Source organism: Gopherus evgoodei, chromosome 1 (genome assembly GCF_007399415.2).
Source record: "Gopherus evgoodei ecotype Sinaloan lineage chromosome 1, rGopEvg1_v1.p, whole genome shotgun sequence".
Classification (NCBI taxonomy): domain Eukaryota; kingdom Metazoa; phylum Chordata; order Testudines; family Testudinidae; genus Gopherus; species Gopherus evgoodei.
In genome coordinates this window covers 274,306,826-274,376,114 of record NC_044322.1, presented here as the reverse complement: position 1 = coordinate 274,376,114, position 69,289 = coordinate 274,306,826, and the positions used below count along the sequence as shown (strand labels likewise).

General features: G+C 47.9%; 4 protein-coding genes and 1 non-coding gene across 11 annotated transcripts in view; 3 read left to right on the top strand and 2 right to left on the bottom strand.

Moving 5' to 3' along the window:
* LOC115643883 overlaps nt 1–5,159 on the top strand; it is a 10,880-nt gene extending 5,721 nt beyond the window's left edge. For all 3 annotated transcript variants that reach the window (XM_030547874.1, XM_030547883.1, XM_030547894.1), the window contains exons 6-8: nt 1,440–1,550; nt 2,621–2,710; nt 3,786–5,159. In XM_030547874.1, the coding sequence (XP_030403734.1) occupies nt 1,440–1,550; nt 2,621–2,710; nt 3,786–4,040 (456 nt within the window). In that variant the 3' untranslated portion in view covers nt 4,041–5,159. The remainder of the gene's footprint in view (nt 1–1,439; nt 1,551–2,620; nt 2,711–3,785) is intronic.
* Nucleotides 5,160–15,248: 10,089 nt separating this feature from the next.
* On the bottom strand, nt 15,249–15,398 carry LOC115644658. The gene has a single exon (XR_003998580.1). It is a non-coding gene; the product is annotated as a U12 minor spliceosomal RNA (small nuclear RNA).
* Nucleotides 15,399–15,614: 216 nt separating this feature from the next.
* On the top strand, nt 15,615–38,563 carry POLDIP3 (DNA polymerase delta interacting protein 3). Of its 2 annotated transcripts, none has more exons than XM_030547846.1 (9): nt 15,615–15,867; nt 18,867–19,260; nt 26,025–26,102; nt 29,453–29,548; nt 30,747–30,929; nt 31,616–31,693; nt 32,777–32,906; nt 33,875–33,941; nt 34,443–38,563. In XM_030547846.1, exons 1-9 carry the CDS (start codon nt 15,761–15,763, stop codon nt 34,615–34,617), a joined length of 1,308 nt encoding a protein of 435 aa, XP_030403706.1. In that variant the 5' UTR covers nt 15,615–15,760; the 3' UTR covers nt 34,618–38,563. The 2 variants fall into 2 exon arrangements, with proteins under 2 accessions (XP_030403706.1, XP_030403711.1); XM_030547851.1 differs by having other exon boundaries at nt 15,675–15,867; nt 26,028–26,102.
* Nucleotides 38,564–40,161: 1,598 nt separating this feature from the next.
* Nucleotides 40,162–47,914, top strand: RRP7A (ribosomal RNA processing 7 homolog A). 2 transcript variants are annotated; one of them, XM_030547841.1, is made up of 7 exons: nt 40,168–40,293; nt 41,649–41,791; nt 44,034–44,159; nt 44,408–44,531; nt 45,580–45,677; nt 46,235–46,433; nt 47,346–47,914. In XM_030547841.1, exons 1-7 carry the CDS (start codon nt 40,230–40,232, stop codon nt 47,429–47,431), a joined length of 840 nt encoding a protein of 279 aa, XP_030403701.1. In that variant the 5' UTR covers nt 40,168–40,229; the 3' UTR covers nt 47,432–47,914. The 2 variants fall into 2 exon arrangements, with proteins under 2 accessions (XP_030403705.1, XP_030403701.1); XM_030547845.1 differs by lacking the exon at nt 44,034–44,159 and having other exon boundaries at nt 40,162–40,293.
* A 1,021-nt stretch (nt 47,915–48,935) lies between these two features.
* SERHL2 (serine hydrolase like 2) lies at nt 48,936–67,108 on the bottom strand. Of its 3 annotated transcripts, none has more exons than XM_030547810.1 (14): nt 67,004–67,108; nt 64,489–64,577; nt 63,675–63,824; nt 63,468–63,581; nt 61,805–61,846; nt 60,626–60,645; nt 60,319–60,393; nt 58,819–58,902; nt 58,463–58,575; nt 58,010–58,089; nt 57,583–57,617; nt 55,894–55,970; nt 51,946–52,036; nt 48,936–49,520 (listed from the first exon to the last, which is right to left on the bottom strand). In XM_030547810.1, exons 2-14 carry the CDS (start codon nt 64,526–64,528, stop codon nt 49,401–49,403), a joined length of 1,041 nt encoding a protein of 346 aa, XP_030403670.1. In that variant the 5' UTR covers nt 64,529–64,577; nt 67,004–67,108; the 3' UTR covers nt 48,936–49,400. The 3 variants fall into 3 exon arrangements, with proteins under 3 accessions (XP_030403670.1, XP_030403680.1, XP_030403689.1); XM_030547820.1 differs by having other exon boundaries at nt 64,489–64,549; XM_030547829.1 differs by lacking the exon at nt 58,819–58,902 and having other exon boundaries at nt 64,489–64,550.
* Nucleotides 67,109–69,289: the final 2,181 nt, after the last annotated feature.

Sequence of the window (69,289 nt, the reverse complement as noted above, 5' to 3'; positions counted from 1 at the left end):
ACCATGAGACAAATTGTCCAGACAGGAAGAGAGAGATATTTATCTCTCTGGTGGGCCATTGTGTGTCTTACAATAAAACTCTGTTCCCATACTGAGTCACATGTTCATTAAGAGTTTCCAGAAACTTTAAAAGGAAATTAACTGAAAGAGATAAAGAGCTGAGGATGCCCAGTTTTCAGGTGAAGATCAAAGTTCTGGCTTGGTATATCTGGGGGGTGCAGAGAGATGCTCTGGCATCCTTCAGTCTGTGAAGACAAGTTTCCAGCTGGATTGATCTTATGAAAGAGAGATCTCAGCCATCCTGCTTGAAAATGCTAGGGAAAAGACTGGGAGTAAGCTCTCCTAGAAGAGATTGAGGAATACCTTGTGAGTTTAGTTTAGCTGAAATAAGCATGTTATGGTTTATATGTAACTATTTGTTTCCAGCATTGTTACTTACTAACATTTGACTCTCTGTGTTTTGATTAAAAAAACCCTTATTCTTGTTTCACTATCCCTGTATCTAAGCTGTGTGTTAAGCGGAGTGGTCATCCTGAGTTGACTGTAGAAGCTGGTGTGTCCTGGGAGCAGAGAATCTAAGAGTTCTAAGAGTGTTCAATGAATTAGAGGCTGGATGCTCCATGAGGATGCGCGGAGGACTCAGTAGGGAGTGGGTGCCTCTTGCTAACCTGTACAGAGAAGCGAGGCCTGCGGAGGCCTGGAAAGCAGGGCTTGTGTTGCCAGAGTCTCGGGGAGTCGGGGAGCTGGCACACAGCAGGTAGAGAAAAGACTTCCTCACACTAAGGGCAGGTGGTAGTGAGGTGCCTCACAACCCTGGGTAACCCTGGGAAGTGTCACAAAAGGGTCAGCTACTATGCTGTTAACTCTTATTTTCCAGCCCAGCAGGGCCTATGGAATGCCATGGTGACCAACCTAATGGTGCTGCACAGTCCTGGCATTCAGAAGAGCAGGTTCAATTCCTTGTTGCCATTTCTCACTCCAACTAGGCATCGGCTGAGAGTGTTGCAGCATCTTGTCTGGTTTCCTTCTGATTCCCTGTGCTGTGCCACATAGGAGATCTATTTTTGATTTCTAATTATTGCTTCAAGACTGGGTGTATTGGAGAAAAAATCACCATGTATATTAAGAGGACAGCATAGGTGCACAGAAATGGAGTGACTGCTGTCAGAAATGTCTGCACCAATTGTGCAGTGGGAGGCACTCACACTGACACTCCCTTAACTGATTAACCTCTAGCTATTATTGAGATAACTTCAATCCCTGATAGCTACCTGAAGCTTTTTTGCACATGGATTCAAGGTGCATTTCTACTGATTGAGGGATGTTACAGTCGAATGATCTCTCTACTGAAGACGAGATTTAAGTCTTGTACGTATTGCACCATAATTCTTGATCCTCATCAATGTTTACAATGATCTGTTGCTATCTTTGCACCGCAGGCTGTGTTTTCTATATGTGAAGAAGATCTGTCACAAAGACTGACGCGAATTTTTGAACTCCTTGAGATTCCAGTTTCGAAGAAAACCACAAGCCTCTTTGACAGCCAACAGGTATTTAACATTATAGTGCATTAGGACTTGGGTAGCAGAGGGAAGCTGGGTAACCTGCTTAGATCTGCCACCTCTCTACAGTCTTATTCACATAAGGGAAATATTTCAAATGTCCCACAGTTGCTAAACCTGCTTCAGCACCAACTGTGTGAGCGATGCTGGAAGCAGGGCCAGCTCTAGGTTTTTTGCCACCCCAAGCAAAAAAAATTTTGGCTGCCCCCGACCCGGGCCCTGGCTCTCTCCCCGCCATCAGTGCCCTCCCCAACTCACACCCCCTGCCGCCCCAGGCCCCACACGGCAGCGCCCTGCCCTCTATGGCCCCGCTGCAGCTTCTGGCTGCCCTGCTGCAGTCCCTGGGTGGCTTGGGCTGCTTCGCCCAGCCCCGGCTGCGGCGCTGGGGGGCAGCCACCCTGCAGCACCTGCAGGTGGCTCCATGCACCCTGCGGGCAGCCCGCACCCTGAGTGTCCCCCACTTGGAGCCTGCCCGGCCCAGCCACAAGGTGCAGACGCTGCTCCCCAACATGAACCACAGTGGCCCCAGTGCACGGCCACGCTGCTGCCAGGGCCGGTTCCAGGCTTTTGCCACTGGAAGCAACAACAAACAACAGCAACAACAACAAAATATGGCCAGAATGCCGCCCTTGAAAATGTGCTGCCCCAAGCATGTGCTTGGTTTGCTGGTGCCTAGAGCCGGCTCTGGCTGGAAGCCTAACATAGACAGGCAGCTATAATGGAAATAACATGAGCTAAATTATAAGCTGTGCAGGACAGGGAGCAGAGGGGAGAACTGCGATTCCTTTATATTTGTAAATGATGTGACAGGAGAATGGCTGAGTCATATGTAGTATGGTAGGTCACATGACTGAGACACGAATTCTGCCATTGACTGTCTGGAATGCACTTACAAGACATAGAAACCTCCTTCCAAGCCCATGTCCCAGTCTGGGCATTTGACCAAACCTTGGGAGACGGAAGTTTCCAAATCACTGTTGGGCCAATAACCAGGAAGTGGATTATTCCCATTTCATATTGGCTAAGGCAGGCTGTTTCGTTCTTTGTTTGGTTTGTAGCTGCCCCCTGGGCTGGCAAGAGAGATAAAGAATCACCTTAAACATCTCTATTTTAACTATGGAGAAGACTTTTACCAAGCCAAGAGTAGGGTGAGTAAATACTAAGCCTGGGAAGGGGGTTCCATTTCAAAAAATGTCTGTGAAACTCACGGTATTGAAAGACACCCCACTGAGTTCTGTGCTGTATTGTCCACGTCTACCAGGGGGGTGGGATTCACCAAACTCCAAGAATTTTCCTGTCCAGCCCCTCCCTTTTACTCCTCTTTCTGCCCCCCTCAAAGGGCAGATCTACACGTAAAACACTGCAGCGGTGCAACAACTGTAGTGCTTCAGTGAAGATGCTACTATGCCGACGGAAGAAATCCACCTTTATGAGAGTCAATGGCTATGTTGATGGGAGAAGCCCTCCTGTCCACCTAGCACTGACTACTGGGGGCTAGGTTGGTATAACTGCGTTGCTTGGGGGTGTGGATTTTTCACACCCCCTCAGGGATGTAGTTAAAATGCCAATGTAAGTTTGTAGCGTAGCTGCACATCGTAGTAACACCTCTGGCTGAGGAGCTCTAGATGCTCCTCTCTTCACACCCTGTTAATGCCACACCTTCCATCGGCCAGAAGGGGCTGATAGAGAATGTGCATCTGGCTTCTGTGCTGGCCCATGAAAGCTGGACATTACATTGTGCTATGTGGAACTGGGACAACCGTAAGTGGGTGGAACTCTGATTTCAATACCTATATTCCAGTTCTATAAAACCAGACTCTGTCCTGTTTCTTGTGGTAAATGTCCATCAGGACTGCAATGGACCTGTGTGGTCAGCCTGCAGTTTGGAAATTTCAAAAATCCCTGGTTTCTCTGGTCTCCTGAAAGGCTTTGTTTGGATATGTGGGAGAAAAGACAGCCCAGGAATTTTGTCAGGCCTCTGGCACGCTGAGTCCCATAACCTAGAACTTCTCCTGGTGCGGAGATCAGACTAAATAAAAGAATCCTGGGTGTGTTTCCCCCATCACTATCAGTTCTGGCTTATGAATTCCATTACTGGTGTCAGTTACTCCATATTTATAAGCTGCAAACTGAGTCAACGGGTGGTGGTAGAATCTGCTTAACAATTAGCATAACAACATTGCAAAATCCCTATGATACTCAATGTCCTCACTTTATTTTCAGCCTTCACTTCCTCCTGATCTACAGAAGTTTCAGCCACTTGTACATTTCACAGCAGAGTGCTACAAAATTTACTGTTTGTTGCTTCTTCAGAACCCACCCATTAAAGCTGTGTGGCCCACAGAGGAAAGAATCCCAATCTCTTGCATACAGCATGTGGACAATAAAAACGTGGAAGATAGGATGCTGTTAAACTTTCTGTGGCCCGTGCTGGCATGTGGGAGACTAGTATTTAAGAAAGCTGTAATCTATGATTAAATGGAATGGCTGTTTGGAATCTGATTATACCTCTGAGTTATAAAACAATTAAAAAAATAGTGAAAGAGTAGCCTTGCAGTTTGCGTCTTTTTTTTCAGAAAATGCTCAGGTTTTAGCTCTTGTAGCATATACTCCTGGAAGGGGATGTGACATAGAGACCACTGGTGCCTGCTGGCAAAGCGTTCACTGCTTTATAGCAGCAAATCCTAACAGGCTTGACAAGCTCACTATACCTTGCACATAGCTTTCATAGTAGTTATCCATAAAGAATGCCATGAGAGGTCTCAAAACCATGGTCACGCTGGTCATTAATAGGGTTGTGAAATGTATGTACAGATATTATGTGAGGGGTTATATGCCTGTACTAGAAATATGTTTAGATTTGATATCAAGGTATGAGTCACCAACCAAAGAGAAAGGCAGGTTTTCTTCCAAACAGGAGATAATATGTGTCTCTCTCTGCCAAAATGTAAATTCAGATTGTAAGTTAACGCAGTGGAATCCCCATCTACACAGGAAATCAACAGAGCCATGGGAAGTCAATAGAGAAGAGCACACTGGAAAAAACAAGTAATGGGGGAGTGATAGCACCCCTGACTAGGGACAATAAACTTTGGGAGATACAGGAAGAAGACAAAAAGACACCCTTTTATCCTGCACCTAGGAAGTAAATGAACAGTGGTTTACATTTGTGAAAACAGGATCTCAACTAACCTTGGCTGAAACACTGCAAAAAAGACTTTGGGTAAAATAAACTTCTTTAGAAAGGGGTTTGGCTTGTGAAGTTAAGATGAGTCTCTAGAAAGCATGTATTCATTTTCTTGTATATGTATTATGATTTGGTTGCTCATTTCTGTTCCCCCTGTTATACCTTTCTACTCCTGGAATGCCAAGCATGGACACAATATTATCCACTCAAACTGACCTATTCACTTCTGCATCTAACTTTGGACTCTCCAAGATACCCATCTTCAAACAAATTATCTAGCATCTCAGCTTAGAATTATAAAACAGGACAAGAGTACAATTTCCAAGCCAACATAATGTACTATTTAATATGGTGTAACATGCCTTGGTTAATAAAACAAAAAAAATGAATTTAAAGAGGCTGAAGGTTAATCCATGTCACATTGTTCATTTCTATTTGATCGTCAAAATAATAACACAGTGACTGTATTTATAAAGCACCTCTCCCCCAAAGTGCTACACATTTTAGTGTCATTTAAAAAGTCAGGGAGGGGCTAAAACAAATCTCAAGGAGAAGCGACTTCCAGAAGATCACCCAAATGCCCACCACCTGGTCTGTAGTGGAGGGATCCCTGAAAAACTGGTGACTTCGGAATACAAATATATCCCAGAGAAAAAGGCTCCAGATTGAGATCTTGAGTCTGGCCTGGGTCTGTACCATTAGGAACCCAGATCCCCGCTGTTGTCAATTGTTGCAGCTCCACTGATGTAATAGAGCAACAATGATTTACACCAGCTGGGGAACTGACCTAAAATCTTTAAAAAACTATCTGGACCAAATTAAAATCCAGCTCCTGCTTTGCAGTCAGTCAGTGTAAAGAATGCAGGGTGCACCTAACATGATCACAGCTGCCAACAGCCCTGACCAAGAGAAAGTGAAATGGGCAATATCTCAGAAAGACTAGAGGTCCAGATAAATACATTGACATTTAAATGCTACTCCAAACCTCTGCCTGTGCTAAAGTGAGCTGGAAACTTGGGAGAACTGATTTTTCTCATGTGACTTCCAGTACTTCTGGCTTCTGAGAGGTGAGACATACCAGCAAGAACATCTTTGCTCATGATATATGAGGGCTTTCCATTTGGTCCTGCCTGGAAGTTCCAGGTGGAAAAAGAATAAGTCAACCAAACTTCTCTAAATCTCAGCATGGTTCTTGTTTTGGTCCAAGTAGATTCCTATTATATCTGAACTGGTCCATCCATTTGTGACACTCTATCTCGGGGGAACACCCGGCACCCCCATGTTCATCCTTAGAATATGATTGTGTGGTATCCAATGCAAACTTTGCATGTCAGGTGTCTTCAGAAGGCTCATGATGCACAGAGCATTGTTGTTATAGTGAAGTTATAGGTCATAATTTCATGTATATAGTTATGAGGCTGAAAATGTGTCCTCATAGCTTAAAACAAGCCCAGGCAAAACTCTCCGGGAACAGAGGAGCAGTTCACATCTCCGCGTGAACAGCACAGGAGTGAGTGTTCTCACAGCAGAGCAAGGTGAGGCTGGCTCCCAGAGACAAGGATTGGAGTGACCTAGCAGCTCGTCAGCCCAGATAGCACCACGGGAATATCACATCATTCCTAGTACAGGCTTGCAAAAATGTCTCAATTGATAACCAGACATAACAGAGATACTGGCTCAGATATCTGGCTGCAGCCACAGTGAGCTTGGCATAGCCCACAATATGGAGTAGGGGACAAAGGTGACAATGCCATTTTACACACCGTGGATACTGGGGCTGTCAGGAGCTAGTTCAGTCCCCAGAATAAGCTAGAGCAGCTTCATAGGCTGCCCTAACTTATGTCCTGGCAGTAGTTGTCCCCAAGGAACCATTCAGAAGATTAACATAACATAAGAATAGAAGAGTGGTCATACTGAGTCAGACCCAAGGTCCATCTAGCCCAGTATCCTGTCTTCTGACAGTGGCCAATGCCAGGTGCCCTAGAGGGAATGAACAGAACAGGTAATCATCAAGTGATCCATGCCCTGTTGCCCATTCCCAGCTTCTGGCAAACAGAGACTAAGGACACCATCCCTGCCCATCCTGACTAACAGCTTTTAATGGACTTATCCTCCGTTAACTTATCTAGTTCTTTTTTGAATCTTGTTATAGTCTTGGTCTTTACAACATCCTCTGGCAGAGAGTTAGACAGGTTGTGCGTTGTGCGAAAAATTACTTCCTTTTGTTTGTTTTAAACCTGTTGCCTATTAATTTCATTTGGTGACCCCTAGTTCTTGTGTTTTGAGAAGGAATAAATAACACTTCCTTATTTACTTTCTACATACCAGTCATGATTTCTCCAGCCATATCCACTCCCTCTCCCCACATGCCTCTTCCCTCCCCCTGGCACAATACTAAACATACGGCTGTAAATGGGAAGCAGTAAAGGCCCATTCTGCAGGCCTTATGTTACTAGTGAACCCTTCTTACACTGGATTGGTGGAAGCAGATTCCCCAGTGGAAAGATCTGGTTTATTTTCATCCTCTTTATTCTGCAGGAGCAGTGTAAAGGAGCTACATAGCAGCCCAGAATCAGAGCCCAAGTGTGCCTTGCTACTGTGCACGAGACTCATTACCTTTTCAGCAGGTGCCATACCTTCAGAGAATTCTGTTTTATACTTTGACAGACCAGGAAACAACATCTCTGTCATCTCATGTCTCTCTTGTAGTCCTTTGATCATAGCATTAATCTCTTTCCAGAATGTTTTCACTTTCAAAATCACCATCTGGATTCTGGTTAAATGCTTGGATACCCCTTTCAAGTGTTTATTTTCCCCTGGGGTAGCTAGTGAACAATATGCAAACATAAGCCATTTCAGCAAACGATGATTTGCATAAATGTATCTCTCTTACAGAAAAAACCTTATTCAATTGCTAGTTAAAGATACTCTATACATTTTTTATAGGAGAGATCTCATTCTCTATTGCAATTTTTAGGTTTTCAAAGTAATTTTCTATGAAACTTTATTAGTTTCATCCTTATTAAATTCTTTCAGACTTTTCCATAAGGTACTAAAACTAAATCAGTGCTTACCTACATGGTGACCCAGCGCGCTTTGCAGAAAAGCAGAAAAGAGAGCATTTTGCACCTTTATGAAAAAGAAAAAGAAACAAACAAAGCTATAAACCAGAGAAGTTGTAGTAAATGTTAGAGATGCAGTCAGTTAATTCAGGACAGACAAAGCTCATTGCTTCAAACTTCTTTTAAACTGTGTTACAAATAGATGTAAAGAGAACAGGAGTACTTGTGGCACCTTAAAGACTAACAAATTCATTTCAGCATAAGCTTTCATAGGCTACAGCTCACTTCTTCGGATGCATAGAATGGAACACACAGACAGGAGATATTTATACATACAGAGAACATGAAAAGGTGGAAGTACGCACACCAACTGGAAGAGTTCAATCTCTGAAACAAATAGATGTGTTTCCATTATGTTAGATATCAAAGACGAAATGTGTTCTTTAACTTTAACCCTTCTCCTGAAATACTGGAAATGCTGGGCTAGAACTTGCCAGCCAGAAAGTGAGACGAACTAGAAAGAAATATGAGAAGATGATAAATAGCTGGGCCTGAGCAAAAGGAACAAATGGGCAGGGGACATGTCTGACTGAGGCATGTGGTCTAGGTATGGCACTTGTATCAGACAAGACTTGGTTTTTGCGAACTGCATTTGGTTATTCTAGGACTTGGCAGCTGCAGCCACCATTCTGAAAGCCTTGTATGGAAGTGTGCATTCTCATAGAGACTTGGCTTCACTCTGCTCTGTATTGCGCAACCCCCTAGCACAGATGAGCTGTAAAAAGTGATTTACCCCAGTATAGATTACCCTGGTGGCAGTACCTGTAGCTACTGCAGTGCCAAACATGTTTGTGTAGCCAGGCCCTGAGCTCAATGGTGTTACTCCTGGGGGAATTCTGTGCCAAAAAATTAAAAATTCTGCACACAATATTTGAAAATTCTGCAAAATTCTGCATATTTAATTTGTCAAAATAGCACAATATAATCATGCCAGTTTCAATTATTTTGGTAATTTATTTCAAAATATCTGTCAGCAAGTATGTCTGTAACAACACAGAGCAATAAAGAAAAAAGATTCTGGTAATTTTTTTTATAAATAGCTTTCTTACTAGGCATGTTATGCAGAACTTTGAGTAATTCATTTAAATTAAAATACAGAACTATATTTCCTGCACCTGTCAGAGGTAGTGCAAAGGCGGGGGAAGTCAGGGGTAACAGAGGAGCTGAGGGAGGGGAAAGGAGCCTAGGAATGAACTTGGAGGTGTTGGGTGGGAGGTGGTTTTTTTGGGGGAGGTGGGATTCTTAGGGAGTTGGGAAGCCCCCCCCATGCAGACCCCGGTTGATCCCAAGTCTCTCCCATTCAGTCAGGCACATCTGCCCCATCCCCACACTCCCCATAGCCATGGGTCTCTGCAGACACCCCCCCTCCCCGCCTGCCATCTCCAGCGTCAGCGTTGTCACCCCACTAGCTCCTGAGCCCATTCCCAATCTGCACCCCCCCCAGCCATTCTGAACCCCAGTGTGTGACCCCCCAGCAGCCCTGTGTGGCCCACTCTGTCCTAGCGTGGCTCTGTGGGCAGGGTGCTGTGATGAACTCCTGGGGGAATTCTGCAGAACTGGACAGAGCATTTTTTTTCCCCACAGAAAATACATTCTGCCCCGAAGTGATGCAGTTCCGCCTTTTGCCCACCAGAGGCCGTTGTGCACCAGACCAGCTGGCTGCATTCATGCAGCCGGCTGTTCCGGTGCCATAGCGGCCTCTGGTGGGCAAAGGGTGGAAATGCAGCACTTCTTGGGCAAAATGTCTTTTAGGCGGGAAAATACACAATTATTCGGGACAGTAGAATTCTGTGCGTCCGCAGATGCGCAGAATTTCCCCAGGAGTAATGGTGGTCAGGGGAAGTGCACCTACTTCTACACCCTTTCAGGGGCTGCAGCAAACCCCAGCCTGCATAGCCAGAGGGTGCAGTGGAGGGAATGGCGGAGCGGGGGGCATGACACTGCTCCAGCCCTTCTTTCTGTGCATCCCTGAGGAATATGGAGGGAACACTCCCCCATTTGCAGGGACTTCAGTTGTGCCAGACTCCTAAATAGGCTCCTTCTGACCCCCCCACCCCCCACATACTCATGTAAGGGCTGGAAGGGAAGCAATTTGACCCTAACGCATTTTAACTAGCCATGGTGATGGGGGAAGAGAAGATAATTTAAGGGCAAAGAGACAAAGCAAGGGGTGGAGATGCAATAAGGGGCCAGGCTCCTTGAGCCCCCTGCTCTTTTCTTGTATGTCCTTTCTTCCTGCCCTTCTCCCTTACTTGCTTTCATGCTCAGTTTGGAGAGGTCAGTCCGTTTCTCAAATTCCTTCCTCAGGTCAGAGAAGCTGAAATACAAATGTGGTATTCTGGTGAATCAAAGCAGAGCAAGCACTTAAATAAGCAGCCAAAGGAGCACTGATGGGACTATACAGGAGGGAGGGTGGAAGTATTCAAAACTCTTTATGTACCTAATATGGCTGGTTCAGGGATATTGAACCCAAACCTGCTACAGTGTGAGGTGAGGGACAAAGGACCAGATTTTTAAAGGTGCTTAAAGATCCAGAGTGGCACCTAGACCAGATCCTCAAAGATATTTAGGTGCTGAACCTACATTGCTTTCAATTGGAGTTAGTCACCTAAATACCTTTGAGGATCTGGGCCATAGTGAGATTTCCAAAAGCACCTCCAAGGTGCCCTCTAAGCACTCATCTGCATCTTTAGGCACTTTAATACCTTTAAATGTTTGGCCCTAAATGACTTACTAGACTTGTCTCTCCTTATCCAGCTGATTCTCTGCCAAAAGTTTCTAGAGAAAAAGAGCTTACTTTTTCCCCATCTTCTCTACTTCTTGCAGGAAATCTTGGCTCCAGCTGTCCATCTTAACAAGAACTGATTTTGCCATATCTAGCTCATTGATTTTTACCGCTCTCCTGAGAACAGGAAACAGTGAAGAAATAACATTCTGGGTAGTTATTGCATGCTCTACAGGGAAGAAATATGTCAATATGGTTAGTTCATGCTAAAATCAATTTCACTGCATGGAGAATTAGGCAAATGTCTCCAGATGTTAATGAGAATTGAGATGTTCACTGCATTGACAAATGTATCTTTGTCTTTCTTTGTAAATTCAGTCAACTGTGCAACGAAGGTTGCTTGGGACTGTTATGCAGACAGAGATGGCATAACAGCGCTGGATGTATGTCTATTATATAATTTCCATGATAAAGCCAGGGAATTTCATACAAAAGGCAAGGCCAGAACAGACTATACTTTCAGAAGGCCAATGAATTGCAGGTGACTAACAACCTAATTTCATCTACAGATCAGGTGATCATCCAAGTGCTAATGTTTGCTGCTCCATTCCCCCCCTCTGTCACTCGCTCTCCTCCACCCTCACTCACAACGGGTTGGGGCAGGAGGTTGGAGTTCGGGAAGGGGTGCAGGCTCTGGGCTGGGGCCTGGAGGGGTTGCAGTATGAGAGGGGGCTCCGGGCTGAGCCTGGGGCAGGGGTTTGGGGTTCAGGAGGGGATGAGGGGTACAAGCACTGGGAGGGAGTTTGGGTGCAGGAGGGGGCTCTGGGCTGGAGCACAGTGTTGGGGTGCAGGAGGGGGTATGGGGTGCTGGCTCTAGGAGGGGGCTCAGGGCTGGGGGGTTGGTTGCTGCGGGCTCCTGCCAGGCAGCACTTACCTCGGGTGGCTCCCGGGCAGTGGCGCAGTGGGGCTAAGGCAGGCTCCCTGCCTGCCCCAGCCCCGCACCGCTCCCGAAAGGGGTCAACGCTCCCCTGCAGCCCCAGGGGGGACATGTGGCTGCACGCTGTCCCTCTCTGCAGGCACAGCAGAGGCAGTGCTTGCAGGCAGGAGCAGCATCCAGAGACCCCTGCTCCTCTCCTGCTGGCCCATGGGGGTGTGCTGGTGGCTTCTGGGAAAGGTGTGGGGCCAGGGCAGGCAGGGACCCTGCCTTGGTGGCAGAGGCAGCCCCACTACACCGGTGGAGATCGTGATCAGCTGGGAGAGACTCCAGGATCGACCAGTTGAACGCGATCGACTGGTTGGTTACCACTGTTCTAAGCAGATGGGATAGAGTTTTCCCATTGGCTTAATAACTACACCTCAGCGAGAAGTGGTAGCCATGGTGGCAGAAGCTCTCCCCCCAGCCCCGACATAGCGCTGTCTACACAGGGGGTTAAGGTCGGTATAACTATGTCACTCAGGGGGGTGTGGACTTTTCACACCCTTGAGCAACGTAGTTATACTGAAGTTAGCATGTCGTGTAGACCTGACCTAAGTGAGCCAGATTGCTCCCTGTTTAATGATCTGTCCTCTTCATTATTTACCACTCCCTCAATCTTTGTGTCATCTGCAAACTTTATGAGTAATGATTTTATGTTTTCTTCTAGGTCATTAATAAAAATGTCAAACAACATAGGGCCAGGAACCAATACTTGCAACACCTCACTAGAAACAAACCAGTTTGATGATGATTCCCCCTTTACAATTACATTTTAATACCCATCAGTTAGTTAGTGTTTAATCATTTAATGTCTACCATGTTGATTTTGTTTCTCTAGTTTCGTAATCAAAATGCCATGCAGTACCAAGTCAAATGCCTTACAGAAGTGCAGGAGGTCAGACTAGATGATCAGATTGGTCCCTTCTGACCTATGAGTCTAAGTCTAATTATATTACAGCAACACTCTTTTCTTTATCAGCCAAACTTGTGGTCTTATCAAAAAAAATCTCAAGTTAGTTTGACAAGATCTAGTTTTCACAGACCCATGTTGCTTGGCATTAATTATATTAACCTCTTTTAGTTCTTTATGAAGTCCTGTATCAGCCATTCCACTATTTTCTCCAGGAGTGATGTCAGATTGACAGCCTATAATTATCTGGGCCATCCCATCTACCTTTTTTAAATATTGGCATATTAGCTTTCTTCCTGTCCTTTGGAGATTCCTCATTGTGCCAAGACTTATTGAAAATCAACATTAATGGGCCAGAGAGCTCATTGGCCAGTTTTAAAATTCTTGGATGCAAATTAGCTGGACTGTCTGATTTAAAAATATCTATCTTTAGTAGCTGCTGTTTAATATCCTCTTGAGCTACTGTTGGAATGAAAAGTATTTCTGCACTGTATAGGAATAATATTATTATTTATTACTTGTATTACCATAGCACCTAGCAGAGATGGACCAGGACCCCATGTGCGAGGTGCTACACAAACACAGAACCAAAAAAAGGTGGTTCCTGCCCCCAAAGAGTTTGTAAATTAAGTAATACATCAGCTGGCTTCTTCCTGAATACAGAACTAAAATATTTATTGAACATTTTTGCGTTTTATACATTATTGTTGGCAATTCCATCATTTCCAGCTAGTAACTGACCAACACTATTGTTAAGATTAACTTTGGTCCTAATATACTAAAAATCTTCTTCTTGTCTCCATGTATCCTTTTGTTTCCATTACCAATTTTCTACAATTCCTAGCTTTTAAATTATATTAATTGCTATTAGCATCCCTCTATGTATTTATTTATTTGTTTATTTTAATAGCTGCTTTCACTTCCCCTATAAGGCAGGTTGGCTTTTTAACCAGTGTATCCTTCTTTCTTCATTGTGGGAGCATGGGTTGGCTCTGCATATTTAAAGGGTCAGCCTTGGAAAGCCACGATGGGAGGAAAATTGCTCCTGTAAGAGAGTGCCCTTGCTCTGGAAAGAGTTAGCAGAAAGCAGCAAGTCACCAAGGAAGGTGTCCTAGGGAAGAGGTTCCTTTGGTGCTGTGCCTGTCCTCACTCTCTCCCAGGGAGTGTAGGGGGAAATGACACTTCAGAAATGGGAGGAGTTGTGGAGGGGACAGTCTCGCCTACATGATTTCTGGGGACTGTGGGACTGATCCCGCTGAAATGTAACAGAGCAGGAGCAGAAGCTGACCCGGGGGCTTTAGAGACCCCTGAAGCTTCTAATAAACATTGGGGAAGAAAACCTACTCAGCAAGGTCAGGCTCCACTCATAACTCTCCTGTATGGGCTTTCTGACCAGGCTCCAGCAGAGCCCACTGGTGAAGCAAACAGCCATCTCTGCACAGGTCACCTCACCAGCCCCTGAATCTGCAAATTCTAAGAAAACAGCGGGACACAAGTTTTCTCAAGACTCTTAGGAGTGAAAGATCATGTGTCATTGGAAATGAAATGTCTCTTAGATTTATAGTAAAAACTTGCAGACTTTGGATTTACATGTGTATGCTTTGCACAGTTATCTCTTTTTGTCTGATTGTGAGTGGTTCCTCTCCCCCACAACTTCCTCAAAAATATTTAAACGTTTATATTGCATCCATTAATGTTTTGCAGTATGTTTCTAGCTGCTGTAACTTATTGTAGCCTTGCTTGCCTAGACACATTGTATGACCAAAATATCAACACAGCATAGGTGCTGGAACCCAAAGGGTGCTGGAGGTGCTGCCACAACCCCTGGCTTGATGTCTTTCCATTATACAGTGGGTTTACAATTTGGTTCAATTGCTCTCAGCCCCACATCCCCACATACAAATTTTTCCAGCACCCCTGTCACACAGAGCTGATTTTCTCTTTCTTTCTTTTAGTGGGAGCTCTGAGTTTGCACTAATAGTGTCTGTAGGTTATTGATGAATAGACTGAAAATGCTAGGGCTAAGCTTAGTATTTTGTTAGCATATTGCAGCAAAGAATCCTGTGGCACCTTATAGACTAACAGACGTTTTGGAGCATGAGCTTTCGTGGGTGAATACCCACTTCCTCATGCATCTGAGGAAGTGGGTATTCACCCACGAAAGCTCATGCTCCAAAACGTCTGTTAGTCTATAAGGTGCCACAGGATTCTTTGCTGCTTTTACAGATCCAGACTAACACGGCTACCCCTCTGATACTTGTTAGCATATTGTTTATGGTATTTGATAGACTAGGACATAGATTTAATTATGTTACGTTACCCCCTAATTGCTCTTGATCTGAAGTTCAGTCCGGGCAGAAGGCAAATGGAACTGAAACACTTTTAACTGGCAGGCAAAGATCTTCCCGTTTTGCTCATTGATCTGTTTCATGAGACTCACACAACACGCGTTCACGTATAAAACTGGACAGGTCTGTTCATGTTTGTTTTTTTTAGCGCTGCAAAATGTTGCCAGTTCAGCCCCCGCGGGTGTCCGTGCCTGGATATGAGGAAGCCGAAATAATGAGTTCGTTTCGTTGGTTCCAGAGCTGGAAAGCGCCCGGATCGTAGAAAATAAAAAAACCTTTTAAAGGGCTGTGCCCAGCACTGCGCTCTGTCGCGGCCGCACTGAACCATGCCAAGCACACAAGGCCCGTGCACGGAACAGCTCGTGCACGGAGCAAGCACAACTTCTTTGTCTTTGCCACATCAGCAGGTGGGTGGGATCGGGCAGATCACAGCACCCGGGCATCTCGCTAAGTAGGCGAGTCACCCTGGGGGCGACCTGTGCCCGCGCAAAAATTCTTCTCACATTAGCAGTGAGGACCCGGGCGTCACCCCGGATCGTTATTTTCCTTACTCATAAGTTTAAGGCATAACGACAAAATGGAGCAGCTAGAGGGGGCAGCCGACGCGGATGCTATTGCAGTCGGGGTGAGCAAGGCGGCAGTTCCACCCTGGATTCAGGTTAACCCAGGCCGCGGTTCCAGACACTCCTTACGCTTCCATCGTGTCTCTTTTCAGCGTGAGCATTATTTTCGGGGTAGAAATCGTCCACGTAACCGTCGTCCCGTATGCAAATATAGAGTCTTCGGACGCACAGGATTGTGGGAACCGCGCGCCTTACCTTCTCGCCCTCTTTGTGGCGCGCGCGCGCGCGCGCCCGGGGAGGGTGGGTCGCGCGATGCAGCGCCGTTGCCGCGCGGAGCTGGGAGGGGAAGCGGAAGTAGTTTAATCTCATGTCCGGGACTCGCTCGCTGCGTCTTGTCTCTGGGCCCCGCGACAAGATGGCGGACCTGTCCCTGGACGAGCTCATCCGGAAGCGCGGTGTGACGGTGAAGGGGAGGTGAGCGGCCGGGGGCCCGGGACGCAGCGCGCTGGGGCGGGGAGTCACCGGTGGGACTCCGAGCCCCACTATCACCCCGGCCTGGGCCTGTTCCAGCGGCGGCCGCCCCCTCTTCACACCCCCGACTTCCCATTGGCTGAGTCTCTGTCCCCTGGGACCCCTCTCTAGATGCTAATTGGCTGGCCTTGTTGTCAGTCAGACCGGTTGGGGGGATGGAGATTCAGGGAGGGGGCAGCTGGGCGGCGGCTGCTGCCCCCTGCCCTCCCCCCCCCCCCGGGTGCGGGACCGGCCTCTCCCGTATGGGGCCGGCAACCTCGCAGTGCCATGGGGGCCGCTGAGCCCCTAGCGTGCGGGGCGCCCTGCCCTTTCCCGGTGCTCGCCTAGGCTCCCCTCCAGCTTCCTGCCTCCGCCTGCGCAAGCCCCCTCCCTGCCAGAGCAAAGGGCTCTGCTGCCTCCCGAGACTGCTGCTCCGCTGCTCTTCTCTCGGCCTCCCCTGCTGCGGCTTTGTCTACACTGGAGAACTGAACCAGGCTAAGCATAAAGGGTTCAGTGAGTCCACACTAGCCGTGCTGAAAGGATTCAGTAACTATTGCAGGTTTGCCCTGCAGCCACGCTAGCATACACTGCTTTAAGTGTAGGACTTCACGTTTTCTGTGTTCTTGGGTACCCTGCCTGAAGTTCCCAGCACAGCTCCCAGCAGTGGGACATGGAAGGCCTAGTTTAAACATTTGGGCTAGTCTGCAGCCACACTGGCCAGAGTTCAGGATGAAATGATTCAGACTAAACAGATATTTAGATCTGAAAAATCATAGTCTCCTTCATACAGTTGATAGCACACCTGCAAAACTGTTCAGCGTTCTTGTGGATGTGACATGCGTTATAAGATAGTTAAGAGGTGAGAGTGATTCTTAGCATAGCAAGTATATATCTAGTGTAGACAAGGCCTATGTGCCCTCTTGATTTTCCTGCCCAGCTACCTTTTCCTATGGCAGCTTTTGACCTTCCTTTTTGCCTCAGACACTCGATGCTCCTCAAGACCCTGTTCATGCTTCGCATCTCTCTCTCTGCTCTTCCTAGGCAATCCAGTCTACTCCCATGGTTTTAGTTTGGGGAGAGGTTAGGCTTGAACATGTGCGAAAGTGGATAAGTTAAAGTCTACATTATCTTGTCTAGCTTCATCTTCTACAACAGGTTAGCTTACGCATATTGACTAGTGCAGCATTTTTCAACCCATGGGTTGGGTTGCAAGAAATTGGGTTGCGAGAATGTTCCAAAGGGTCACGTGGCAGCTCCTGTCCCACAGGGCTGGCTGGGCTTGCCTCCCTGCTCCAGGCACTACAATCTCTGTGGTCCCAGGGCCCAGCTGTCATGATGATGGGAGCCTCAACAGTCCAAATTTGAGTGAACCAAGCTGTAACCCTGTGAGCCAGGTCAGAACTCCGCTCACAAATTTTATCCAGTCACGGAGGCGGGACCAGACCAGACCAGCACTGCAACCCCAGAGGTTGCAATGCCGGGAGCAGAGAGCCAAACCCAGCCAGCCCCACAGCACAGGAGCTGCCACTGTGGGGTGAGTGCCCCACCCCCCGGGGCAGGATCTGACTGAAACCACCCCAGGACGTCCACCCCTAGACTATTTACTGGGTTGTGACAAGTCATAAACATTTACAAAGGGATCCTGAGCCCCAAAAGATTGAGAACTACTTGGCCAGTACATTTTAACACACTTTTAAATCCTAGTCTAGCCAAGGCCTTGGCTTTGTCCCTTCATTCATGCTTTCCTGCATTCTTGGAACAGTCTTATGCTGTTTATTACACGAAGCACTTCCTCTCTCTCTTTCAAAACCCTTCTTAACAGGAATCCTTACAACCTTCATTTGCTCAGCAGTAATCTGTCAACAGCATCCCTTACTTGAACATTTGTGCCTTGTCTATTTCTTGTTCATGGTGTCTGACATGGATTGTAAGCTCCCTGATCCAGCTAATATGCCTTACTTAGTATTTGGCAAGCAGAATTAATTTATATTACTATATAATGCTGTTTAATACAGCCTTGCAAGATTGTCATGAAAATTCAAAAGTCTAGGCATAAAAATCTGCTTGCCCACTCAAACATTATGAAAGTGATAACTCTTATTTTATTTGTCACAATCAAGCTATTAAGTAGAATTTGTAATAACAGGAACAGAGTTATATGGAGTGATGTGGTTACTGGTTCCTCGTGTATTAGGCATCATTCAGTTACTACAGGAGTGATTCTCTGCAGAAAAGTAACAGTCATCATACCACCTACTTTTTTCTTTAACCCTTGCTCTCTTGATAACACTGATTTAACTTAATCTTCAATACAGAGAATCCTGACTGATTTCAACAGCGTTAAGTAGGTAGCAGTCTGTATAATTCTGCTCAGATGCTAATACTGGAACTGGGTGAATTGAAGTGAAAATGGTGTAAGCCACTCACACATCCTAACATCTGAGGGTCATGCACTTCAAGAAAACATAACTTGTGTTTGTCTAACAGGAATTCTTGAAAAGATGTCAGTACAGGTTAATTTTTTTTTTTCTACCAGGGCATATTGTGTTACAAAGAACATGTTGAAGGATGTGCTGAATCCAAAAGTGTGGAAAGCTGTTTGTGTCCTTTTGGTCTTTGCATGGTTCCCCCAAAATAACAACCCTTGAAGTCATAAGGGCTTAGATGGGAGTTGCTGTATGTTCAGCATTTACAGCTGCTTAAGTATGGACTTAGGAACCCATTTTTAATAATCTTGTAGTTTTGCCTTTTGCATATCATGTCATATAGTTTATTAATCAGCTTATAAAACACCTAGGACCTTTAGAACAGATAGACTATTGGAATATCACTCTGCTGCTGTTTTGTATGTGCACATGCATACTCGGGGTTCTGTTTGGGAATACAGGGTTTTGTTTGCACCCACAGAAATGCTTCCATTAATGTTATAACCCGCTTTATCAGTCTGAAATATATTTTTCCAGACTAAACAGCAGGCCAGTATTTGGAGGCATTCGATCTCGAATTGGGATCCAGCAAACTCTTTTAAGTAGACCAACACCAACCATCAGTTTCCAAAGGACATTTGATGCCCGGCAAAAGATTGGCCTCACTGATGCCCGACACAAACTGGGAGTTAAAGATGCTCGGGAGAAACTGCTTCAGAAAGATGCTCGGTTCAAAATCCAAGGGAAAGTGCAGGATGCCCGGGAAATGCTGAATTCCCGCAAGCAGCAGAGTGTGCCTGCTGAGAAGGTGACCAAAGTGATAGATGCCAGAGAGAAGATCAGCTTGAAAAGGAGTGCTCCTACTGCTGCAATTGTAAGTCCATCTGTGGGGACAGTAACCCCAGCCATGAAGATCACCAAAACAATTCAGGTAGGTAGTCACTGCTATCCTATCACTTGATCCCCACCATCTGTGCTATGACAGGCCAGTTACAATGATAACGATTGGATAGATGAATTCAAATGATTACAGAGGAGGAATGTGGGAGCCATAGTGATGAATTTTAACCCAGACACTGAAATAGGCATGCCAGGTTTTATGGTGTCTGTGGATTTTTGATATTCGGAGTGTTGTCTGCAAAATCTGAGCTTTCATGTGAGCAAAAGTGATTCTGGTCCTTCTAGTGGCCAATAAAATCTACATGTGACTAAGGCAGCGTTCTGAGTCTTCAGACAGACTGATGTAGTAGCACTGAGAGATGTGAAGCACCCCCATCTTGCCCAGAAAAAATCTGAGGAAAATATAAGCCTGCATCCCAAAAAAGGGAGAAAAAACCAAAGGCAGGAGTTGTAGACCAAGCTGGATGAGCAAGCATCTCAGAGAGGTGATTAAGAAAAAGCAGAAAGCCTACAAGGAGTGGAAGAAGGGTGGGATTAGCAAGGAAAGCTACCTTAGTGAGGTCAGAACATGTTGGGATAAAGTGAGAAAGGCTAAAAGCCATGTAGAGTTGGACCTTGCAAAGGGAATTAAAACCAATAGTAAAAGGTTCTATAGCCATATAAATAAGAAGAAAACAAAGAAAGAAGAAGTGGGACCACTAAACACTGAGGATGGAAAGGAGGTTAAGGATAACCTAGGCATGGCCCAATATCTAAATAAGTACTTTGCCTCAGTCTTTAATAAGGCTAATGAGGAGCTTAGGGATAATGGAAGGATGACAAACGGGAATGAGGATATGGAGGTGGATATTACCACATCTGAGGTAGAAGCCAAACTTGAACAGCTTAATGGGACAAAATCGGAGGGCCCAGATAATCTTCAGCCAAGAATATTAAAGGAACTGGCGCATGAAATTGCAAGCCCATTAGCAAGAATTTTTAATGAATCAGTAAACTCAGGGGTTGTACCGTACGACTGGAGAATTGCTAACATTGTTCCTATCTTTAAGAAAGGGAAAAACGTGATTCGAGTAACTATAGGTCTGTTAGTTTGACATCTGTAGTATGTAAGGTCTTGGAAAAAATTTTGAAGGAGAAAGTAGTTAAGGACATTGAGACCAATGGTAATTGGGACAAATTACAACATGGTTTTACTAACGGTAGATCGTGCCAAACCAGCCTGATCTCCTTCTTTGAAAAGGTGACAGATTATTTAGACAAAGGAAATACAGTAGATCTAATTTACCTCGATTTCAGTAAGGCATTTGACACGGTTCCACATGGGGAATTATTAGTTAAATTGGAAAAGATGGGGATCAATATGAAAATTGAAAGGTGGATAAGGAACTGGTTAAAGGGGAGACTCCAAGGGGTCGTACTGAAGGGTGAACTGTCAGGCTGGAAGGAGGTTACTAGTGGAGTTCCTCAAGGATCGGTTTTGGGGCCAATCTTATTTAACCTTTTTATTAGTGACCTTGGCACAAAAAGCGGGAATGTGCTAATAAAGTTTGTGGATGACACAAAGCTGGAGGCTATTGCCAACACAGAGAAGGACCGGGATATCATACAGGACGATCTGGATGACCTTGTAAACTGGAGTAATAGTAATAGGATGAAATTTAATAGTGAAAAGTGCAAGGTCATACACTTAGGGATTAATAATAAGAATTTTAGATATACACTGGGGACACATCAGTTGGAAGCAACAGAGGAGGAGAAGGACCTTGGAGTATTGATTGATCACAGGATGACTATGAGCCGCCAATGTGATATGGCCGTTAAAAAAGCTAATGCAGTTTTCGGATGCATCAGGCGAGGTATTTCCAGCAAAGATAAGGAGGTGTTAGTACCGTCATATAAGGCACTGGTGAGACCTCATCTGGAATACTGTGTGCAGTTCTGGTCTCCCATGTTTAAGAAGGATGAATTCAAACTGGAACAGGTTCAGAGACGGGCTACTAGGATGATCCAAGGAATGGAAAACCTGCCTTATGAAAGGAGACTCAAAGAGCTTGGCTTGTTTCCCTAGCCAAAAGAAGGCTGAGGGGGGATATGCTTGCTCTTTATAAATATATCAGAGGGATTAATATTAGGGAGGGAGAGGAATTATTTAGCTTAGTACCAAGGTAGACACAAGAACAAATGGGTATAAACTGGACGCTAGGAAGTTTAGACTTGAAATTAGACGAAGGTTTCTAACCATTAGAGGAGTGAAGTTCTGGAACAGCCTTCCAAGGGGATTAGTGGGGGCAAAAGACATATCTGGCTTTAAGACAAAGCTTGATAAGTTTATGGAAGGGATGGTATGATGGGATAGCTTAATTTTGGCAATTGATCTTTGATTATCAGCAGATAAGTATGCCCAGTGGTCTGGGATGGGATGTTATCTGAGTTACTGCAGAGAATTCTTTCCTGAGTGCTGGCTGGTGAGTCTTGCCCACATGCTCAGGGTTTAGCTGATCGCCATATTTGTGGTCAGGAAGGAATTTTCATATGGGGCAGATTGGCAGAGGCCCTGGAGGTTTTTCGCCTTCCTCTGCAGTTTTTCTCCTTCCTCTGGGTCACTTGCTGGTGGATTCTCTGCAGCTTGAGGTCTTCAAACCACAATTTGAAGACTTCAATAACTCGGACGTAGGTTAGGGGTTTGTTATAGAAGTGGATGAGTAGGGTTCTGTGGCCTGCTTTGTGCAGGAGGTCAGACTAGATGATCATATTGGTCCCTTCTGACCCTAAAGTCTATGAGTCTATAAGTATCATCATTAACTCCTACACTGCTGATCATCATAGCAAAACACCCATCTGGACAGCATGGTTGGATGTTCTGTTAATTGGATAGGACTGTCTGCAAGAATAAGATTACAAGTTAGAATATGCAGTTATTTGCATTTATAACAGATATCTACATTTTTGGTCTTCATTTCCCCATCTTCTCTTCTTTTCCAGCCCTTTTCCAGCACAAGCTGATGATGACCTGTTTTAGCAGGAAAGTTCTCGTTTTCAGGAAGTGGCCTATTTATTTGACAAATTACAAAACCCGGGTTTTGTCCCAGATTCAATATAGCCAACTGATTGGCCTGCCATCTTTCCTCTGTTCACTGATCTCTGACTTTACCCCCTTGCCATGGATACAACCTTTCCCATCCACCCTCAAGCAGAGGTGGATTAAGATTTATTAGTGCCCTGGGCACAAAGAACATTTGGGCCCCCCCATGCTCCTTCCTTTCCCCCGCCAAGGCCCTGTGACCTGGCTGAAATGGGATAAATGGCCAGTTTTGCCAAAAAGGGACTTGGGGGAGGGGCGGGGGGAGAAGAGTGGCGGTGCTTGGGGGTGAGCAGCAGGGCCCAGGCCAGCCCTGCACAAGGAGGCAGGGGGGGAATATGCTCAGTGGGCTCCAGCTGGCCAGTGGGCGGGGCCTCAGGAAAGGAGGAGCAGCGTGGCAAGACCCTGGGGGGAGAGAAGAAGCAAGGATGCAGGGCCAGAGTTCTGGTGCTCCTGCAGGGGCCCCCACATTGGCCGGGGCTCCTGGGCACAGGCTCTGTGGGCCTGTGTGGTAATCCACCACTGCCCTCAGGTAACATGAATCTCAGCTAACTCTCCTGGACCCCAGTGCCGCTTATCACCTGCCAGGCTCCACAATGAACTACACGTGCACTTAGTGCAGTGAGTAGACCCGTATGTCACTGTAAAGGAGGAGAGGATGCTGGACAGCTAAAGGGAAAGGTGCTGGGGGAGAGCAGCAAACCACCGCACATGATAACAGGAACTTACAACCTGATCCTGACCCCCTCTGGCTGCTAAACTGTGCTCCTCCCTAGGATGAGCACCACAGCTACCAAAACCTTTTGCTGAATCTCTTACCTGACCACTCTTTTCAGCTCCTTCCCATGTCTGCTAGGAAAAGCCATTTCCTCCTTGAATTTGGAGGACAGAATTTTTGGAGAAATTGCACATTATCTCTGCAGAGTTCCCAGTCCTTGCCAGCCTGGGGAGTGAGAGACTAGACCAAAGGATAGAAGCTGGCTCTCTCACTTTACTGTAGTGTGATGCATTAATCACAGTACAGTAAAGCTTCCCATAGTCGTTGATTATTCAAATAGGTGACACTTATAGCAATCCTTGACAGTTAAGGTAAAGGGATGTGTACAGAGCTCTCGGCTGTGAGGCGTTAAGACTCTTGCAGTGCATGCTATAAGATTTAAGTGGCTTCTGAAAACTTGGTCTACTTTAATGACCTTACTGATTTTTTTGACAGATTCCTCTTGCCCTACAGAGCTGACTAAGGAGTAGTGCAGGGCTTCTCAAACTTCATTGCACCGTGACCCCCTTATGACAACAATGTTACTACATGACCTCGGGGGTGGGAGGGTTGGAGCCTGAGCCCCGCTGTCTGATGTGGTGGGTGGGAGCTCAGACTTCAGCTTCAGACCTGGGTCCCAGCAAGTCTAATGTTGGCCCTGGTGACCCCATTAAAATGGTATTGCAACCCACTTTGGGGTCCTGACCCACAGTTTGAGAACTGCTGGAATTGTGCATAGTAGAGTTAAAAACAACATGAAATTACATAACTAAAACCACAGAGGAAACCCTACATGTGATCTAAGATTCTTCATAGGTTTTGCCAAAATTCCCAGCTGTTTGCAAATGCCCCTGCTCACAACCCACAAACTAAACTGTCCTGGTCCCATCAGGCAGACAGCCATGTTGCCTTGGGATGCAATCTTGTCAGATCTCTGACATGAATGGAAGATAGTTCTTGATCATTACCTGAATGAGAGACCTCCAAGGAAACCTCAGTGTGCTGCAGGAAGTGGTGTTGGTGGTTTAGTAGGGAAGACATTCTCTCTGAATCTGAATCAGTGGCAGAGAAGGAGCCTAGAGGGAGCTGTGCTGCAGGAGTTGCTGCCTTCTAGAAATGCAAAACTGAGGCTCTGACTCATTGTGATTATTAAAAGTTCCTATGCTAATTTTGCAAAGAGAATATTAGCCCCACTGTCCTGGACAAGTTACATACTGCTCTCGGAGATGGCTGCTAAACAGTTAAGAGACCCAATATTCCAGAAAAGGAACTGTCAGTTGTGGAATGGTGAAGCTGTAGATCAGGGGTCTCAAACTCAAATGACCATGAGGCCCACATGAGGACTAGTACATTGGCCCGAGGGCCGCATCACTGACAACCCCCCCTGCTGCCCTCAGCCCTGCCCCCACCCCACCCCTTCCATGTGGCTCTGCCCCGCCTCTTCCCACCCCTTTCCTGCCCCCATTCCAACCCCTTCCCCAAAATCCCCACCCCAACTCCGCCCCCTCCCTGCCTCCAGGGGGTGCAGGAGGAGTGTGGGGTGTGGCAGGGGCTCAGGGCAGGGAGTTGGGATGTGGGGTGCAGGAGGGATGAGAGTTGCGGCAGGGGGTTAGGGTGTAGGAGGGGTACGGCAGAGGGCTCAGGGCAGGGGACTGGGGTGAAGGAGGGGTGCGGCAGGGGGCTCAGGGCAGGGGATTGGGGTGCAGGAGGGGTGTGGCAGGGGGCTCAGGGCAGGGGATTGGGGTGCAGGAGGGGTGCGGCAGGGGGCTCAGGGCAGGGGATTAGGGTGCAGGAGGGGTGCGGCAGAGGGCTCGGCAGTGGGTTGGGGTGCGGGGTGCGGCAGGGAGCTCAGAGTACGGCAGGGGGTTGGGTGTGGCAGGGAGCTCAGGGCAGTGGGTTGGGGTGCAGGAGGGGTGCGGCAAGGGGCTCAGGGCAGGGTGTTCGACTGCAGGCGCGGTTCGGGGAGGTGGGCATGTACTGGCCCAGCATGTACTGGAACATGGGTAAGGAGAGGTGCAGGGTTGTATTGCTGTTGTTTCAGGCACCACCCCCAGCATCTCCCATTGGCCGGGAACAGGGAACTGTGGCCAATGAGAGCTGCTGGGGGCGGTGCCTGAAGCAACATCAACACACACCCTGCACCTCTCCTCCCCCACGTTCTTTCTGCTTCCCAGAACGGCATGGGGGTAGGGCAGGCAGGGAGCTTGCCCTGACCCCGGTGTGCTCCAAGCCAGAGCCACTCTAGGTAAACACTGGGGGAAGGTGGGAGACTCCTGAGGGCCGCGTGTTTGAGACCTCTGTGGTAGACCCTGGGTTTATTCCAGTCGCACAGAGTAACTGGTCAGACTGCTGAAAGGACCAGCTGTGTACCATCTTGTGCAGCATTAGCTTCAAGCAAAACTTCATACTTGAGTAGGGATAAGTTCATGCTTGATATAGAACAGAGCTTTTGAATTACTTTGATCCTTAGGGTGTAGGTTTCTGGACAATACCATAAAACGTGATTATATGCACTGTTGCTTCCCACAGCACCAAAGAAGGGCAGTCTGCAGATCCTGTCACTTAGCTATATTTAATATTTGTATATGCATAAGTCTGATCTTAGCCTTGCAGGTTTTAAATTCATCTCCTGCTAATCTTGAGTCAAAGTTCACATAATTGGCAGTTATAAATCCTCTACCTAGGCCTTAGCTCTTAATTCCTTTGTTGTTTTGGGCTGGTGTGTCATGCTGAGCACTTACTGCAGAAAAAAAAATTGATTCTGCATTATTCTGACTCTTCTGTGCTTTCTAACTGAGGCTTTGTCTCTATGTCCTACCTACCATGGTATATATGAGAGCAGGGATGTGAGTCTTATTTAAGTATTCTTGAAATGAACAAATGGCTGCCCTATTTTGAGACTGGGACTGGCAGATTGTGGTGTTAATCCTTTGGCTGTTTCTTTCCTTTAATACCACAGCAGAAGGCTGCAGTCCCAGGACACACTCATCCTGCAGGAATGAGGATCAATGTAGTGAACAGCCACACACAGAGACAGGTGAGTTCCATTCACTGGCAGTACTGGTACTATCCACTTGTTATTATGTGTTTTCCCCAAGGATTAGTAAATGTGACGGGGACACCTTTCATTTTCCTCTGGGTTCTAGTATCTTGGAAAGGGAGGAATTTGAAAGTTCTTTCAGACCTTGACTCTTGTGTATTCTTGTGAAGAAGGTAGGAGGAGGAGAGGTCAAATAAAAGGGACCTTTTATATCGTAGCTATCATACATGACAGTTCTGAGAATACAGGGTGGTATTTACAACCGTTGCCTTTCTGAGTTTTAAAGTTTCTTTGCAGAATCCTCTCCTGTGTCCCTTCCCTCTAGACTCTTGTCATAAAATCATTGGTAATATCACACCAGATCATGCAGTTGGTCCATCTAGTCCAATATCCAGCCTGCTAGACTGAATCTGATTGTGGTCTGTTCACAAATGACCAGGTGCATTATGTGGGGGGTTCCCCCTTCTCAGAAGTTCTGAATACTGGACTCTGATGAGGCAGAATGCTGGATTACGTTGACCAGTGCTGTGATTTAGCCTGGTAGTTTCTGTATTTATTAACTGAGCACACCTCCTCTGGAGGTCTGAGGGAGACATCTGGCACTCTGTGCTGTCACTTTCTTTTACCATATTTGCATTTGAAATCTTTTAGCACCAGCCAGACTTGTAACATTCTCATCTCCTTTGATTTCTTTTCTCTTCTTCTGTACCCAGGCTCTTGTTTCTTTTGGGGTTTTCCTCCACAGTATCTCTCAAATCTATTTTTTCCTCTTCATAGCTATGGTAAAACCTTTTCCATGTCTTGGTCATCTCTTGCCTTGATGAGTGTAATTGCCTTCTCTCTGGCCTTCTTTGGTCTTATCTCTTAATTTACTCCCCACCCTTATCTGCCCAGAATGCCATTGGTTAGAACACTTCTTTCTTCCTTTCTTCTGGCTATGTTGCTGCATTCTGTGAATCCCTTCGCCAACTTTCTCTTTCCATCCATGTCAGATACAAGCCCCTTGTCCTTATCCTCATTGTTCCACACAACTCTATCCCTGCCAATACTTCTGCTCTCATTTCATCCAACTATCCCTCTTCTTACAGTCCTGCTGCATCTCTTGCCTTCATGCTTTCTTCATTACTGCAGTTTATGCTTGGAGCAGACTCCTATTTCCTGTGCCCAACCAGAACCTGTGTCCTCCTTAAACCCACTTCTTTTGCAGATCTTTCCTTCACTGATCTCCACACTTTGTAAACTGTTTTCCTGAGTATAGAATTATAGAACTGTAAGGGACCTCGAGAGGTTATCTAATCCAGTCCCCTACACTCGTAGCTGGACTAAGGATTATCAAGACCATTTCTGACAGGTGTTTGTCTAACCTGCTCTTAAAAATCTCCAATGATGGAGACTCCACAACCTCCCTAAGCAATTTATTCCAGTGCTTAACCACCCTGACAGGAAGTTTTTCCTAATGTCCAATCTAAACCTCCCTTGCTGCAATTTAAGCCCATTGCTTCGTGTCTTCTCAGAGGTTAAGAACAATTTTTCTTCCTCCTCTTTGTGACAACCTTTTATGTAGTTGAAAACTGTTATGTCTTCTCTGTCTTCTCTTTTCCAGACTAAACAAACCCAGTTTTTTCAATCTTCCCTGATAGGTCATGTTTTCTAGACCTTTAATTATTTTTGTAGCCCTTTCGACTCTCTCAAATTTGTCCTCATCCTTCCTAAAATGTGGCACCCAGAACTGGACACAATACTCCAGTTGAGGCCTAATCAGTGCAGAGTAGAGCAGAAGAATTACTTCTTGTGTCTTGCTTACAACACTCCTGCTAATACATCCCAGAATTATGTTTACTTTTTTTGCAACAATGTAACTCTGTTGACTCATAATCAACTTGTGGTCCACTGTGTCCCCCAGATCCCTTTCCACAGTACTCCTTCCTTCGCAGTCATTTCCCATTTTGTATGTGTGCAACTGATTGTTCCTTCCTAAGTGGAGTACTTTGCATTTGTCCTTATTGAATTTCATCCTACGTACTTCAGGTCATTTCTCCAGTTTGTCCATATCGTTTTGAATTTTAATCCTATCCTCCACAGCAGTTGCAACCCCTCCCAGTTTGGTACACCTCTACCCTATTATAATGCAACCCGATATAACACAAATTCGGATATAACACAGTAAAGCAGCACTCTGGCTGATCAAAGCAAGTTCAATATAATGCAGTTTCACCTATAACTCTGTAAGATTTTTTTGGCTCCCGAGGACAGCGTTAAAGCAGGGTAGAGGTGTATTGTCTGCAAACTTTATAAGTGTACTCTGTATGCCATTATCTAAATCATTGATTAAGATACTGAGCAGAACCAGACCCAGAACTGATCCCTGCGGGACCCCACTCGTTATGTCCTTCCAGCATGACTGTGAACCACTGATAACTACTCTCTGGGAACGGTTTTCCAACCAGTTTTGCACCCGCCTTATAGAGTAGCTCCATCTAGGTTGCATTTCCCTAGTTAGTTTATGAGAAGATCCTGCGAGACAGTATCAAAAGCTTTACTAAAGTCAAGATATACCATATATCTTTGTGTTTGAGTTGAATTATAAGCTCTTTGGGCAGGTATCTTGGCTTTGTGTTTTGGAAACAACCATATGCATTTATATTTCCCCTTAAAAACAGTATTGGCTACAATGTAATGAAAGTATTTGGGAGTTCCCCACAGTGTTGAGGGTAAGGATTCAAAGCATCTATCGAAGCTTGGAAATGAATTGTTCATTCAGCAACAAAGAATTTTGACCTCCTCAGCACAGTGTTTTCTGGGACCGGACAGGCATCTAATGTGTTGAATACAGTTTATTCAAAAGGAAGTTTGGACTCTCATGCATTTGGCAGCCATCTGCTTACCAAAAAGTCATGTACATTTGCTTTAGGCTGGTAGCTGGCAGGATGCTAAGGAACAGCAGGCACTAAATCTTCACTGTATTAATGTCCACATAATGTATTAATGTCCACATAATGTATTAATGAGTCCACATAATGTTCAGCGATTCAGAAATCTGTATGTAGCTGCAGTATTTCTGGAGAACTCTCTTTGCTGTGGCATCCCTGAGGAAGAACTGTCATTGCGAGGGCACTCTTGTGTTCACTTACTTTTTGAATCAGATTTATCCAACCTCAGCTCTTTGTCACTGAGTTGTGAGGGCAGGAGCAAAGCACAGAGAGGGGTTGTTGCTACCATCTCTCTGACAGTGAGCAGGTCTGTTCCTCAGGAGGCTGTAGTTGGGGAGAGGAAGGTGATGGGCATGGTGCCATCTGAGTAAAACCATACCCTTGTGAGACTATTGTTTGCTTGCTGTTTGTCTTTAGGGCCTGTATGACATGGAAGATGATGATGAAAGTGTATCTCCCCTTCCTAGCAAACAGATGAAAATCACCACCACAAACAGCTTCCTGCACAACGCGGTAAGGGAGTGTCTCAACAGTCCCCACCACACCATGCTCACCTTGGGTGGACATGCAGGCTGCAGTTTTACAGGGCTTATGTTCTTTTAAAGTATGTAAAAGATCCCCTTGGAATGTGTTTGCCCTCAGCCCCTCCCTTTCCTTCATGCCTGTGCTTCCAGCTTTACCTTGCAGGTCAGAGGAGTCCTCTTTGGGCTCTGTACGTTGTTATAAGCCTTTTGCAGCCAGAATGACTGCTTACCGTCACTGGTAGGAGATTCCTGCATGTTGGCTTTTTGCTGTCTTCCCCTGGTGGGGAATAGTTCCTTGAACCTGGCTCATCATTGCCTGAGCATGCGAGTAGTGGAAACTTGCTGGTCCCACTGATCCCAGACTGGACAACTAGAGAGAGAGATCCTCTTGCATTGCAAAATTGCAGCTGGCTGCCTATCCGCAGGCACCAACCATCTGGGGGAGGGTAGAAAAGCAGGCAAATAGATGTGGCTGTCCTAGCACCCACAATCTGGTTTGGTTCATCTAAGTCAGTGCTGAATCAATGCCACTTAACTGCTGGAGTTGCCAGCATCTGACTAAGATTTAAAACTGAGCTCCTGACCACTTAAGGTCATTAAAAATTCCTGGATTTTTTTTGCGAGAGTAGAGATGTTAGTTCCAATACACTGACCACATTCCAAGCATGATCATTATATTCTGCTGACCTAAAACTCCCCAAGCAGCCCCCAACTGGAGATGTTATTCTTCACATCTCTTACCGTGATACTAGGTTAGTGTTTCTGGAGAAGAATGGCCACTGCATTCTAGCCCATAGATAGATAAATCTTAATGGATGAATGATCTCTGCAGGCAGTTTGAAAAGTGCTTTGGGATCTTCAGGATGAATGATGTAAAATGAAAATCCTTCTTAACTGAGCTTTACTACTGCAATGTGAAAACAAGTATCCTTTAACAGTGCTTGTCTGCAAGGAGCGGTGACGACTGTCTTTAGGGCTAAATGCATCCATAAGTGCTTTAGCTGATTTCCCCAGCCAGGGTGGAGCTGCTGAGAGTCTCCAGTAGCTCATAAAGTCATCAGACTGGGAGGGTGTGACAGCACCTCAGTGTGTGTTGGTAACTCTCCCTGGCTATTGCTGCTTGAAAAGGGGTTTCTGCTTGAGAAGGTTACAGCTTTCAAGGATGCTGTTATTCACCCTTTGTTTAGGCTGGGCTGAGTGGCAATAAGTTCTCTCTTTCCAAGACCGTCCCCCTCACCAAAGTGGTCCAGAATGACACCTATACAGCCCCCCCAGCACCTCTCTCTCCCATTCGGACAAAGGCCCTGACAAACATGTCCCGGACCTTGGTGACCAAGGAGGAACCACCAAAAGAACCAGCACCTGTAGAGGTGAGTACAAGATAAGGGGTCTGCCTTCTAGTGGATACCCTCCACACCTCTAAAATCTGTCTAGATTGGCTGGATGGAGAGCTCGCCTCGACATCTCCCTCCGACACCCTCAACATGGGATTTGTTACTTAGAGAGTCAAGCCAATCTAGGTGACTAGAACCCACTTCCAGGCATTTTAAAGCTGAATCTGTCTATGAATCCTCATTTATTGCTAAACAGTAAGAAGGGGGAATGTTTGGGCTTCCCATCTTGATGTTTTTGTTGAATGTTCTGTCCCCCAGAAATCCTGGCAGAATCCGTGTTGCTAGGATAAAAGATAAGAAATGGGTGGTTACTTCGAAACCAATGGTGACTTCAGGGACCAATGGGATTTGAGATTTAACTGACTGTTTACATGTGCAGGGCTAAACTAATGATCACACTTGGGGTTGAGATGGAAAAATAACGTCAGAGACCTATCAGCAGGAAAGATGGGCTTTATCTGTAAAGACCAGTTGGGCTAGGTTTGAGAGAGCTTAATACCGTCTTAACTTTTCAGCATTGTTTTTCCCTCTCCCTTCTCCCATTTGCCTTCCCTAGGGCCCTATTTGCTTCAGTTTATTCATGCTTTCTCTGCCATGATGTCTTCTCTGATGTCTTTTACTCTGTCCTTCTGCATATGATATGCTCTTCTTTGTGTTGGCAGCCGGTGTTCAGCCCTTTGGAAGGTACAAAGATGACTGTGAACAATCTGCACCCCAGAGTCACAGAGGAAGACATTGTTGTGAGTGCCATTTATTGCTGGGCTCTGTGTGGCTAGAATTTCCCTCATGCCCCTCTCCATAGATTTGATTGTACTAGCCACATTTTGTATTAGTGCAGGGGTTGACATTTGTTTTTTTGGAAGAGTTCTGAGAGTTCCCTACCTTCCACTTCTTAACCTTTATGCTGAAGAAAAATCCCTTTTAGGGTGCATTGAGACCATGTGTAGTTGGCTGGAGGAGTTGATTTCAAGGGATACGTGGCATTGTTCTCACCCTTCTACTGCCCACCCTCCACATCCAGAACCTCCACAGCACTTGCTCATAGTAAGCCTCCCTTGTGCTCCCAGCCCCTGAGCACTAAACATAGGCCCCCAGCTGATTAGAATTTTAATTCGTGTTCCTTTCAGAAATGAAAAACATGGAAATCCTTTTAATCCCACTTTGGAAAAACCTTCCTCTCTCTTTCAGTTAGACAGAGAGGGGTTACTGGGTTTAACTCCAGTTATTTCCTATGCTATGACTGAAGTAACCTTGAACGCTTCATCCTGCAGTAGTGTTAGTAATCAATCTATCAGACACCCAAGTACTTATACCAGTGGTGGGCAACCTGCAGCCCATCAGGGTAATCTGATTGCGGGCCCAGAGATGTTTTCCTGCCATTGACCGTCTGCAGGCATGGCCCCCCTGCAGCTCCCAGTGGTCACTTTTGCCATCCCCAGCCAATGGAAGCTGCAGGAAGCGGCAGCCAGCACATCCAAGCGGCTCGTTGCTTCCTGCAGCTCCCATTGGCCAGGAATGACGAACCGCAGCCACTGGGAGCTGCAGGGGGCCATGCCTGTGGACGGTCAACGTCAGCAAAATGTCTTGTGGCCCACAGTCACATTACCCTGATGGGCCGCAGTGTTGCCCACCACTGACTTATACCATAGTCGGTATCTCTAGACTGCTAGCTATTTCACTCCCAGAGTCTTGAACTACTCAGCTGTGGATGTAGGGGCCCTCTTTCTGAGCCTGGCCCACCATGGTAAGACCGTCAGATCAAAGCAGTAACTCTAATGTGGCACTGACAGCAAGCACAGCCATGACCTGCTGTCTGTCCTCAGGAGCTGTTCTGTGTGTGTGGCGCTCTAAAGCGAGCCCGTCTCATGCACCCTGGAGTGGCTGAAGTGGTCTTTGTGAAGAAGGAAGATGCCATCACAGCATATAAGAAATACAACAACAGATGTTTAGATGGTAAGTTTGAGGCTGGAGTTGTAGGTCAGGTGCATGAATCAATCAAAGGCTTTCCAGCTCGGTGCAGATTTCAGAAGGTAATTCAGAGTCTTGTGCTGCTCAAGGAGGGAGTGTGTCAGGGAATGCTACTGAGAGCTGGATAAAGGGGGTTGGGGTTCAGTGCTACAGGTTTTATGTAGGTCGTTGAGTATCTCCACTGTCCATCAGTGTTGTTTTCAAAATCTATTTCCCTAGGGGAGCGGTCTAGCTCAGAGGTTGCATCTGGCTTCCGCTGAAGTTAAAAACACAAAATTCTCCCCACCAGATAAAACTATTGGTGCATTTAATCCAGTATCCTGTCTCTGACCCCAGCCAGTGCTGGACACTTCACAGGAAGGCATAGAGTCCCTGCTTGGGCAGTATGACGAACCCCTGTGTTTTGCAAAGGCCTCAAGGCACATCCAAAGCATTTCTGAAATCAGGGGGTTGCAAAAATGAATATCAGTCTCTGTATGGATTTTGAATAGTACAGTAATTCAGCTAATACAATTTACCGATATATTATTGTAGATAGAAATTCATTGCTGACTCTAGATGGTTATTCACTTGCTCTTTGCCCTTAAACTTGAGGATTGATGGCTCTTGTAACTTTATCCTAGTGAGCAAAGTCACTTAAGGTGAAAGCAGCTCACAATCGGAGATTCTCCTGCATCTTTGCTAAACCATAGCAGCCTACTCTGTAATTGCTCGGCCAGCTTTTATGCTGGTGCTAGAATGTTGTAATTGCATTAAGCTCTTACGGTAGCTCCACTGCTGCTTGCAAGTGCTCTGACTTTGCCATGACTCGAGTGAAGCTGCTGTCTCTAATGGCTCCCCACAATTCCCCAATGTGTGGGGCTGCATCCACTCACCTCCGTCCGGACGTCAGTGTTATGCTTCTGGGGTCTTGCCTTGCTGGGGATATGAAATTTGGTTTTGGGTTTTTTTAGGGCAGCCAATGAAGTGCAACCTTCACATGAATGGGAACGTCATCACATCAGATCAGCCAATCTTGCTGTAAGTGCTCACGGTGGAAGAGCCAAAAGAATTTGCAGGTTCTGTTTTGGGGAGGACTTTTTGAGGTGAAGTACAGGAGGAAAATTTTTCTATGGTAAATTCTTCTCACAAGAAAATACTCTGTAGCCCTTTTTCACCTACACCCCTTCAGCTGTACTTAGCGCTGGATTGCAGCTGCTGTCTTTCCACTCAAGGAAAACAAGATGAGACTCCTTCCACAGCCCATTGGTGCTAGCCTGACTGGCTGCAGGATTGCTCCTGAGCAATGCAATGTGTTCCCTTCGCATGCACCTGAATTGAGTGTGCTGCAGTCTGTTTCCAAAGCATCCCTAGCCCCTGCTGGCTCAGGAATGAGAGGCTGGGACCAGGAACCCTTCCACGGCTGAAAACATTTCTTAAGCCACACACCTAATCTCTTGGAGGGGGAACAGTAGCCTCTGAGGCTGCCCTAGTCTTATTGTAATGTGAGATTAACTATTGTGTCTGTTTTTCATCATGCAGTCGATTAAGCGACACCCCCTCTGTGAAGAAGGAAGTAGAACCACGGCGGTCGAATGCTGGTGCCTCCTCAAATCCGCCAGCTGAGGTGGACCCTGACACCATTTTGAAGGCTCTCTTCAAATCCTCGGCGGCCTCTGTCTCTGTGCAGCCCACAGAATTCAAAATCAAACTCTGAGAAGAGTGGAGGCGAGCAGTGGACTGGAAAACTTGCTGAAGGCATGGAAGGGGAGAATCACGTGGGAGCGCAGGTGTTACTGTGTTTGCCCACCTTGTGTTTTTTGTTTTCTATGATCGCTACCTTCCTGTACAGTAGTGTTCCCTCTCTTGTGTATTTTCTGTTTTCATAGTTGGAGTTTTCTTCCACATTTTTCCAAGAGAATAACCTCCCCCGTCTAACAGTGAGATATATTACCAAGCATAGACTCATGTAACTCCCTCGTTTGCTCCACACCCCTTTGTGGCCAGCTATTAAAAGTGCACCTAAAGACTTTGAGGGAAGGGGAATGATAAACAGCACCTCTTGTCTTCTGGCTAACAACCTCTGACCGAAAGGTGAAGCCCCTTTGTTATTGTTGCTTGATACCAGATTTAATTTTTAAAGCTGCTGCATTTGGGGTGGAGCCAGGTGTGATGCTCAGAAGCAAGCAGCGTTTTGACACTTTTATCTCACGTGCACCTGGTAGGATACAACTTCTGCCTGGCTCTTAGATGCTTTGCTAATCGGCAGCTGTGACACTTGGAGGCTCTGAGAAGAATCCAGCTCCCCTATTTATCAGCTGATGGAAGAGTTTGGGCTGTGGGGAGGATATATGGACAAGTGCAGACATACCGCATCTAATCTGCTGTCACAGTTAAGCCTCTGCTATTGTCCTGGTGAAATTCAGCATTCAGTAACGCACTGAGGGGGAGAAAATAGCCCAGGCTTCTGTGTAACATAAATATATCTGCTCCTTAGGGTACCCGAGGGTGATCTGCATTTTCCTTCCTTCTGGACTAACTTCATGTGAGAGCAGGGATTTTGACCAGAAACACTAGAAATTGAGTGTTTCCCCTCCAATTAGGTTGAGTCATATCATGTTCTCCCAACCCCTGCTGTCCGTGTAGGGACATGAGCTTTTTTATTGGGTGGGGTTGGGACTGGGAAGTTCTTCTAGCATCTCCAGTCCAATTTTATGGAGAGGAGTGGGTTGGGAAGTAAGTCATGTACTAATATGTAGGAAATAATCCTCTTGTCCACCTGCTCTGAAGGAGTATCAATTGTAAAATGGCTCCACGTGAGCTATGCTTGGCCGATATGCAGAACAGCTGCTCATGTACATGGGCTGGAAGGATGGTAGAGGCACTTCATGGCCTCAGAGGGATGGCCGTTGGGAAATCAGTGTAAGGTATACAGCAGAGAAGAGAGCATGGAAACCAAGCAAGCCCCAGGTAGAGCCACAGGAATGTACCTTCCAAGGAGGGACTGTTTGTCTGTGATGAGCCATTGGCCACTAGGTGGCACTTGTTGTGCTCCCATTGTTAGCATAGTATTAACCCAGTGAAAATTGGGAAGTCCAGGTAGCTCTAACTCTATTAGTTTCAATTGTATTATGAGAAAAGAGGAAAGTAAAAACCACCCCAAAATCTGGCTGAAGTTTGAACTTGATCCTTCCAGCTATGAAACCAATTCTGGTCAGCACTGCGGATATTCTTTAGTGAACTCTGTCCAGTACCATTGTAGATTCAGACTCCATTTCTTGGTGGACCCTATGTTTCTTTTGCACTCTTGTGCAAACTTTGTTCTGTCCGGTGGCTACAAACCATTCCTCTCTCATGTCATTTCACTTGTAGCCATGGAAAGAACTGAGGACTCAACAGAACTTGCTTTTCTGAGTACTCATTGTATCTGGAAAATAACTGCAGTTATTGGGGATGCTTCTTATGAACTGCAAGTGTATGGGGGAAAGGTTTGAGACATCAATTGTTCCTCTTTTAGATCACCCATCAGACATCTGTGTTTTAATAAAAAGGGGTGGGAGAAAGGGAGTGTTAGGGGTTGGAGAAGACTATGTATTATCTGTTTCAGAATAAATGTTTGTTATACAGAGATTGGATTCTAAACTTCTTAAGACACTGAGGAAATTGACAGAGGCCAGGTCAGTTGAACTTTGAATCAAGCCTGCTGCTTCACTGGTAGAAAGAAGTTGGGAAGTCTCAAATCAGTAGTGTTGGTTCAGTGAATGCCATACATAGTTAAGCACAAGGTGGGCAGTGGGAGGAGAGTGCATGCCTGGCTCAACTCAGGCAACTGGTACTAATATGACAAAGCCTTACAGCTTTAGTGCTGAAGTTCAGCCCAGCTCACTATGTTATCAGAATTATTACCAGCTGATAGCTGGCTGCTGTCCTATGATGTGAAATGAGATTGGTAGTCTTGGTCTAATTTTTAGTAGCTAGGTATCCACACTATCAGAATGGACAGTCAGTCCACATTATTGGCAGCTTGAAGGCAAAAGAATGAATGGAGCTTTGAGACTGAACAACCCTCAGGGTTGAAATATATTGGTGAGACGATGTGGAGAAGTTTGCATTGCTGCTGTCTTCTCCATACCTGTTCTGAGAGAGGCCTTTAGTTTACAGGTCTTTTAGGTATCTTTCAGGAGCACTAAGCTCACAACAAATATTTAATTAAAGAGTGGATCCTAACTATGCACTGTCTGAGCCTTTTGGCAATTCTCACTTCATGAAGGTCTACAACAGTTGTAACAGTAGAGGGGAAAATATGTTCCAGTGGTCATTTACACAGTAATCTTTTTGGAGCAGGGACAGCACCGAGCCCAATGGGCCCTGAACCTGAGTAAGGTCTTTCAGTACTACTGCAATGTAAATAAGGCAACGAGAACCTGGGAACCTTACATAGTAGCACAACTCTCCTGCCTGCCTCGGAAAACTTTTGTCTGTCCTTTCTCCCAGTAATAATATTTCTATCATGACAGATGAAATGTCTATAAGGCCACTGACTGTCCAAGTGGTGGAGTGCATGTGTTTGATGATAACCACAAGAATTCCTGTGCTGCATCCTTATTTTTAAACATCCATATGCTCTGTGGTGGTGTATTTACCCAGCTCATCATGGCCTCCTTAGGACAAAAGACTTGAGTTGTCTGCATTGCAAAGCCTCTTTACGTGGATGCTAACCTTCCTTTTCCCATTTGACAAGAAACATGGTGGTCTTCAGCCTGGCTAAGACTATCAGGACCATGTGAAGCAACAAGCCCTAGAACAGCCACTGACCACTTAGCAAGCATGTAAACAGAACCTATGTGGTGACAAGCTTTCAAAGTTTATCTTCCTGATAAAAATGCAGCCTCAAGGCTCTGAAAGGGTTTGTCACTACTGTAAGTACTGCTCCATGGAGACAAACCTGCAGTAACACTAATCCTTTTAGAGGACTGTTGTCCTGTTGATCCACAGTTAGTTCCAAAGGCAGAAAGGCATGGTGCGTTCTGGTGTCTCTCTGTCTAAAAATGTTCTCTATAGTAGATTATTATGCAGTTAACAAGGAGCTTTCTGATTTTATACACTAAGCCTCAGCCACAGCTGGAGAAAGCATACAGATCTAGGTGGGTCACTAATCTCCATATTTTTGGCATAGGAAGTTCCTTTACTGTTAGGATGATGTGAATGTAGACACATGCATTAATGGTATTTGTTTAAGGAAGAGAGTCACATTATTAACATTGTGATCATAGGTCAAACCTGGGATAATTTAACTGACATGGACATTTATTTAGAAGGCCATGGCACACTTTTATTTCCCTACAGCCCAGGAGCTCAAGTGTGACCATTGAGAATGTTTGGATTATACATATACTGTAATGGAGAGCCTGAGTCAAAGGTGAGTTCTACTAACAGACCTTATTTGTAGAATTCTAATATAATTTAGTAAGTTACCCAAAAAAAAGTGCATTTGTCATGTGTTACCTGTAAAGGTGTAGCAGTGGGGGATCTTGACCTTGGTCATTTCTGAGACTTTAAATCTAATGAAGGTCACCTTTTCCATGATATCTGCAAAGTGTTCAATCATTTATCCATATCCATTTTTAATCATAATTTAAATAAACCAAATCTTGCCAACCTTACGGGATCAGCCTGTTCTGTTAATCTTGCTAATTTAGAGAATCTACCCAACTGCTTTAAACTTCCTATCACAGATCATCCCGACTTCTCCAAAGAGTTCTCATATTTGCGGCGAGCAGAAGTTAAAATGGTTGAGAGAGAGCTTTGACATGGTCAGTTGAAAAAAATCTGTCTCTTAAAGAAAACAGTTTGTTCTGTGGGAGCTGGGATTCTCATGTTAAAGAGTGTGAGGGAATGGGGCAGAGCCTTAGATTCAGCTGCTCATTTCATAGGATTCCATCTCTTTTTTGTCTTTAAGCACTCTGCCACCTTAGTGATTTTGTATTTTCCAATGACAGAGACTTAAAAACAGTTGTTTGTGTGAAATTAGATGGTGGTTCAAGTTCAGTTTCCAGTGGTCCACCAATATCACAACTGTCAGCAAAGATAGGTAACGGAGATACAATTTCTCTCACCCCTAGGGTTGCACTGCACTTCACTGTGGGAATTGGACAGTAGTGGGGAAGACAGGAGGAGTGATTTGGAAAGAACTTGTGTTATGTGTGGCTGTTCTGCACCTGTTCTGGGTATAGAGGGGTGCTTTCAGACTCCAGGGCTTTACATTTACCTCCTTTCACCAATGAGAATTTTGGTTTTTTTTTTTAATAAAACTGACATCTTAGAAACAGAAGGGAGAGAGCATGCTGTGCTGCCTATGCCTAGAGCTCTAGTGTCTTCCAAACTGTCACAGCTTTCCTATGCAAGTTTGGCCACAGTGATTAACCTGCTGCCTTAATTTCCCCATCTGTAAAGCAGTGATAATACTTGGCTATGGCAAGATTGTTGTGGAGCTCAGCGGCATTCTCAGAAGTAGCAAAATCCCCTGATGAAATTGCCCTAGAATGGAAATTGCTCTAATTAGGGAAAGGGCCATGGCAATGCAATCACTGGAACAGGGTCGATCAGGTGGGGTGGGCAGGACCAGCTCTACTGTTTTTGCCCCCAAGCAGCGTGCTGAATTGCCACTGCTGATGGCAGGGGCAGGCTGTGCGCCCTTACGGCGGCACGCGCGTTTCCGGGGCGGTGGCAAGTCGGGGGCAGCTTCTGCCTTCAGTCGGAAGACAGAAGCTGCGCCGCCGCGCACAGCTGAACATAGAAGCTGCGGCTGAATTGCCACCGCCGCGGAAACATGTATGCCACCCTATCAGCACACGGCCTGCCCCCGCCCTCCGCGGCGGCAATTCGGCGTGCTGCCTGGGGGCAGAAACACCCGGCCTGCTGCCCCTTGCAGCTGCTTGGGATGCTGGTGCGTGGAGCTGGCCCTGGTTGTGGGGCAGGAGCCTCTCTGCAGCCACCTCTAGGGCACAGTCAGAAGCACTGTAGCTACTGCCAGGCCTGTGGGGGGTGAGGCCCTCTATTTACCCGACCCCCCGTGCACGCTCTGACTCCACCCAGTCCGGCGCTGGCAGAGGCCTCCCTGCGAGACGGCCGCGCCTGTGCCAGCAGCACCCTGACTGCGCGCGCTCCCCCGCTGCGCCCCGTGCTTCGCCGTTCTCCGGAAGCCCCGCCCCCTGCCCAGTCACTGCGTGACGCCAGCTCCCCCGGCGCGAAGGAACTACAGCTCCCGGCGGCCTCTGCGCGCCTCGGCGTCCTGGCTGCTGAGCCAACGTCACCTACTGGGAAATTAAGATGGCGGCCGGCAAGAGGGAGCATGTGACTAGCGCGGACGCCGGGGCACCGGCGGGCTACACAGGTAAGCAGCTGGGGGAGGGGCCTGCGGCGGGGACGGGGCACGGGTTTAAAGGGGGGGACCTCTAGCCTGAAATCCCGGGGTGCCCCCGTCCCCAGCGTATCCACAGGGGCTGATCCAGCCCAGTCCCCCCCTGGCGCGCCCCCTGGGCCCCGGTTCTCGCACGCGCCCGTTGCCGCTGCCTGTGTCGGGCGCTGGTTGCTCCGCACGCTGCTGTCCTGCCCCGAGCCGAGCGCGTGGTGCATCGCCTGCAAGTGGCAGGGCCCCGATCCCGCGGCACCTTCCCTGGCCTGCGCCACAGCACGTCCAGCAGCTCCTGTGGCATGAGCAGGGATCCCAGTTTTCTGTGATGACACCAACCCCCTCCCCCCAATCTTGGTTAAAAAAACCCATTAAAGTCCGTCAAGTGTCAGAGGGGTAGCCGTGTTAGTCTAGATCTGTAAAAAGCGACAGAGTCCTGTGGCACCTTATAGACCAACAGACGTATTGGAGCCACGAAAGCTCATGCTCCAGTACGTCTGTTAGTCTATAAGGTGCCACAGGACTCTTTGTTGATTTTTACATAAAAATCCATGTTTTTTTCCCCATGATGAACATGAAATGCTGAACTTAATTGTCCCTAGCCACATTATGTGCAGGTATCAGTTGAACACAATATTTTACTGATATATTTACAATTTTTAAACAAGCTTGAAGCCTATGGGTACCATCAGTTATTATAACAAAATTAATAGACTTGCTGTCTGGCCACCTAGCTCTGAAGGCAATACCATACCAAGCCAGCTTTACTTCTGTGCTGGTGCTGCCTTCAGAGCTGGGTGCCAGGCCAGCAGCTGCTGCTCTCTACTCTGCCTTCAGAGCTGGGTGGCTGGAGAGTGGTGGCTGCTAGCCAAGCACCCAGCTCTGAATGCAGTGCTGCCACCAGCAGCTTTTCATGCTCTCCTCCCCTCCAGAATACATTCCATTCACCCACCTACCCTCAGTTTGAGAACCTGTGGAATAAGTGATACTGGTACTTTCAGTAAAAGTTAGTTAATGTTTTTATTTTTTCACAGAATTTAAAATTTAAAGAGTCTCTGTAAAAATGCAAATTCCATGTTTTTCTGTAAGAAATGGATTTCTAGTATTCCTGGCTGAGTAAAGCACTTTGCACCTTGACACACTTTCCTGAGTTGTCAGGACTGGTGGGTGTTGGGGGAGATCTGGAGATTTATTTGTGGGAGCCAGGTAGAACCTGATTAGGCAATGAAGTCAGCAACTAATGGTGTTGCCTCCTAAAATGTTTTCTGGAACTTGATGCTCTGCTGAAGTCAGTTGCTGTAAATTGCTACATCTCTTTAAAAATTGTCCCATTTTAGCCATTCCAGTTAAGCTTTCTGAGAAGCAACAGTCGCCTCACTACCTGTATGTGAAGGAGCACAAAGTCCGAGAAGGCACCGATACTACCTACCCTCCAAACCGTACTCTCTTTGTCCTTAATATCCCCCCATATTGCACAAAGGTGAGTTGTTGGTAGGGTTGCCAACTTTGCTTGGACAAATTCCTGGAAATTTCATCACATGACATAATCTTTAATTCCTGGAAACTCTAGGACAATCCGCAAGGATTGGCAACCCTAGCTGTTGGGCTGGAAGAAGTTATGAAAGAAATACGTGAATGTGGTCTTTTTACTGGGGGCTGGAGCATAACAAGAAGAGCAGAGTGTGATGCTGTAACAAGTACAGTAACTCCTCACTTAACATTGCCCTGGTTAAAGTTGTTTCATTGTTACGTCGCTGGTCAATTAGGGAACGTGCCCATTTAAAGTTGCGCGGTGCTCCCTTATAACGTTTAGCAGCCACTTGCGTTGTCCACTGGTTGCAGGAAGAGCAGCCCATTGGATCTAGCTGGTGCGGGCTTGGAAGCAGGGTGGGCGGGCGGGCGAGCAGGAAGCCTCCCTATCAGCTCCCCACTGCCCTAAGTTCTCTGTGCAGCAGCCGCCCAGCAGGCTATTGATTGCCGGGCACTTCAGCTGTCCCTCCCCCCACTGCCATGTGCTGCTCCTGCGCTCTGCCTTGGAGTTGCTCCCGGGAGCTTCCTGCTTGCTGGGCGGGGGGAAGAGGGGTGTTAATGTCAGGGTGTCCCCCTAGCCCTGCCCCCTACTCCTGTACCCTATCTCCACGGAGTGGAGGGGGGAACAACACGACAGGACTTGGGACGGAGGGAGCTTGCTGGCAGCAGCTGCTGTCTCAACTTGCTGATCTACTTAAAAAGGCAGTGTACTTAAAGGGGCAGTGCATGTCTGTCTGTCTCTCACACACCCACCATGTGTGTGTCTCTCTCTCTCTCTCTCAGACACACACACACAGTATATGTATATTTATTTATTTCACTGGAACCTAACAGCCCTCCCCCCCTTTACATTAATTCTTATGGGGAAATTGGATTTGCTTAACATCATTTTGCTTAAAATAGCATTTTTCAGGAACATAACTACAAAGTTAAGTGAGGAGTTACTGTATGTTAGTACGTGTATGGGAGAGCTGTACAAACTAAACAGTGGTGCAGGGGAAGGGTGATGATGACTTAAGAAAGGCCGTGCTTCCCTCTGAGGCTTTGTCTAGAATAAGGAAAAATGTGTTTTGTTTGTTAGCTAACCCCACTTGAAATGCCACTTGGGATCTAGTGTAGGTGCAGTTTAATACCTTTAAACCCACGTTAGCTAGTCAAAGACAACCATAGCATGGAGCCAAAAGTTCACCTTGACTAGCTAACGAGTTTTTGTAAAATCACCCTTTGTCCTCGTTACAAGTTACAGGGGGATCACTGAAGCCCATGTCTTCCTTCTTGCCTGTAGGAAAGGTAAATTTGCCTGGTGCTTCTCCCATCTTGTGACATATCCAGTAACCGTGGGGAGTTGCTACAGATTTGCCCACGCAACCTCCTTAACCTCAAGGGAGCTGCAGTGCTTCTGGAGCTTATTGATCCTACAAGGCAGAAGTCTAGGGACTCTGTTACACCAGTTCCACAAGGAAACTGGTGTAAGTTTGTTCAGTTAGCCCAGAGTTGTAGGATATCATTGCTTTTAAAGGTACAACTGATAGACCATCTCACTGACCAAAGGGCTTCACAGGAGCTGGGTTTGATCTTCATTCCAATCTCACTCCTAAATGTGTCTTTGCTTCAAAAGTTTGTGCATGCTTTTAGGCCATGATGCAGCTACACAGAAGTAGAAGCTGATGCAGATGCAGCTCAGACGTTCTTGGCACTGTTTTCTGAAAATCTGCTGGGAGCAGATGTTTCTTAACAGTGATGAAAACACGTGCGCCCTGTGCTCACTATAATTTATCCCAGAGCAGTTGCACCACTATTTGAAAACAGGTACAAAACTTGAGTGCGGACACTCCCCTGTGGGCTGAGAGCCTAGATCTGGCTCCCTCATGGTAGGTATGCTACCAGATGGGGGACCCAGGCGAGGGTGTCTTGCTCCTTGATCCACCAGTTGCAGGAAACATTGTGAGGCGTCAAACTCACATGTGAGGGGAATGGCAGAGGGCTTTCTTGTCACTCAGCATTGACAGCTGCAGATGAGCACAGGGAGACTGTTATAAACCATTCTCAGCTGGGAGGATGGTGATGGCTGCAGTGTGGAATCTTTGGAAGTAGGGGGGAAATGGGGTATCTACAGACTGTAGCCCCCATCTTCCAAGGGAAGGGCACACAGGTGAGCCCTGGTCACCTTTTTTCCTCTCCCTTGTATTAAGGCATGTCTGTTCAGGCTGTTTTCCTGCTGCTCGTCTGTCCAGTATGTGAACGTGTGTGAGAAACCGGGGCCACGAGAGAAACCAGAGGCACCCAAGTCCAAATTCTTCAATCTCAAGACAGTTCTGGTAACGCTCAGGGAGACTCTGAGAAGAGCAGAGGGAAAGGGGGCATGTTGTAGGGGCTCGGACGGGAAGAAACCTGAGGTGTTGGTGGGGAAAGAGGCCTCCTGAGGGATTCTTCAATTTGTTTAACTCTCTCCTGGGAACCCTAGTGCTGGCTGCAGACTTATTTCTCTAATAAAGCCGCTCGTTCTGTGGTACTGCTCGTTCTGAGCTGATTGGTCACTGACTGTAATGCACTACCTTTTCCCTAGGGATTTCGAGTGGCTTACGTGGTGTTTAAGAATCCAGCTGGGGTACAGGCAGCCAAGTCCCTATCTCTGCAGGGCCCTCATGTGATATCTTCAGAGAGTCACCCCGTGAAAACCGGTATCCACAGTAAGTCACCTTCTGCTCTCCAGACTTGTCAATGGGAGGGTGTATCAGAGAGGTGTCTCATCCTGGCTATACCCCACGCCATAACAGTGCCATCCAGGTTGTGTGTCAGTCACCCCTCAACAGTGATTCTCACATGCCCCATGTTGAGCTGGGAGTTGTCCAGCATTTCCCCTGTCCCTCCTCCTTTTGTTCTGCATTCCCTGTATTCCTCACTTACCCCACATGGAACTTCTCACACTAGTGGAAGGACCTAGTTCCTGATCACAGGCTCCATAACCAGCTGCTCTGGAAGGGGTGGGGAGGTCCACAAGGGAGTTGCAGTTGTCACCCCTATATGATGCCTTTGTCATTCAAGTGGTTGTGTGGCCCTTATCCATAGTCTTTCAGTATCTTCTCTGGTTTGGGGGAGTTGGCCTTGACTTGCTTATAACTGAGAATGAGACTAGTCCCCATTCCTATGGCACTATGCATTGAAAATCACAGTGTGTTTTACTGACTTAATGAACTATCCAGCTGGGAGCACAGTCCATGGCAGAGCCAGGATTTCCTGTGGTTTGGCACCTCCTGCTGATGCTGACATCTTTGCTTTAGGTTTAGAAGGATGTGATGCACTTTAAGGAGATGCTAGGTCCTCACAGCAGAGGATGTTAAATTTGAACTCTGAATGTTTAGGGCCCTGGCTGGCTTGTGTAGCGGAGCATGGAGCTACTCTGCTCTGACACTGGGTTCTTCCCAGCCCTAGACGTGAGTGGCTATCTGCTATTCTCATCACACAGATGTTCATTGGCCTGTGTGAAAAGAGCTGACCGACATCAGCCCAGATCATGGTGAGAAAGGTGCCTGGGCCCCACAAACCACTGTGGCCACATTTGTCAATCACTGGCTCCCTTGCTGGCCATCTTAGCAGGCAGGCCCTGGAGTGATGACTTGGAGACTGAGCACCTCTCTGGTACCTAGAATTGTTCTGTCCAGGGCTGCATTGAGGTATCTTGTTGTGGGGTAGGCTCACTGGAGAGGCAGCTGCTGACCTCTTCTCTCCTTGTCTCAGAGTGGATTGCTCGTTATGCAGCTTCAGTGGTGGATCCAGCAGAGCTGAAGGCTGAAGTGGACGCTTTCATGCAAACCTATGATAAGAAAATAGCAGAGGTAGGAAGGGCTGATGAGATAAACCAGGCATGGGATTCTCTGCGCCTAGCAAGTCCTTGGGGATTGTCATTGTTGACTGGCCTGTTCCTGTTGGACAGAGCAGCTCTTTGCGCAGCAGCAGGAATGCCCGAGTCTTCCAGTGTTTCACATGCTGTCAGTTTGTCCACGCTCTTTATCGGGGTGGCTGGCTGGGCAAGGCCTCCTGTTTGGGTCCAGGGTTTCTGTCTCCCAGTTGCTGGCAGGCAGTGCACAGGCACTTGGTCTGACCAGGTTCCATTATCCTCCCCACAAGCTGTGGTATAGTTACCACAAACACACCAGCTCTTGGATGCCCACATCCTCAGCCACTTTGTATCACAATTCTACAGCTCCCTCAGAACACCACTGTGGGCCTTCTCGCATGGCAGAGCAGCAGGTGCTGGGATTCTCCATGCCCTTGGGGTGTGAGGGAGGTGTTTGTTGGGTGACAGCCTCAAGAAGCTGTTGTGGAGCGGAACCAGTCGGCTCATGACAGGTTTGGACTAAGCTGCATTTTCTCCCTCATCCTTCTCACCTAGGAAGAAGCCAAAGCGAAGAAGGAGGAGGGTATTCCGGATGAGGAGGGTTGGGTGAAGGTGACACGGAAAGGCCGAAGGCCTGGACTCCCCCGGACAGAGGCTGCCAGCTTGCGGGTGCTGGAGAGGGAGAAGCGAAAAAGAGCACGCAAGGAGCTGCTCAACTTCTATGCCTGGCAGCATCGAGAGACCAAGAGAGAAAGTGAGTTGTGTAGGCAGGGGTGACTACCTCCTTGTTCCCCAGCATCACAGTCTGAACACCCCACCTGTCCAGGTTGGTTGTCACCAACACTGTGACAGGTGAGAGTGGCCACCAGGCACAGAATTCCAGGCACAGCTGCAGGACAGCCAGTCACACCACTTCAGGCTGCGATCCTGTCAGATCTTGGAAGCTAAATGGGGTTGGTTCTGGTCAGTATTTGGATGGGAGACCTTTGCGGAAAACCTGGAGAAGTGGTGTTGATTCAAATGGTTGCATTTTCCCTTTCTGAATTTGTGCAGAAGCAATACCCAGAAGAATGCTGTGGGGAGCTTGGGTTGCTATCTGAATGGTACATGATCATGAGATCTTTGTCTTGTCCTCATTGATTTGATTCCATGCCAGTCTTTGTAAGAACACGTTTGTTAGCACCCGTATCCTTTCCAAATTTCCACTACATGCATCGGATGAAGTGGGTATTCACCCACAAAAGCTCATGCTCCAATACATCTGTTAGTCTATAAGGTGCCACAGGACTATTTGCTGCTTTGTGTTCTCTCTGTTTCCCTTGAATTCCCAGTGAATATTATTTTCACTGGCTGCATATAGGCAGCTGTGTTAAAGTAAACAGCGACATGTTCCACCGCAGATGGAACTGCAGCACAGCGGTAAACGAGTGAGTCCCTATATATGCAGTTCTAAATTCAGCACTGATGCAATGGGAATTGCACCACTTAACTGAAGTGGCTGTTGAGCCTGCTTGTGCTGGGATCGAACTTGCTTCCCAGTAAGTAAAGAGCTTTTGAGAGCCGCCAGGGTACAAAGCTCTCAAGCAAGGTAAATTTGCTGCTCTTGGTAACGTGGCCATGCCCATCCCGGTCTTGCCATACCCAACCTCCCTCTTTGTCCTTTCAGACATAGCTCAGCTGAGAAAGAAGTTTGAGGAGGACAAGCAGAGGATTGCGCTGATGCGGGCCCAGCGCAAGTTCCGGCCATACTGAGCCACTCTGGGCGTTGCCACGTCCTTGGATGTTTCTGTGGGAGGACGCATTGAGAAGTTTACAGACAGAGCCTGCTGAGGGGCCTCTAGGAAGTGCAGTGACACCGATTTGTTCCCTCTGCGGTAACCTGGGCCCTCAATGAGAAATCCCCAGTGGTTACAAGTAGAGGGTTGGGTGGAGCTCTTTGTCTGCTGAATATGCCTTTAGTGGCAGTGAGCCCAGCAGAGACTCCCATTAGCATGACTCATGTGCAGTTCAGAGGCTGCAGCCCCTCCTGTGCTCAGTGGAATGGGGTCCTCCTGTAACCAGCCTTCACCTTCTATCTTACTGCAGTCTCCTCTGGACACCCGTCTTAAACCAGATCCCCCAGCAAGGGATGGGACCCACCCCCACTCCTGGACAACTGCAGGAGGGCTGCTGCTGAATCAAAGGCAGCAGATGTCTACTGTATGTGAATTGTGAATAAACTTCCCGTTTCCTATGTGCCGCCTTATTGCCCTTGTCAGCCGTCAGCTAGCAGCTCTCCACAGGCCTGCTTGAGTAGATAACAGGGCAGAATACACTACATAGTGTGTGCTGGGCAGAGCTTCTGCCCTAATCTAGGCCAAGCTAGTGTGTTGACTGCTGCGGTGAGCCTCCCCACCCCCTGGGGGAGGGGAAGTGAGGCCCTGTGGAAAGAGGGGAGAATGCTCCTGTCCCCCTGAGGCCGTGCCATGTGGCAGTTTTTCAGAGCACTGGGCTGGTGCCTGCAGGCTTACAAGGCAGGTGTTCATGCTTCCCTCCCTGCTGTCATGAGCCTCCTGCTTGTTGCCTTTAGGGCACTGAGCTGCTCTGGCTTATCCTCTGTTTCAGTACATTCACAAGAAGGCAGTGTCCTGTGTTTCTGACTGCAAGGATGGTGCTCGCGGGGGCCTGTCTGTAGCGCTTTGGCCGGGGGAGGGAATCCCCGCAGGCCCATGATTCTCCCCACAACCCTCTCATTCCCTTTCTCTCAAATAAGGGTGAATCTGTTTTAACAGTCCAGCTCTCTTTTGGAGTAAGTGGCCCCCTTTATTACAGTGATGGCAGCTAGGCTATTGCTTGTTTAGCACATGGGAAGAGTGTGACCTCTTTTGATTGCCTCTGGTGTCCTTTACAAGCGAACTGATTGCTTTGAGTAGACACTAGAAAATGTGTCACAATGGCTGCTGTTCATAGTCCAGCTGTGAAGCTGTGTATTCCTACAGGGTTGTCTGTCTCCCTCAAGCAATGCCACCCTCTACTCCCCTCCTAATACCAGATTGTGGCTTTTTGCTCAAATGCTGTACTCTCCTTGGATGCCGAGTCTCCTGTAACCTGCTAAGGAGCAGAACCTGCACTGTGCACCTACTGGTGCCAGAATAAATTCATGTCACTCCTGGCTAAAATGCTCAATGAAACTAGAGATGCAGAATTGTTATAGGAGGCAGGTACTGGGTCAAGAGAGGTGAAATGTCATACAGTATCAAAGAACTCACTTCTCATGCATATATAAACATATCTATTATAAGCTGTGGGTGGTAGGGAATTGCCTGGCTTACCCCTCCCAGTCTCTTCTAAGGCAGCACATCACCAGAATGAAGCAAGGGGGTTTGCTTCCTGCTGATGAAACTGCACCAGGGTTAACAGGGAAGTGGGCCTTAAATCCAGAAGCTGCTGTTGTAACATGTAAAGTGGAGGTATGAGGTGGGACTCCTCCCTGTCTCCATTTTAACAGCTCTTCCTTGAGAGTCCTGTGTGCCTGTTTGCTGAGACAGGTTCTTTTGCCATTCCAAGCCACTGGGCTCAAGAGAGGGATGAAAATCATGTAATGAGCAAAACTTCAGGGCCCAGCCAGGTAATGGTGCTGTCTTGTCTCGCATGTGAGGCTATTAAGCTCCTTGTCCTCTTTTGTTACTGCTGCTGTCTGCCATGAAAAGCTGGTAGCCAAGCCCTGATGCAGGAATCCAGGCTACAGCCTGGCTTTGGAGCTCTGGTCCCTTTTCAGGAAGATGTTGATGAGCCCAGCCACTGCTTCAGGCTCATTCAGGTGGACAAAATGATTCCCCATCACCTCAGCAAACTGGAAGTGCTAGAGGGAGAGAGAACAGGGAGGCGTGAACTGGAGGAAGTACTTCTCCATGCAGTCTGTGGAGTTCACTGCAACAGGAAGTCATCAAGCTAAATGCTAGGGCTAAATATTTTTCTTGAAGAGTGGGATAACTTCATCAACAGATGCTGTAGACATGCAAATAAGCATAATCTCACCTCATCCTGCAAGGTCATAAAATGATCAACTGAGCTAGGCAGGCAGACATGTTCTGCAATGAGCAGTACTGAGCATGGAGACAGAGGCTGCAGTAGGGACAGGCAAAAAAGGCAGCTGCCCAGGGCAGCAGATTCATGGTACACTGGGGCCTACTCTGCCCCACACTAGCTGCGGTAGTATGGGCTGTCTGTGTGGATCCTGCATCCATTAATGGTTCCTTAAAGTGCTTTGATCTAGTCTGGTTTCAAAGAGGACTAGATCAAAGCGTATTAACAAACTGTTAATGCATGTCAGTGGCACCCTGGCACGTTAGCATGTGAGGCAGGGACCATGTAGCTGGAGGGCTCAGCTTAGCCCCTGGTGGCCTCCCCCTGGATGAGCCAGAGAATGAGGAGCCCCCTAGTGGCAGGTATGTGGCACCCCCAGCCTGTCCCTCCTGTCCTAGTCTCCAGTTCCTTTCTATCCCTGGTGTCCTTCTCCAACCCCAGATACCCCTGCCACACTGGGATACTGCCCCTGTTTTCTATATCCTAACTCTTCCCCCACCCCCATCCTAGCCTTCCTGCCCCTGATCTCCCTCCTGTGCAGCTAGCCCATCTTCCACCTGGCATCCTGCCTCCTATCTATCCCACCTTATCTGCCCCCATAGGCATTGGAGACAGAGGCCAAAGGGCCATTGCCCCCTCCCCCAACACTTTTAAAACCTGGCTGGGATGGAGCATGCCACAGCCTGGCCTGGCTGGCATCTGGGTCCCACTCTGCTTCATACCATGATCATCTCCTGATCCCTCACCTACTGGCTGCTGAAAGGCCACCGTGGCTTGTCTGGGAGGCAGGATGGACCCATCACCCAAGGGCCTCAGGATTGGCAGCTAGGAGGGTAGGATTGGGGGGGAGGTAGGGGCTTCAGACTAGAGGCTCCATCAAGGGGTCCCGAAGGGTCAGGGCTTCCCTCCCCCCACTTCTGCAGTCCTTCCAATTTCCACGCCCCTGATCCCCTGGGGTCTGTCCCTTTCCCTAGTCCTCCCTACCCCCTGGGGTCTGCCCCACCCCACCATGTCTTACTCTCTCCACTCTCCACCTGCCCCAGGAGCTGCTTCCTTGCCCTGTTTTCCTACCTCCCGCCACACCCCATTTGTCTCCTCTGTATCCTGGTCTTCACACACTCCCAGGTCTTGTCCCCCCCCCCCCCACCCCCCAGTCCCACTCATCCAGTCTCCCTATATTATTCCCCACATTGTTCCACCCATGTATTGCATGCCCCCACTGCCCCACCTTCATGTCAGGAGTCCCCACTGGCCTGGTGCAACTCCCCCTGCATCGTAGGGTTCCCCTTTGGATTGACACCCAGAAGGGTTTGCTTGGGGGAGGACGGACGGATGGACCCCCTATGCCACAAGTCTCAGCTAGATCCCTAACACAGGGCTGCTGGTTCCTCAGGATGGGGGATCCCAGTGTGGGGGTCCTTCCAGGACAGCCTATTTATGGAGGAGCACACTGCTTTACTTGCTGGACTGTGGCCCTGAAAGGGGAGTCAGTCAGGAAGTTGTGGCGAGTCACTCCTGTCTGTGCATGGGGTGTCCCCCTTGAAATATGGGTGCTATTTTAAAGGAGTCCTTTAGGTCCTATACATCTTTATATCAGACCCTGGGCTGGGGCGGGGTCACTTACCCACCCACCCAGGCCAGGGCTTTAATCAGGCTTAGTCCCACGGTTTTATCCAATACGTGTGGACCAGACTTTCCCTTGTGCCTTTATTTTCAATTTTTGTGCCTACTTGGGGGTTTCCCCCTCTGCCCCACCACAAGTCCCCAGCATGGGGGAGGCTTTGCCCCTTATGCCTCTGCTGGGGGCTTTGCTCCATTGGCCTCATCAAAATTTGTACAAACCTGGCTCTGCCTATGTTACGGAAGTGTAAATGCAGGGTAGGCAGAGCACTGATGTAGTGCCTAGGGTGGCAAATTGTCTGATGCAACCTCTGAGGGGGGCAGGCGATCTCCTTCATTTGAAGCATCAGACTGCTGAGATAACTGGAAGTGGAGAAGGACTTGGCCTAGCAGTTGCTAAGTGGGGCAGCCTAATGCTTCAAGTAAAGGAGACAACCAGAATGATGAAGGGTGTGAACTTAAGTCACTAAAGCTAGTCCAGTAGAACTCCCCAGGTGGATGCTTATTTTGAAATAATTGCTATTTCCCTGTGTGCACAAACCCGCAGTGACTGGGCATGTCTGGCTGGTGCTTGCTCTCACCTTCAGGTTGGACTGGAATGCTTCCCGCAGGGGCTTCACAAAGTACCGGTTCACGTTTTCAGCTTCAGGATTAAAAATTCCATCCTGTGCTCTAGAAAACAATCACAAAGTCCCATGTAACACACTGTATCTTGGGCCACATTGCCACAGATCTTAGCTGCTCTCCTTCCCTGAGAGGTGAGACCAGACACAGACACAGAGAAATTGAACTAGCTCATCTTGCTTTCCAGAGTCAAATATGTGTAGGCTGGGACTGGACTATATGACTCTGTTGTGGACACCAAGGGTTAGACTCACTTAGTTGAGTGAGAGGAGGAAGGACCACACTCAGGGGTCCATTATCTATCAAAGCCTTTGCTGAAAGAGTGGATTGATCATGGTGCATAAGCTCAGGAAATTACCCTTTCCAGGGCTCAGTTCTGTGAATGTCAAGTTCTTAGGAGAGCCAAGACCAGGACAGCTTTGCCTAGGGTCTGAAAACCAGCTTCTTTGGTGCTTTCACCCAACCAGCCCCTCCATCTCTCCCTGGTGGCTTTCCTCCTCCCCCTTTGAACATGTATGTTTGGTTTTAGCCATTAAACAATCCCTGGCATTAGCCTCCTCTGGGCAGTAGGGTACGAGGGGCTACAAGAGCAGCCACTCAGGAAGTGCTAAAACAGACAAATGAGAGAACAAAACAAACTCCACAAACAAGTATGTTGCAGTTTCCCAATTTTAACTTTTATGGGAGGCTGTAACACTGCATTTCTTCCACACGGTGGTGCAATGTGCGATTACAAGTCCTCTCCCTCCCCACATTTTCAAGATGTCTCCAAAAAATGTTTGTTTCTACTAGATCCAGAACCGGCTCCAGGCACCAGCTAAGGAAGCAGGTGCCTGGGGCAGCCAATAGAAAGAGGCGGTGGGTTCTTCACTCTTCCCCTTCGGCAGCAGTTTGGCAGCAGCTCAATCAGGTTTTACTTTTTTTTTTTCCTTCGCTGCTTGGGGCGGCAAAAAAGCTGGAGCTGGCCCTGACTGGATCCAGAAGAAACAGCTAGACACTTAAGAACATGTTCTCCTAAAGTAAAAGTGCCTATGGTTCTATTTCTGTAACAGATGGAGGCTAAGCCAGCTCTGCAGTTAGTTTCTCCTCCATTTTCCCCACAACTTCCAGTGGGGTTTTATTTTATAGAGGTGCTCTAAGGTCCCAATCAGGATTAGAGACAGGTTAAGCGGACATGACATCAGCCCTGCAGATCTTGTCCTTTAAGAAGAGGAGCAACATACAGAAGTGAGCAGGGGAATATAATGTTTATAATGTACTTGTTTTGCCTTATTTAAATGATCATCAATTTATGCCCTGCTGCCTCTTCGTGGAGGAGCTGTGATAAAAGTGGGCAGTTGAGAAGGGCTTTGGGGGAGGCAGTGGTAATGGGTTTAGATTAGTTTTGGGGATGGGTTTTCCAACTCTGGGAGGAGTGGAGAAATGGGTAAGCCAGGCTAGCATCACTAGTGAAGAAAGAATTAGACAATGAGAAGTAGTTAAAGGCGGAGTTTTAAAGACCTTCACACGTTTCTTGATATTATGATACTAAATTCCTTCGTAAAGCATTTAAGATCTACTGATGAAGAGGGCGTTACAAAAGAGGTAGGTATTCTTACAATGAGATCCACTTCTGAACTAACTCCTTAGTGTCTCCTCCTTAAGTTGCCTCATCTTCCCTCCCTGTTAGTTGGTACAGTATAATCTATACATTTAGGGCCCAATTCGGCTGCCAGTGACATGAATATCTCTGCCATACACTTCACGGGGAGCAGTGCTAGGTCTTCAATGTGCTGTTCTACATCTGTGTTTAATTTAACACCAGCTCCTCTCCAAAAGCCTCCCTTGTGAGATGTTACCATTGATTACAGCAATAAGCCATCACGGGGGCACCTTAGCAGTTATTGTACCAGCCTTAGATGTCTGTGTATGTGACCTAACCTGAGAAATGCACTGCCACCCTTCTCTCATCTGGGGTGGCTAACTGCTATTAGCGTAGGGCCCAGTAGTGTTATTTAACTTAATCAACCTCCACTTTGTGTCTGCCTTGCTGTGTTTAGTGCCACCTCGCCCTATGAAAGAGATCCCCATAGAAGGATAAGAAAAGAGAAACACACTTTTCCCCTACTATTTTGAAACTATTAGTATTTATATGACAGTAGTGCCTAGAGTAAATTTGATAGTTTATTGCCATAATGCTCTAGGATGCATGCAATCCAGACTGGATGAGAGCTGTGTGCTTATTTTTCTTCTTAAAGGCAGACTCTGGAAAGCAGCTCTCCTATTCAGCCATTTTAGAATCTTTGGTCATTTCACATACGCACCTGCTCTTTTACAATCAGGCTTCTCCCACTGTTATTCCAGCCCACTCATGCGGTGCCAGGGTGAATTGGGAGTTGGGTTGGGTTGGGTTGAGAGGAGAAGCAAGCGAGCAGCAGGTGGGAGTGAAACATACACTCAGCAGGAATTGAGAACTGTTTTACAATGGGTCTTTCCACCATGAGAGCTCCACTACAAGTATTTCTCTCCCCTCTTCCACTTCTGAGCAGGGTAAGAAAGGTTACAGCATAGGGCACACATTAGTGACCCCTTGGGAGCCTGTGCACACAAGTCCACAGATACAAGCTTTGAAAGACCCAGTGAGCCTGAGTCTCCAAGAAAGGGAGGAGAATCCTGCAGAAGGGGAAGAAAGCCTGAGCCTGGGGACAAAGGATAAGAAAACCCACCTTTAACAGGCGGGATGGTGGCAGCCCCTTGCATGGGCTGGGGAGTGGAGGCTTCCCATGGGGTAGATGATCAGAAGAAGCATGAATACTGCACTGGGGGTTCTGTCTGCCAGCCTAGAGACTCTTCCTCCCTGAGCATCCAGCAGCGCTAACCAGTTGTGAAGGGCTCCTTGACTCAGCTTCTTCCGGATTCCATGACTTTCCATGACTTCTGCAGTAGCTGGTGCTCACAGCCCCTGGGCCAGCAGCAGTAGTTTGGGTGTGTGGGAGGGCGCTAGGGGCAGGGGGTTGGGAGGTGTGGGTGGCACTTACCTCAGGATCAGAGGGTCCCCGGCTCCCACTGGCATGGCCTTGCAGCTCCTAAGCAGAGGGGCCAGGGGGCTCTGTGCACTGCCCATGCCCACAGGCCCTGCCCCCGCAGCTACCATTGGTTGCGGTTCCCGGTCAATGGGAGCTGCGCAGCCAGCGCTTGTGGTGGGAGCAGCGCACTGAGCCCCCTGACCGCTTCCCCACCTAGGAGATGCAAGGACACATGGAGCCTGGTAGGGAGCCTGTGAGACCCGCCAACCCTCCCCCCAACACTAGCAGGGGACCCAGGCTGCATGCCGCTGCCCGCCCCCTCCCCCAGCATCAGCAGGGGTCCCAGGCCACCTTCCCCAGCACTCACGGTGCCCCTGGACCCTGTGCCCCCCCTCAGAGGCCCCCGGGCCCAAGTTTTAGTTAGAGGTATATAGTAAAAGTTATGGATAGATCGTGGGCTGTGAATTTTTGTTTACTCCCCGAGACCTGTCCATGACTTTTATTAAAAACACCCATGACTAAAACGTAGCCTTAGTTATGAGGTAGCAGTGAGCAAGAGAGAACCGGTGTCCATACCCTTTTCTGTAGGTGAACACGCACCTGCCATGGGTTAAGTGAAGGAACCCGTGGAAGGGGAACGGGGCTTGCTGCTGGAAGTGGCACTACCGCCCTGTCGAAAGCTGAGCAGGGGGCTAACTTTGTTTGTGTTTGGCTGTGTTTCCCGGAGCGGTTATACACCAAGCTTATTTAATTCCTGTCAGTATTAAATCCTTAACTCTACCTTCCACACATGGAAAGGGCTTTTATTCATACCTGCCCTCCAATGCACCACCCACCCTGGGCAAAGGCACAGGGAAAGGGGCAGACGATAGGTATTGGCTATGCTTGTGCATCACTCACATGATCATTAGGACACTGGCCTGGATTTTGTTCAAGCAGCTCACACACTGCTCCAGAGTCAGGGAGTCTTGATTGTGCTGCAGATGCAAAGACAAATGGAGACACAGACATCCACAGAAATTCCATGGGGGGCGGGGTTGGGAGGCAATGCCCTCACTGGTTGGCCTGGAATCTGACATTTGACACTACATCCTATGGGCTATTCTGGGGCCTGGATGGGACTTATCAGAGCAGCAGAGTGTTGCAGTGTAGACTGCAATCACAGGGATGAGCACATACAGACATGCACACTAGCTTTAATCTAACTAGCATGGCTAAAAATGCAGTGAAGATGTGGGCGACACAGTGGCGCAGGCTGTACAAGCCTGTCTAGACCCTAGGTATGTACTTGCGCCCTAGCCCATGCTGGGGTCTGTGCTGCCGTCTCTTCACTGCTGTTTTTTTGCTGTGCTAGCTGGATTAAAGCTGGCTCAGACAGCTCTATCCAAGCTGCAGGCCCACCGTGATAAGTGAAAAACCCTTGTGATCTTATTAGGGCAACAAGGTGTCTAGAGCTATGAAACAAGGCACCTCTTTCTACCCATAGGGTTTCAAAATTGCAACAACACCAATACATCAAAGCCAAGTGTTGTAATACGTTCAAGAATGAGAACAGTCTCAGGTCTGAGCATTTCTAGTGGGTGTCTGACACACAAGGCTCTGCAGCCCCCAGAGTGATGCTGAGAGATCACATGACTAGAGTTACCCCATTCACACAAAGTTGTTAGTAGAGAAAGGTTTTAGAAAGCCTCCCCTAAAAGAAGGCTGGCTGAATCTCTTGCTTGAGTCCCTACCTTAGGGCTGACAAAATGAGGACTGAGCGCAAGTCCACACTTAAAATGCTATGTCAGCACTTTGCTGAAGACATTCTGAGCTGACAGGAAAGAGCTCTCATCAGTTTAGTCAATCCATCTCCTGAGAGGCGGGAGCTACATCGGCAGGAGACAGTGCTGTCTATGGGGTGGGGGATTAGCGTGGTATAACTGCGTTGCTCAGGGATGTGGAGTTTTCACACCCTGAGTGACGTAGTTATTCCGATATAGGTCTGTAGTGTAGGGCAGACCTGACTCGTTTAAAGGTAGGACAGTCGGACAAGATGTAGATATCTGATCACCCCAACTCCTGCCCCCACTCTTCTTCCAAGGCAACCCCACAGAAGGGAAACAAGCTGAAAAGCTGCCCCTAAGCACCCTCCCACTCTCCCCGGAATTAGGATAGGGAGGGAGAGGACTTGTTCAGGATGATCTGAAAGGGTTTAACTTGCTCTGCTTAGGAAATCCCATTAACTGCAGTGGGGCTTCAAAGCTGTATGGTCAATTCAACCTATTAGAGTGTAAAACAGTCTCCCAGAGGAAGCTCTGCCATTTATATAACTTAAGACTTGCAGCCGGGGAGGGCGGGGGAGGCACTGAACAAGCCTGGGGCAGGGGCGCTGGAACAATTTGTAGAGTGGGGGAGCTGAGAGCCATTGAACCAAACTGTAAACCCTGGATATGATGGAAACCATACCCCTAGTTCCAGCACCTATGGCCTGGGCTTTAGGTGGTGGGAAATGGAACTCAGATGGGATGTGACCTAAAACGGGAAGGTTTTTTCCCTCAACAAAGGGCCCCATCAGAGTAAGGGGCAGGGGAGAACGTCAGTACTCACCGTAAGGGCTCTCATGTCTCTGTTATACACCAGGCCTGGAAAGAAAGGAGAGAGAGAGTTATTTACACCCCACAGGGTAGGAATTCACACTGGGGTTCCAGCTCCCCCTCTGCTTTTTAGCTAACCCAGGGTCATATCTAGGGGGAAGGGGAGGAATGATGGATTGGGGATTTCTTCTTTTTACTCAAGTGTTAAATGAATTAAGCCCCTTGGCCTGAGGGGAAAGGTGAGCTTGGACCTCAGTTGTCGGGTACAGGAAGTCCACCTTCCAAATGTAGTCACTCATTCAGATCTCAGGGGCTCTTCACACCCAGGCTGCCCCAGGCCTTGGGCCTAGGCCAGGGAGCAGGTGGCACTTTAAGCCCAAAGTCAGCATGGCTCTCTAGCCAGCTGGCCATCACTTCCCCAAGCAGCTAAGGCACCTCACCTCCCGGCACCTCAGTCGCTCCTCGCTCCAGTAAGATCCTCCCACTCTCCTCTGTCAGGTGGCTGTTGGCTTGTAATAGCCTGGGAAAGAGACAGCATGTGGTTTTGGAGAAGTGGGGGATGGAAGGCATCAACAGAGAAGATGATAGAGAGAGGGGGTGGAAGGGAAAAGACCTAACTAGTTCAGTTCTTGTACATTAGCCAACCTATTCCAGCCCCACAGGAGGCAGGGGACTGGCAATGGGGTACAAGCCCCTGCTCAGATTCTGGAAGAAAATGAATTGTTGATTCTGAAGGGAGGGGAACGTACAAAGGGGTCTGCTGCACCTCATGGTTCTTGCCCCTACTAATTCTGTCCAGGAGAACACCCACCTACGGCAAGAGCTCTGCGAGGGCAGAGGTGGCACCATCTCTCACAGAGACCAAAGATGGGGCCGGGGGGGGGGACACGCACCTCTGCAGCGCTTCTTGGGGGCTGCGTACTTTAGGGGGCTGGTGCTTGTCCTCCTCCAGACTCAGGAGACTTTCAATCACCTTTCTCTTAGAATTCAGCCATGCGTCACTTTCCTAGAAATCAGAGATGCAGGCAACAGAAGTGATTGTATGTTTCTATAGCACCTTTCACCCTCAAGGATCTCAAAGCACTTTACCAATTACGTACAGCTCATCTGAACAACAACCATGGATGCTGGGAAGGGGTTAATGGCAGCACTACACAGCAGTGGAGGTGGTAATCAGGGGAGGACAAAGTATTGCCAAAGACACCACTACTCTTACAAATGAAATACTACAAGTTCTTTAATATCTCACCTCTGACTTGGATGGCCCATCTCTAGAGGGAAGAGGGGAGTTCAGCTTCCTGTGCCTACCTAATCCTGGGCCTTTGTCCTGACCCTGCCAACAAGACAGCCAATTAGTGGTGATGGTCATTGGTGTGGGGTGAACGCCTGTCCCACTAGGAACTGGAACGACATTCATCAAATCCTCTCTGATTACTATTTTGGTGACCTACATGAAAGGAATGGCCCTAAGGTGACATTTTCAAAGGGCCTCAGAATATCCCCATCTGTACAAGTTTGTGCATGTATAGACAAAAGTGGAGAATTTACACCTTCAGATTACCCATTTGTGATTAACCTGCACTTCACTGTTGTGTCTAAATGGGTTTGGAACAAGCAAGTTCTGCCCTGGCACAAGTGACTGTGAAATTTGAGCATGCAAGTGATTGTGTGCACAGAGGCTTGGTCTTCACATAAAAATGATGTTGGCAAAGCTACAGGGTGTGAAAAAGACCACACCCCTGATTAGCATAGCTATGCTAACAAACCTACCAGTGTGGATGCAACTATGTCGATAGAAGAGGGCTTCTATCAACATAGCTAATGTTGTTAAGGAGCTGGTTTTCCTACTTGGAAAGAAAAACTCCTGTCGGTGTATGCTACGCCTAACACTAAGTGGCTGTGGTGACATAGGCTCTGTACTATAGACATACCCAGAGAGAGGCTATGTTTAAAAAATGTTGCCAACTCTAACGGTTTTGTCAAGAGTCTTCTGATAATTCTTGCTTTCCTTTAAGCCCCAGCTCCTGGAGCCAAGTGGCTATGTGAAGATTTCAGTCATTGTTCTTAAAGAAAAAATAAGTTTCTAGTCCTTGTGGCTGTGGAGAAAGCTTCAAAATGTGACAAGGTGCAGCCAAAAAGCTCAGAAAGCAGAAGGTGAATATAAAACACCAAATCTATTATTTTACATCATCTCATGATTCTAAAGCCAACCTCATGGTTTTTGGTGACTCATGATTTTTGAACATTTGGGGTTGGCAATACTGAATCTGTGATCAGATTGGAACCACTGAACTAGAAATGAAAGTCCTATCATCAGTCCCCTGAGTCATCCAGCCCTGGGACGGTCTGCTACTGTGTTTGTCCAGTGCCTAGCACAATGAGGCCCCATTTCTGGTTGGCCCTTAGATACTACCCTAAGGAACATGATTATGAACAACAAACAAGGGCATTGTTTCTTCACTATGAATTCCCGAAGCCCCAAGTGGCTCCAGATATTTATTGTTCATTTAGATCTGTTCTGACCAGCACTGTGCCTGGGGAAGAGACAGGAACTGTTCTAGTTGTCTTACGTCTCTCAACCTCTTGTTCCTTTACCTGCTGCAACTGGAAATGAGCACATGCCCTCCAGAAGGGAAGACCACTGAGAAACATGCTCCCCTAGTGGCAGTACAAGGAATAAGCCTTCTGAGGGTTTTTTCTTTACCCTGTCATCTCTCTCTTCTGTGTCTGTCAAAGGGAAAAATCTAACCTGAGGAGCTGGGAAGAAGCCATAAGATTCCACCAGGATCAGCTTATCCACCATCTCAGGGAAAATGCAGGAGAACTGGAATGAGGCAGAAATATTGTGAGAGGGAGGAACAGAAAAGGGTCATGTTCTTAGCTGGCCCAGAACATACACAATTCTCTTAAGCATCCTGTATCGGGAGGGGCTTCCTCTCATCTTAGACACAAATTTGTTTCTGTCCCATGCAGGCTGCCCTCTAATTCCCCCAGCCTATAGGGGCCATCACCCTTCCATCTGAGGCAACCCCATGAATAAAGGCTGCTGTACTCACCATTCCTGCAACAGTCCCACCTGTGAGAGAGAGGACGACATTTGGCTTATATACAGTAAACACTGTACAGGGCAACATCCTCCCCAGAGTGACAGCTACCAAGAGGATGCCGGTGAGTATTGGTGGGCTGGCCTAAAGGAGCTCACTTGACAAGGAGAAGGAGGCAACAGTCTTACCTGAGGTTTGAATCCCAAGCCACAGGTCAGTGAGTGTCCCAGTAGGGGGACTGTAGGAAATAGGGCAGGGATACTGGCTGTGGGGGAGATCCCTTCAGACATCACACCCAGTCTGCCTCAGCAGGAAGCCCTGGCTAGTGGGAGCTGCCAGCAAAAATGGTACAGTGTTTTGGGAACGAGGAGATGTGGTCACAGATGGGACAGATAAGATCTGGGGCGTCAAACCCACTGGGGAGAGGAACATTTTTAATTATGGTCTGTGGCCCAAGGGATAAGTTTAGGGGTACTTGATCCTCTCAGTTCACAGCATTTCTCTCACCAATGGCAATCAAGGATAGAATATGGACTGTATGTAGAAACAGTGAGGATATCAGGAAGTCCTGTTAGTTACATTCAGCATCACTCAGGGGGAGAGGTCACCTTTAGGCCTCCATGCTTTCCTCTGTGTTCCCTCCCTCCCTTCTTATCTCCCCTTCTTTCTTCAAAGCAAAAGTGAGAAGGAGGGAGGAGAGGAAGCCATTTCTTTCCTGCACCATGTCTCAATTCCCCCATGGACTCCATACCCACTCTATTTCCCATCTTATCTGACAAAGTGATGAGCAACTAAAGAGTTAGTGACATGTAAAGTGTCATCCTTAGGATTTAAAGTTAATGTCCTGATAAGATAAGTAAGAGGGTTCTGGGAAATTACATCTGAGAGCCATTGTTTCAGGCTCTCTGCCAACTCAGGAAGACAGCACTGCATTGATTGAAACCCACTTTGCATTTGGACTGTTTTTCTTGTACTCAAGAGGCCGAGACACAGTTCTTTTTAAAGGTGTGCTAGATGATTGTATGTAATTCAAATGGTGTGTGAGCCACATAATTGCATCAAATGGGTGGGGTGCTTGGCACTTGAAAAGAAAATACTGCAGTCTATTCTCTGCCAAAAGAAAGTGATGCAAGTTAATCATTCACCAATGTTTGCTGGTGTCAAACTACCATTGGGACAAGAGTCACTTACCCAAACTGTGGCCCATTAGAGTAAATCGACTCCACTTCAAGGCTAAAAAGCAACAGATAAAACACTGGATTAAATACAGCAGCAGTGATGTGTTGCCACTCACCCCTTTCCTACACACAGGGACCTAAAGAGAGCCTTCACTGATGTTTTGCTTCCTAGTCAGGAAATAGGATGGATTAGTAGGCCAGGCCTACAGGGATCAACCTCCGCCTGCCTCAGCTTCTCACTGCCTGTTTGCTGATTCCAGGCAGTTCCCTCTGGCTCATAGATCTCACCTGCCACAGCCGTTCCCATTCAGGGCAAGTCCTTGGGACCATCAGTTAGACAAAGGAGCCTGGCTGCATTCTGCACTGTAGGAAAGTCACACCTCTGAATGCTCTGCTGTGGAGCATTCATAGGGAATAGGGCAGACGGGGCCATGATCCTGGGGAAGGACTGTTATTACTCTTAATGAAAATGTGTGGCATAATTCAGCATGCCAGGCTCCTAAATCACATGATGCATTTTCATAACAGCCCTTTAGGTTTGTGGAAATCAGCCTGGAAGTTACAGCTGCATCCATCCTGCTCCTATAAATGTGCCCTGGCATCTTCAAGACAGGGTTTGCACTGCAGCACTTCAAAGGGGTGTGCGCTCCTTCGGCTCTGGAGAGATGGATGGTGGTACTGAGCAGCGGACAGCTGCTTTTCCAGTTTCATTCCCAGGCAGGAAATTGGACCAGGTGGTCGGAGGATTTGCAGAGTCCTGGTCAGGCCTGCTTTTGTTTATGGCTGACCCTGTTGTAAAGCACAAAAACTGACTCCATGCACCCACTGATGAGTCACAGAGAAAGGTTCGACAGGAAGAATTGAGAGACTCTTCTAACACTGGTCTGAGCGGGGGAGCAGAGCGCAGACCGTTGAAGCCTGGGGGCTGGTTGGTAAGAAGGAGCGAGCCTGGCAGCACACAGATCCATTGGACACATCAGCAGGTCACTAACTGCTGCGCTTACAAGGTTTTATTTCTATCACTTGGTTTCATGTTTCTCACTCTGGAAAAAGAGTCAGAAATTGGGCTCTTCATCCAGGCTGCGGGTGCAGAGTGCTGCAGAGCCACCCAGAGGGGGTGCGTTGGGGGGGCAAGTAGGGCAATTTTCCCTGGGCCCCACAGGGCCCCCCACAAGAATATAGTATTCTATAGTATTGCAACTTTTTTTATGGACAGGGGCCCCCCAAAATTGCTTTGCCTGGGGTCCCCTGAATCCTCTGGGCGGCCCTGGAGTGCTGCTCTTGGGTGCTGGTGGACCTGCAGCTCTGGATAAGCCCTTGGTTCCTGAGGGGTCTGGCTCCTGTGGTGATCAAGGCTCAGCTCCTGACTGGGGTCCCATGGTGCCTGAAGCCCAGGTAAGCAGCATTATCCCCCCTCTGAACCTAGCACACTTTCTGGATGAAGTGCTCTTTGAGGGAGCCTGGGGCTCAGTCTGGCTAAAGCCAAAGTCAAGAAGGAGTCTGGCCTAGGGGGCTATCCAGAGGATGGATCATGGCGAGGCCAGGAGGAAGCAGGAGATAACTGGTCATGTGGTGTGGGGGAGGGGGGGAGAACAGGGGTTTGAGAGGAGTCCTGTCTGGCTGTGGAGCCAGGAACACAAAGCTCCCTGCCCTGCGAGTCCTCCCAGCCTGCTCACCTGCTGTCACCCTGCGGATCTCACTCACATAGTCCAGGAAGTGGTAAGGAAAGCCCATGGGCCGGTGGGATGACAGGCCGTGGCCCCCAAAATCCATTGCCATGTAATAGTAATCTGAAAGAGAGGCAGGAGTGACAGTAAGTCACAGAGCAGCCTCCCTCCCCCCAGCAGCGAACCAAAGGTTCTACCATAAAAGAACTGCCCCACCTTTAGGGAGCAATGGGATAAGTCTGTTGAAGGTGTTGGCATTGTCCAGCCAGCCATGCAAACAGACTACGGGATGGCCTTGCGAGGATCCCCAGGCCTTGGCTGCAATGTGGCCCCAAGGAACTGGAAACTTCAGCTCCGAGACCATGCCTGAAATACAACATACATCAGCAAAATTACCTCACCCAAGCCCTGCAGCCTCATTGCTCAGTTAGGGTGCTGTGAGACTCATCACATTGCGCTCAGAACAGGTGCCAGCTGTTAGTCACCTAGCAAACTCCAGCCTGTGATTATGTAGTAACTGTTTGCCACCTCCACCCCTGGGCCTGACCCACGTGCTTCTGGCCTCTCACTAGTCCTTGCCCCATGTACGGCCTTGCAATCACATCCCTCCTCTTCCTCCCACATCCCAGCTCCCCCAGTGAGTGATGAGCTGGACCCAGGATCTTACCCTCTTTAATCACAGAGGTTATTTGCCAAGATGTTTTGGGGTTTCTTTCTGGTAAGTGCTGACCCCCAGAGACCTTTCCTTTGGGATTTCCCCACCCTTAGGTCACTAGCAGCTGCCCTCTCTGGTAGCTAGCACCATCAGCACGACTGCACCTTCCAGGGCAACATGCCAGTGATGCTCCTTAACTGCCAGGAAAGGGAGGGCTTTCACAATAAAGCAACAAAAGGAATTCCCCTCTCCCAATCCTTTCCTGCTCCGCAGCACCTGCTAACCCTGCTGGCCACAAGCACAGGAGATCCAGAGTGGGACTCAAACCTGGATCTCAGCAGCAGATTCCCCTTGGTTAGCAACACAGACACCTACCTGCCACTGGCAGAGAAGACCATTTCAGCAGCGAGGGCATCTCGTTTTCTACCTCCTGGAGCCTTAGAAGAAAAGGGGAACACAGTCTCCTAGAAACAGTAAGCAAGGAGAGGCAGACCCTGACTTTTCTCCTTCAGCACTTTAGTCACTCTGTAACCTGATGCCAGATTGCCAGAGTCTGGTCCACCTTGTCACAGAATACACTCCTCCTCTCACACTGTATTTATTAGCATCTCCAAGGAAACAGCTCCCTATTCATCATCCACCAGGGGCTCCTCTACCATAGATCCTCTCCCCCCGCCCTCCATGGCAAAATTATCATGCCCCTGGGAACAATGTAGGATGCTTGGCAATATCTGTAAAGCTTGGCATGCCAATGAAGGCTCATTTAATTGAATTCAATCAGCTGCTTCTGCAGAATGGCAGGAGATGCTGCAGATCATGAGAGATGTCAGCTGCTGCATGAAAAAAATCCCAGAAATAGAATAGCAGGGAGTAGTGCCTGTAAGGCTTGAGGGGTATTGATAGAGCCAAGGCTGATATTGGCCAGTCAGAGATAGGATATGGGATCAGATTACCTGACTCAGCATGGTAATCTCCATTCATTTCAGAGGCTCTTTTACCTCTGCTCTCAAGATCCCCCAATCATTGCTGCTCCCCCAATTGCTGCCACCTCATCCTGGCTCAATGCGTGGGCTGGGAAGACAGAGGCTTTTGCTCTTTCCACCCATTCAAGAGCATATCAGAGCAGAGGTTGCTCTTGCGTGAGGAGCCCAGGACTTTTAGGCTTAGCTCATGCCCCATGCCAAAAAGTTATATTGGCATAGCTACAGTGGTCGGGGGGTATGGAAAAACCACACCCCGACCAACATAGCTATACCAACAACACCCCCAGGATAGACGCAGCTAGGCTGACAGAAGAGGGCCTCTGTCAATGGAGCCAATGTCATCCAGGGAGGTGGTGTTCCTACAGTGATGGGAAACTCCTGTCAGCGTAGGCTGTGTCTGCGCTAGTGGGCTATGCCAGCATAGTTACACTGGCATAGTATAGACATATCTTCAGTCTGAGAAGTCAGAGAGTGGTTCAGCCCCACTTACCAGCAAACAAAATATTCTATAGTATTCTTGCGACAAGAAGGAAAGCTTACTGGTATAGGGATACCGACACACTGTACCAGCAAAGCGCTCTTAGTGTGGGAGTAGCTATACTGGCAAGGCTGTTACCGGTATAATAAAATCACCTCCATGAGTGAAACAAGCTGGGAAAGGCATAGCTTTGCTGGCATAGCTGCACCTATCGTAGGGACTTCTCCTAACCCAGCTATGTCAGATCACAGCTCTTCACACCCCTGACTAACAGCTGTGCGGACAGAAGTCCCTAGTGTAGAACTGCCCCTAGAATAAGACACGTAAGGCTGGAACTTTTGCTGGTATAAAGCAAATATGCCAGTTTACCCTCACTGCAGACATGGCCCTTAAGTTTCCAGAAGCCAGGCAGCTTGAGACGAGGGACACAGCCTCTCTGCACTAGGGTGTTGGTCCAATTCCATCCCCTGGTTGGATGTGTCCTTGACCAGGGCCGTATTCAGGGCCGGCGCTTCCATTTAGGTGACCTAGGTGGTCGCGTAGGGCACCAGGATTTTGGGGGGGGCATTTTGCCACCCTTGGCGGCAATTCGGCGGCGAGGAGTCCTTCCACGCTCTGGGTCTTCGGCGGCAATTCTGCGGCAGGTCCTTCACTCGCTCCGGAACCCGCCGCCAAAGCGCCCTGAAGACCGGGAGCGTGGAAGGACCCCACTACAGAATTGCCGCCAATGACTGGGAGCGTGGAAGGACCCTAGCACCTCTCCTGGCTGTACTAGAAACTTTTGCCAGTCTAGCAATGTCAGTTGGGGTGGGATTTTTTTCACAACATTTCTTTTCCACCAAAAGCCCTAGTGTAGAATCAGTTATAGTGGCAAAAAGTGACTTTACCAGAATAGCTGATTTCATTAGTGCCAGTGGCATACACTCTCCTGGCAAAAGAACTCTCTCATCAATATAAGCTAGGGCTGTGCAAGGAGGGTTTGCTGGCATAGTTATAGTAGCAGCAAACCTTTTCTAATGCAGATTAGGCCAAAGTCATCCCAACATGCTTCACAAAAGCTCTTTGTTAGGATCTGGTCTGATTCCCAGCAGGACGGGTCCAAATACCAAAACTCAGCATCCTGCCCATCTGACCCCTGCCTTTGCAGCCTCAGCACACAGGCCAAGGACTGACAGTGCCAGGGAGAATGAACGGACCCCTTAGCTGTGGGCCCCCTGGGCTAAGGCACAGTTGGAAACTCCACTGCTACCTACCCAGCCCGTACTTACACCAGAAACTACAAGCCAGGCTTTCGCTCTGGCATTCTCCCCAGCACTAGCCTCACTCAGTACAAAGGGGAGATTTCTAAAAGAAGGAAGCTAGGTAAGAACCACAAGGAGAAAGGAGATCAGAAGGCACGAGGGCACCTGTGCAGCGGCTGCTCACATACCTCCAGGAGTCCACACGGCTGCGTCAAAGTCACAGCTGCACACACTGAGCCCTGAGTCGGCTTGATGCAGAGAGCAGGAGGGAAGGACTCAGATAGCCACTTCCTAATAGCTGCAGCCGGAACTACAGAGAAGATCCTCCCCCTGTGGTTGCAACGCTTAAAGGGACCTAATACTGCCCCTTCTCCAGCTCTCCTCTGTAGCCTCATTGCTGTACACAACTTAAAGATGGTGGGGCTGTGCCCTTTTAAAACTGATGTCCAGCAGTAGTGATTATAACTGTACCTTACACTTCTGTAGCACCATCCATGCTGAAGGGAGCCTGCTTATCTGTGCACTGCGTAGAAAGGAAGTGTTTCTTCCACTGCTGAAATGCAGCCACTGCTGCTCTGGTGTATTGCAGCTGCTCTTTAACAGCACTCCGCAACCACTAGGCCAGTGGTTCCCAAAGTGTTCTGCCGCTTGTGCAGGGAAAACCCCTGGTGGGCCGGGCTGGTTTGTTTACCTCCCCTGTCCCCAGGTTCCGCTGATCGCAGCTCCCAGTGGCTGCAGTTTGCTGCTCCAGGCCCATGGGAGCTGCTGGAAGTGGCACGGGCCGAGGGATGTGCTGGCCACCGCTTCCAGCAGCTCCCATTGGCCTGGAGCAGCAAACTGTGGCCACTGGGAGCCGCAATCAACTGAACCAGCGGATGCGGCAGGTAAACAAACTGGCCCAGTCCACCAGGGGCTTTCCCTGCACAAGCGGCAGAACAAGTTTGGGAACCGCTGGCCTAGGCAACAGTGTAAGATAGGACATGAAGAAGGATGCTGTAGCCAGTGTCAGCTTCAGGGGAGACAATCATCACCCAAACAAGAATTTAACCCAGACACAAGTAATAAACCCCCCTTGCACTTGCAAAAGTAACATGATCCCTTTTATGCAGTGTTGTTACAGCTATGTCAGCCCTGTGATATTAGAGAGACACGGGGGTGAGGTAATATCTTTTATTAGACCAACTTTTGTTGATGAATAAGAGTTCTGTGTAAGCTTGGAAGTTTGTCCAGTAAAGGATATTACCTAACCCACCTTTTCTCTGTAATTATCCCTTTTGTGACTAGAAGGGATCAGTACCTCTGCTTCCTGTGCTGTGCAAAAGGCAGTACCACTGTGTGTGTATGTGTGTGTTCTGATTTTAAACTCTTTCCAGGAGAGTTCCCCATCTCCAAGGAGCAGCGACCCCTGGTGACTATAAGCACAATTGCAGCCAAAGGACAGCCTAGCCTGCAGCACCCCTTCCTGAACACAGCTGAGACCTGCAGCTTCACTGCTCAGAAATTTCTGCACTTTGACAGCAGAAGACTGTGGCCTGATCTATGCTACCCGGTTAGGTCAACATAAGCTTCCTTAAGTTGACCAGGCCCTAGGGTGACCAGGCATCCCGATTTTATAGGGACAGTCCCAATATTTGGGGCTTTTTTAAATATGGGCTCCTATTACATACACACAGACACACACACACCTGTCCCGATTTTCCACACTTGCTATCTGGTCACCCTACCAGGCCTTGGTCTACACTACAAGTTTACGTCGAATTTAGCAGCATTAGATCGATTTAACCCTGCACCCATCCACGGGATGAAGCCATTTTTGTCAGCTTAAAGGGATCTTAAAATCAATTTCTGTACTCCTCCCCAACGAGGGGATTAGTGCTGAAATCAACATCACTGGGTCAAATTTGGGGTAGTGTGGATGCAATTCAATGGTATTGGCCTCCAGGAGCTATCCCAGAGTGCTCCATTTTGACCGCTCTTTACAGCACTTTCAACTCAGATGCACTAGTCAGGTACACAGCAAAAGCCCCAGGAACTTTTGAAGTTCATTTCCTATTTGGCCAGCATGGCAAGTTCATCAACACCGGTGACCATGCAGTCCCAGAATTGCAAAAGAGCTCCAGCATGGACCAAACGGGAGGTACTGGATCTGTTTGCTGTCTGGGAAGATGAATCCATGCTATCAGAACTTCATTCCAAAAGTCAAAATGCCAAAATACTTGAAAAAATCTCCAAGGCATGATGGACAGAGGCTACAACAGGGACCCGCAGCAGTGCCACGTGAAAATTAAGGAGCTGAGGCAAGCCTACCAAAAAACCAAAGAGGCAAATGGCCGCTCCAGGTCAGAGCCCCAGACATGCCGCTTCTATGATGAGCTGTATGCAGTTCTGGGTGGGGGGGGGGCCTACCACAACCCCACCCCTGTCCGTGGACACCTGCAAGTGGGGAGTCTCATGCAACAGGGATGAGGATATTG

Coding starts and splice junctions, on each gene's coding strand:
- SERHL2 (XM_030547810.1), bottom strand. CDS start 64,528: ATGCCCTCGCTGCTGAAATGGTCTTCTCTGCCAGTGGCAG. Junction 63,825..64,488: donor GTCTTCTCTGCCAGTGGCAG/GTAGGTGTCTGT, acceptor GTTGTATTTCAG/GCATGGTCTCGGAGCTGAAG. Junction 58,903..60,318: donor GCTTCTTCCCAGCTCCTCAG/GTTAGATTTTTC, acceptor TCTTGTTGGCAG/GGTCAGGACAAAGGCCCAGG.
- RRP7A (XM_030547841.1), top strand. CDS start 40,230: ATGGCGGCCGGCAAGAGGGAGCATGTGACTAGCGCGGACGCCGGGGCA. Junction 44,532..45,579: donor CGTGAAAACCGGTATCCACA/GTAAGTCACCTT, acceptor TCCTTGTCTCAG/AGTGGATTGCTCGTTATGCA. Junction 45,678..46,234: donor ATGATAAGAAAATAGCAGAG/GTAGGAAGGGCT, acceptor CTTCTCACCTAG/GAAGAAGCCAAAGCGAAGAA.
- POLDIP3 (XM_030547846.1), top strand. CDS start 15,761: ATGTCCGGGACTCGCTCGCTGCGTCTTGTCTCTGGGCCCCGCGACAAG. Junction 30,930..31,615: donor AAGAACCAGCACCTGTAGAG/GTGAGTACAAGA, acceptor TTGTGTTGGCAG/CCGGTGTTCAGCCCTTTGGA. Junction 31,694..32,776: donor TCACAGAGGAAGACATTGTT/GTGAGTGCCATT, acceptor GTCTGTCCTCAG/GAGCTGTTCTGTGTGTGTGG.